Below are 72,089 nucleotides of genomic sequence, written 5' to 3' on the forward strand. Positions count from 1 at the left end.
AGTTCCCAGACAGATACAGACTGTTGTTAAAAGAAGAGGGGCTGTTATGTTGATATGTTTTAAATGTTCTGTTGTGAATAAGATATGGTTATTTGAGATTTGCAAATCATTGTATTGTGTTTTTTATTTTATTTTACACAACGTCCCAACTTTTTGGGATTTGGGGTTGTAAAGTAACAGTTCCTGTTATCGAATAATAACTTATTACAAAAGTATGTATGTCTGGGATACTCAATGAAATAATTAAGGTAAACTTTTGACCAGGGATAGACCCTTCATGGTGTTTGATTTGATTAGTTACAGTATTTAGAAGTTATATAGCCTATGGATATTGTATATATCAGTAGAACTAGACTAAAATACGATATGCTTGTATAGGCCTATTCATAAACATAAACTTGGCGGGTTTTATCTTAATTATATTTAAGTTTTATTATCAAAAGTCTTCAAATTATTTCAGTTTAATATCTCACAGCATTTTTATTTAAACAAAGACCTACAAGTAATAATCTCATAACGCATTTGGACATGCAAATTCGCACGATCATTCAGCAAAGAATCATTGAAGATCTTACTGCTATGTTTACTTAATTTGAAATAAATGGTGTTACTATTCTCTTAAATATTTGTATGCATATATTTGGGACATGATCACAGTATTTTCCAACTAGGTTTCTGTTTTATTTTTGCATGTGGGATAAAAAACAGAACCATAAAAACAAATGATGCATGTGTGATAATGAATGACCACGGAATTCATTCATAATTTCTTAAATTTAAACAATTCTAACAGACCCAGGCTAGTTATAGCCTACTTAACAGTTTAAAAAGAAATCTGGCTCATGAAAAAGCTGACATTTGAAGTTGTCGAAAGTCCTTATTTCAAGGCTTTTCTTTCAGTGATATTTTGTTGTTGTGCCACTACAGTACACTTATTATCAAACAGACACTCAACACGACATTAAACAGTCAGACTCCGTCTATACTGATGCTTTTTGAAAACGCGCTATACCTTCGTACGCTCAAGCGCTGGACACTCCGTGACGTAACACTTTCGAATTTTGCCCTCTCTTCCGCGCACCGCCTAGCTTTCAGTATGCCTTTGGTTCAGCGAAAGGAATGAACGGAAAGGCTGTTAGGAAGTCGATTGCACTTGCTTTGGGGTTTAGGCTGCTTAACTCTAACAAAGCGAACTTAAAGATGAAAGCATGAAGAATAGGTAACGGTAGTGTATGTAGGCTATACCCCTACTTCAAGTGAAATGCATGTTGCTGGTTATAGAACAACAAACGTTGAAATGAAGAACTCTTCATATATCCATGAAACTGAAGTGGACGTTGCATTGGAAGGACTCAGGCCTATTCCGAAATATCATCTTAACTGCAATGCGTCATTGTGGACATGTTTCTGGTGGTTATGAATGGTTATGAACACGAAAGAAGAGTGAGAAATAGCCTAACACATCAAAAGCATATACTTCAAATTGCCAAGGTAAATACCCTCACAACATCATCGACATCTTTATGCAGCATGTGCTTGCGAACTTTTTAAGGATTTAATTGAATTCAATTTGTTTCCTGAACGAACAGAAACTTTGGGATGCATTTTTTTATACGCAGTAGGCCTACAGTAACATTATAACGTCCCACATAATCGGAATTGTTCCACTTGCTAGAGTTGAATTCATAATATAGGGAAAACGTTTTCACACTAATTCTACTATACAAATGAATGTAGGGATGAATTTAGTCCACCCTTTGTAATGCTGTATGAACCAGGCAAGTGTTTGCAATTAACAACGGTCTTTCCTGTCGAAACGGGCTGTTCATCAGTGGGATGTTTGACAGAGTTGACGTATTCCGGAGTCTGTGCCTTAAACAGTGAACAACCTGTTCCTTATCCCTATACTGAGTCAAAGAAGCTGTGCGTTTTGAACGAATAAATAAGTAATTTAAGAAAAACCTGTATCTATGTAATCATCTAATTATGTTAATTCAAACAGCACTGACTGAACTTTTTTATTTATATTGTTTTACGTTATAAACGTTTTAATACTATTTACATGGCACAGTTCCTTTCAGTAATATCAATCTAATGCAAGATTGTTCCGTTAAATATCCTCATTCTGGAATTCACTGAGGACATATTTACCCTTTTGATTTATTCAGAACACCTGCGTGATTCAATGGGAACTCCATGGGCATTTTGATTGACAAAAAACAACGAAAGGCAAAATCTGCAGGGGGAGGAGGAAGGTAAACTGTTATGCAAGAGGATTTACATTTCTTCAGTCAGAGATGAAGGAAAAGTCTAAGAATGCTGCGAAGACAAGACGAGAGAAAGAAAATGGAGAATTTTATGAACTGGCGAAATTATTGCCTCTGCCCTCTGCGATCACCTCACAACTGGATAAGGCGTCAATCATTCGGCTTACCACCAGTTACCTGAAGATGAGAGCAGTGTTTCCAGATGGTGAGTCTTAAAACCACTTAGACGTGTTATTTGTTTTTTGGTATGAAAAGTTGGACCTACGAATCTGGAAAAGTGTTCAATGCCGCCTGCACATTTGTACTAGTGGCTATGTTACCCTATTTTAAGTTCGCCATCAGTACGAACAGTGATGATGTGGCACATCCTAATGCAGTTCTAGTGTACTTTTCGTTTACCTATATTCGTGGAGAAGGCAACTTTAGGTGTGTGTGTTTTTTAGGTGTGTGTAATCATTCATTTAGCCAATAACGAACGTTTCTAGTTGTTTATATATGACATGAGTTATGTTTCGAGCTTGTTTTACACAAGTGCCTTTAGATTATAAATTAAGATAAATTGTCCAATTATGTCAAATAAAACCAACACTTCGACTTGCTAAACCTCATGAAAACGGTATTTTCCTTCCCTGAATTGGCCTGTCATCACTCATAAGTCACATGAACCTTGCGCACGGACTTGTAAGGACCGGTTATGGTAGACCAAACATTATTGGCCCATTTAAGTAGTTGAAGACCTTCCTTGGAATAATATAAAATCCTTTGACATCACTCATCCTTTACAATGTCAACCTGCACCAAAGCCTATTTCATAAAAAACATTAAACGCAAGGGATTGCTTGAAATCATTCCGATATTGTAGACCTATTTATCAATTGCCATTTGATAGGACACACTTAAAGAAACGTATCAAATAATAACTGCATTCCGTTAACTATGCTATTTAACAAATACTTTATGTAAATACAAAATACAATTCAAATGTATTATTCAGGCTCCATCAGAACTCCATTTAAATCACCAAACAAAACCGTCTCGGTTGAAACAGCCACGCCTTTCAATATGTCGTACAAAAATAATTTTGAAATATCCTCAAGTTTAGTTGACAAATGATCATAGCTCGAATAAAATGCTTCGGACTCCCTGCGGCATGACGCTTTGAATAAATCTTAAATTCAAGAGTGCAGTAGCCTAACATTAGGCCTATGAAAGTAGCCTTTTCTACGTTTACACTGCTGTTTTGTTAAACGCATTTGAACAAATCACTTGAACGTGTAGCCCACCTCAGACTTGTACTGAAAGTTTGTCTCTCTTTTTTTTTCGCTGGCCTGTGGCCCCTATAGGCCATGAATCCTCAATTTCATATTTGTCTACAATCAGCAACTGTAGGCCCTAACAATAATTTCAACTCAAACGTAATGTTATCCGGCTAAATGTGAAATATTGAAGCAAACTGGGAGATTATTTAGTTTAAGTTAGGATTATAAATTAATTAGGCCTAATTAATTGTAAACTGCGTTGTCATGACGCGAAGGCGAAGTTGATTCAAATTGGAATCCATCAAGTCCTACAGCAATCGGACTATTTTGTGAAATACGCCAAAACTGTACAGATCCAAGCATTAAGTAGTCACCCAGTGTTTATATGCCTTAAGTATGATAACTTATAACAACTCTTGCATGCTTTTGATAAGCGCAAAGATTGAAACTTTTCAGACTGGAAATAGGAAAATATGTGAACAACTCTAAACCGAGTATTTTATTGTCTTACGTGAACTAGCATATAGCGTACCTGAGCGCAGTCGACTGAACTCATATATATATGAAATAATCAATTATTCCAATTGACTTTTTGAGTTTTTCTCGAAAATTGACAGCATGCCTTGTTGATATTTGGTAAACAGTTACGAAGTTAAAATGCCTTTTAAGTTAAATGTTAAACTTATTGTAAAATGGTAGCCTAATACAACAACGACAAGATAATATACAAACAAAATAAAAAGCTTTCATTGCTTCTACAATGTGGATTTCCTTAAAAAAAAAATAGCCCACTGCTTCACACACTGTGGGTTAGCCTGCATAGACAAAGGCTGCAGATTTTTATCAACTTGACTTTTTATGATTTGCTCCCTTTTTACATTTACATTTATGCATTTAGCAGACACTTTTATCCAAAGCGACTTCCAAGAGAGAGTTTTACAAAGTGCATAGGTCACTGATAATTACAACGAGATAGCCCCAAACATTGCAGGTAGCCAAACTTGAAGCATACATTGTGAAACCAAATAAGTCCCAAAGGGAAGAACAATAAGAGCATGTAGTTAGACAAGTTACAATTAAACAGCAAGAACCTCAAAAGTGCAAGAGTGTACCTGTGGAAAAGGCAAGCAACAATAATATATTTCACAGCGAGTACAATCATTTTAAGACAGTTACAACAAACCAACAAGAGCAACAAGTCTCTCAATAAAAGTCATTGTGATCCTGGAGGAAACTAACATCAGGTCCAGATAATCATTCCTAAGTGACGTTGTACTCCCGGAACAAGTGCGTGTTGAGCGTTTTCTTGAAAGTGGGGAGACAGTCAGTGTCCCTGATGGAGCTGGGGAGTTGATTCCAGCATTGGGGGGCCAGACAGGAGCAGAGCTTGTGTTGGGACCGGGCGCTCTTGAGCGGTGGGACCACCAGACGGTTGTCAGAAGAAGACCGTAGGTGGCGGGTGGGGGTGTAAGGCTGGAGGAGAGACTTGATGTTGTCGGGTGCAGTCCCGTTCACCGCTCAAGTCTTGAATCTGATACGGGCCGTGATGGGAAGCCAGTGGAGGGAGATGAGGAGCGGGGTAACATGGGGCGTCTGGGTAGATTGAAGACCAGACGGCTGCCGCATTCTGAATCCTCTGGAGAGGGCGGGTTGCGACTGCTGGGAGACCGGCGAGCAACTTTGAGAGGACAAGTGCTTGGACTAGTAGCTGGGTGGAATGCTCAGACAGGTATCTCCTGATCTTCCGGATGTTGTAGAAGGTGAATCTATACGACCGGGAGACCGGGGCAATGTGGGCTGTGAGGGAGAGCTCGTCATCCCTTTTACTACATATAATTACTTAAGTGTTAAGTATTTCACAGTTTGAGGACCTTTTCCATTTCCATTGATATTTTTGATTCAAAACGCTTTTTTCAGATGTTATGTATAGTTAGTGATCTAGTTTTTTTAAACTAGATCTATCTTCAACAATCAAAGTGAAATCTCAAGGGACACATCTTGAGTGAATCTCCCCTTAAATATTGGCCTGTAGCCATCTATCTGTTTAACACTAAAATAAAATTGTATTTAGTCAGTATATTTGTGAGCTGTAATCACATTAATTTATGGGAACTCAATTGGTGTTTAAATTTAATGGCAGTGGCTGTAAAATCATGTCAGATGGAGTGGGGACACAATTTTTGAAAAATGTACGAGGCTGTCAATGTTTTATGAACTTGTATTTTCTTTCATGCTGGGTGAGTGGTTTAGAAACTTTGTCACGGTCAGTGCTTACATTTTAAGGTAACAAAAGTATTTTCACAAATAAACCAAATTGTCCTGTGTGTGTGTGCTGCTTCACAGGTCTCGGGGAGGCTTGGGGTCAACCATCAAGACTCAGCCCTCTAGATAGCATGGCTAAAGAGCTGGGATCCCATCTGTTACAGGTGAGACAATGGCAAATCAAATCACACCCCAAAATATTGACAACCCTTTTGTCATGTTTTCCAAAATTAGCAATATGATTTGGACCGCTGTGTAATTGTGTGCTGAAACAAAATTGACACCCAAAATTAAACTCCAGCTTTTGTTCCATTTATGTATCAATTATTTGTGTACTTCACAAACTCAGGCTCTAAGGCAAGGAATGCATAATACATGCAATCATTTTACATACTCGTCAAAAACTGGAACTTTTCCTCAGTAGAACACCTCTAAAAATGATAGATTTATCTGTAATCTTACAACTCATAGGGGTCAGATGAATGAGCGGTCATGGAATCGGGCTATTAATCAGAAGGTTGCTGGTTCGATTCGTGCCCGTGCCAAATGACGTTGTGTCCTTGGGCAAGGCACTTCACCCTACTTACCTTGGGGGGAATTCCCCTGTACTTACTGACCTACTGTGGATAAGAGGGTCTGCTAAATGACTAAATGTAAATGTAAACTCACGCACATAGTATTGTTGGACAGAACATAATTAATTAAAAATATATATTAATAAGTTAAAACATTAAAATGTTTTTGTAATGAAAATCATGTATAGGTTTTGCCCAAAATTTGTAATGGATTTCTTATTTTATTTGGACCCAAATGGATATAAATGTAAATAAATATGCTTTTCATAAAGACTCAACATTTGACTAGACATCAGAGAAAAGATACATTCTCACTTTTTTGGGCATCACAAAGCAAATTTCATTTAGTAAAATGACAGTTTTTTCCCCATTATCTAACAAGTGTCACATCTCTCTTTGCCAGACTCTAGACGGCTTTGTATTTGTTGTTGCCTCAGATGGGAAAATCATGTATATCTCTGAGACCGCGTCGGTCCACCTTGGCCTGTCCCAGGTAAGAACATCCTTCATCCACAATCATCCATCCTGGTTCTTCGACTGTTTGTGCATAAGATGTCAACTGCATGTCTCCCTGCCTCCCTCCTCCAATGCAACCAAGGTCACTTAAGGGACACTTGCCTTCGAATACGCCTGTTCAAACATTTATTTGGCAATCAGTAAAAAAATTATAAAAAGAGGCGCCGATTGCTAAGTAAAGGTTTGACGAAGTTCAGCTCACACAGATAAGTGAGAGGGCATTGGGTGGTCACCAAGCATTATCTTTCTGTCTATTCAAGGTGTTGTTGGAGGTCTTTGTGTGAGAGCACTTCATTTCATAATTTGGGACTTGCAAAAGGATCAAGATAATCCTGATGTGAATGTGGAGTTGGTGTAGAACAGTGAAAACAGTATCTTAACTCGTGCTAATATTAAAGGTAAGATTAACTTGACAGGTTGCCCTCACTGGGTAGTATCATAACACTGATCACTGATAGTTATTACTGAAAGTCTAGCTGGAGGTTGGAGTGTCAGTTCATTCACTGTATCTGTACAGTCTGTGCGTGTACTGTCCGTGTGTAAGTACATATGCTGGCCTATGAGGGTATGTGAGTGTTTATGTGTTCACACCTTACAGACTCTTTCCTTCACTACGGCTAGACCAGTGAACAGTGTGAAAAATTTGAATCCTTGCAGGCCTCTGCATATTGGGTCCAGACAGCCTAGGACGCGTCTCTGCATGGCCGCCACTGATCTGAGTGGCTGGATGAAGTGCGATCGTGTCTCTGGAGGGGTGTTCACTGCCTGCTGAATTCTCTTCATCAGTTGTGTTGATAGACCTCCCCCTTCTGCAAACTCCCCCTCTCCAAGCATGCCTCTCCCCTCCTCTCCATAGCTAGGGAGAGGTGCTCGGCCTGTCAGGCCCTGTTGCTGCACGTGCACTCACACAGAATCATCTAATTATTCCCATGCAGAGTCTGAGAATGTCAAGCCGCATGGAGCCGGCTGCCTCACTCCAAAATAGGCAGGCGTTGTAGCTGCAATTTGAGTGAACCCTCTGGGATGCATAGTTGGACAAATCCTGTCCATTGATAAACAAGATAAACTGATCTTGTGAGTTAAATGAGTGGATATAAAAAATCCTGTTTATCAGTCAGGATTTCAGCAGTAAAGGCTAGTGGGAAGTCCATTCAATGACATTGCTGGTCTGGCAGTCTAAAAGTGTGTGAACTTATGTCTGGTGAATCCAATTCCTTTTGTCCTTTCACTAATATGTGTGGTATCACCAAAGATCAGTGGTATATTTGTGAGCTGTAATCACATTCATTCATGGGAACTCTATGAGTGTTTAAATGTAATGGCAATGGCTGTAAAATCGTGTCAGATGGAATGGGGACACAATTTTTGAAAAATAAGATAACATAATCCTTTATTTGTCCCGCAGTGGGGAAATTGCAGTTTGCCCCAGCAGCAGGGTACAGAACAGCACTCAGAGTACAATTTAAATTTAGAAAATACAATATATAAAAGATACAGGGAGTCCTATAAAATATGAAGATAAGAATCTAAGGGTATGAAAATAATATAATAATATGTGAGTGAGCCTATCGCTGAAGCTGCTCTTCTGAGCGGACAGTGAGTCCTGCAGGGGGTGTGACTCGTGATCCAGCATAGATGTCAGTTTTGCCAGGATCCGTCTGTCGCCCACCTCCAGAGGACAGCCCAGGACTGAGCTGGACTTCTTGATGACCTTTTCCAGCTTCTTCCTTTCCCTCTCAGTGATACTGCTGCTCTAGCAGACCACACCATACAGGATGACTGATGCCACCACTGAGTCATAGAAAGTCCTTAGGGGTGCCCCCTGCACTCCAAAGGACCTCAGTCTCCTCAGGAGGTAGAGCTTGCTCTGACCTTTCCTGTAAAGTGCGTAAGTGTGGTGAGTCCAGTCCAGTCTGTGGTTCAGGTGAACACCCAGGTACTTGTAGGACTCCACTCAATGTCCATTCCCTGGATGTTCACCGGTGGGGGGGCAGACCGGTGTCTACCACCATCTCCTTGGTCTTCCCCGCGTTGATGAGGAGGTGGTTTGGTCGACAGCAGTCCACGAAGTCCTGCGTCAGTCTTCTGTACTCCGCGTCGTCATCCTCGCTGATCAGGCCAACTATGGCGGAGTCATCAGACAACTTGAGCTGAACGCAGTCAAATGTACGGGTCAATGTTTTGTCAACTAGTTTTTTCTTTCATGCTGGGTGAGTGGTTTAGAAACACACTCTTTGTCATGGCCAGTGCTTACATTTTAAGGTAACAAAAGTATTTTGACAGATAAACCAGATTAAACCTTTTGTCCTTTCACTAGTCCCTACTCTCTCTGGTTTTATATCCAGAACATACCAGTTCTCAAAGTCATCAAAGCCGCTCATGCAAGGTTAAAGGCTGGTGTAGTAAAAAGCACAGTGAAGTGGATGGCCAGTAAAAATGCTGATGAGTTTAAAAGCTCACCTGACAGACACACTGCTGGCTGCTATATCTCCCCTCAGGAAGTGTATGGTGGTGGTGGTGGGGGTGGCAGTGGTGTGAGCAGGCTGAGTAACAGCAATCAGTCTGTCCATGAACAACTTCACCAGCCACCATATGGAGTGCCTGGCTCCCTCATGCTTTCCAAACTGCCGATCACTGCTTCCGTTGTGTTAAACATCTGTGTGTGCCAAGGTTTATTCAAATGCTCTCTGTCTGCTTTTGTTGACATCTAAATGTGTGTTTGAATGCCGTGTTGTACTGCATGTGTGAACGTTAGAGAGAAAGAAAGAGGGCTAAGGTCGCAGTCATTCTAACATTAACTTTGAGACAGTTGCAACATTAAAGTCAGTGAGCGTTACCCATTACAACATGGCCAGTTCATTCAACACCAAAAAAATGTTTCCCTCCAAAGAAAACTAAAACTAAATGAAACTAAATAAAAAGTACACATAACCATACAAGTACTAGCACAAAACGTAACAAAAACAAGACATTCAAAATTCCTACCAACTCAGTTCACTTGCTACTCTTGTATATTAATGCTCTTTTACCATTTTCTCTCTCGCAACCCAACATTCGGCCCCTATACGCTTTCTACGACTACAAAGCCTGGATTACTCCAGCCTAACTCCACACTGTGAAGAAACCAATTTGTCATTGAAGTGGCAAGCAGTGAGTGACCCACTCCCTGACTTAAGACGCCCCCCAAATTTGGGAGGTAAAATAGATCAAAGACGAGCATGGCTTTTATCCTGCCTTCACATGGAAATGATCTGCTCTTGCCTAAATTAACCTCATTGCCTCTTCTGACATTGCTTCATCTGAAGGTGCCATGAATGAACGTGCAGATCGATGTCAGGGGCTTATGGTATATCCAGATACATGCACACACAAATGCACACATCCTACAAAAGACATTTGTCTGTGAGGATGTAATCTACTGAAATGAAAGTGTCAAATGATCAAAAGACACCTTTTGTGTGTGTGTGTGTTTGTGCATGTTTGTGTGCCTGAGCGTTGCTTATCCTTTTCTATTGGGGTTATTTTGAAACATGAAAGGATGTACCCTTACCGTACTGACATTATTTTATTTGTGTGTGTGCATGTTTCTCAGGTGGAGTTGACAGGAAACAGTATATTTGAGTACATTCACCCGTCAGACCATGATGAGATGACTGCAGTCCTCAGCGCCCACCAACCTGTCCCCCATCACTTTCTTCAAGGTATCCTAACACTGCACTCTCTCTTTATATTGCTTTCTCCCTTTTCTCTTTTCTTCTCAAAGCAGCTACACTCCCAGACAGAGCTCTTCAGAACAGTCAGACAGTCAGTCTCTCTGCTCATAACAGTGGACTACAGACAGGTTTTCTTAAGCCCTGCTGGGTAACACCTTTTTATGTGAAATCAGCAGGCTAGTGGAGTACTTCCTTTTAGGAGAGTTTAATAAAACCCTGGGTTTTATTAAACTCAAACTTAAATATCAACCTGATACACACAGGCACATACTAAGGCACTAACACACACTCAAACACACTCACACACACTCTCTCTCTTTCTCCCTCACACGCACAGTTTTTTTGGGGGGGGTGTCTGCGGGACATTCGCATACACATACGTGTATAAAATGTAGCACATGGTCTTTGCATGTGTTTTTTTCTTTATGTATGGTTGTGTCTTTCAGTCATGTGTTTGTCTGTGTTACAGAATACGAAATGGAGCGTTCCTTTTTCCTCAGGATGAAGTGTGTTCTGGCCAAGCGTAATGCAGGACTGACGTGTGGTGGATATAAGGTTTGTAGAATTGCAAAATTCAATACTGTACATACACACACATAAACACATGCACTGGATATACATTATTATTTTCATCGTCTGTTCAAGAGTACCTGCTTTCAGTCACCACAGATTGACATCTACTTGAAGAAGCTTGTTATTATATCCTTCGACACATATTCAACCTCTCTTGTATTCTTCATAGTATGCTCTCCATGCAACCCTCCACCCCTCCCTCACAACTATTATGACCCAGCCGGCAGGATATTGTTCATGCTATAATAAGTTGTGGATAAATTCCACATGTAAACTCAGAGAGCTATTCAAAACATCCAGGGCGCATGGCTCAGGCTGATTAGGTGACAGGAAGTGCAGAAGATGAACTGTGCCTTCAGTATCAAGGCGTGGGGCTGTATGAAGGAAGTGGGGGGTCAAGTGGGGAAAGAGAGGGAAGAAGACTTAGAGAATGATCGGATCCCAGGTAGACACCCAATCTTTTAATGCATTTATCGAGTCACTGGTAAAACACTAGCCAGAAGAACTGACCACTTTTGTTTTTCATAAATACAACAAAATACTTGTGCGGTGGCTCTCCCTGCCTTAACCAATGGACACATCACTACAACACTGCATACATAGACTATGTTCAGTACCCAACATACTCATCTGATATACTCATTATATACACAATAAACATTACACAAACAGCAACGTGAAATGCATATGCATGCATCAGCTGCTCATCACCCTGGCTGTGTGTGGAGAGAGACACTGTTCTGGTCGGGCGCTGTGTAATTTTAAGCTTCATTCACATTTTCTTGGATGGGATGAGTGAAAAGATAAACAATCAGAGACAGTTTGGGAGTATTCTCATTCTTCCTCCCCTCCCCTCCTCCGCAGGTGATCCACTGTAGTGGCTACCTTAAGATCCGACAGTACTTGATGGATGTGGCGATGTACGACTCCTGCTACCAGATCGTGGGGCTGGTGGCGGTGGGCCACTCCCTTCCCCCCAGCGGCATCACAGAGATCAAGCTACACAGCAACATGTTCATGTTCCGGGCCAGCCTGGACCTCAAACTCATCTTCCTGGATTCCAGGTAGGGGAACAGTTCCAGGACCTGACCTGGGTCCTACACCCACTGTAGATTTATACCTCTTAACACCCATATTATCCCATTACTTTCATTGAATCAGAACTTTCTGTTTGACTCGTTCGACAGTGTTTGACCTGACTGCGTGTTTTGCAGGGTGGCTGAGCTGACAGGGTACGAACCCCAGGACTTGATAGAGAAGACTCTCTACCATCACGTCCACGGCTGTGACGTGTTTCATCTGCGCTACGCTCACCATCTACGTGAGTGTCTTCCTCCATGGAAACGTTTAACAACTGTCCTGTGATCATTCTGGTCACATAATAACAGAAACTGTTCTTGGAAAGTTTTCCAGGGTACAAATTAAGCCCAATTTAGAGAAAATAGTTTTTTTCTGTAAATAATTTATTTTGGCATGGTCTTGTAGGGTAACTGAGAAACAGTCTCATAGATTTGCAGTCTTTCCAGCTACTGGGTGTTTTTCTCTGAATACTCTAGTTCATCTTTTCTGGAAAACAAAAGCTGATTTTCATGGATCATTTACTTTGCAGTGAGTCCTATTTGATTTGATCACCTTACTGTGATAAAGATGTCACAAAATGTTTTTTTAAACACCCTATGTACCAATACAAATTCAGGTTTGGCATTCTGCTGACAAGCTTGGTAACTGGTGATGAGAAACATGTCTCAGGATAATCTTTCATTTAATAAAGTCTGGTCTAACATTGGCCAGACCTTTAATAAAATGGCTTAAATGTCTGTATTATTTCACATATTAGATATTACACATTTCCTCCGTACAGTGAATCAATTTGAGGACGTGCCAAACATTAGTTCAGAATTTCGTTTCCTTTATATGTGTGTGTGTGTTATTAAGTATTCATGGAGAAAGATATTCATGAGTAACTTAGTCATGGAATATCATTTCCATTCACAGCGTTGCACAATGTTGACTGTGTATGCACTTTTCTCTCTCTCCCTGCCCTTTTTCATGACAAAGAGCAGAACCAAATTTTTCTTTTCTTTTCATCTCTCATCCCTTTCTGCAGTGCTTGTGAAAGGGCAGGTCACCACTAAGTACTACCGTATGCTGTCCAAGCACGGGGGTTGGGTGTGGGTGCAGAGCTACGCCACCATTGTCCACAACAGCCGCTCGTCGCGTCCGCACTGCATTGTGAGCGTCAACTACGTCCTGACGTGAGTCGGCATTTCTCACCTGTCAATGGTTTAAAGGTGGTTTGTCTCTGAACGACCTGTGAAAGTGGTGCGTGTATGCTTGAGCATGAACGTGTACATGCGGGGATACTAATCAGCACGTCTCTGTGCTGTGTCCACAGGGAGATAGAATACAAGGAGCTGCAGATGTCTCAGGAGCAGAGCAGAGCCACAAAGCCGTCTCTCTCCTACAAGGCTGGCCTGGCCTCCTCTCAGGACTCACGCAAACAGCTCAAGACCAAAGCAGTCAAGATCAAAACCAAAATCAAGATGGTGCCCTACCCTCAGGTATTAGGCATTACCCAGTTCTACACAGTACCGTACATACATTCAAGGATTGAGTCTCACCCATTTATCCTAAATCAATTTAAAAACTAAATCTGCAGCCCAACAGCGCATACCACCCAGACAAGCTGGACTGCTCCCCTCAAGGTGGAGGGTGGAAAGAAAGCCCTCCCTACTCCCTAACCCCCTGCCAGGAACAAAGTCCTGCCCCTGAATCTGGGGAGGTCCCCTGTGGAGCACCGTATGGCCTGTCCTTACCCTACTCCTATGGACACCAGCACCAAGAGCCCCAGAGGAGGATACGACCCACCGCCACCTCGCCTTCACTCTCACCCTCACCCGGCCAGGCTGCGCATCAGCTGCTCAGCTCGCTGCATGCCCGCGCAGGGGGCGAGGGCCACTGGAGTGGCCAACCCAAGACAAGTCACGGCCTCCGCCTGAGTCCGTCCTCTGCTGTGTCCTGCACAGCCAGCGCAGTTTACCCAGGTAAACAAGGACTCTTGGAACCAAACTGAACTGAATTGAATGGTACTTTGTCAATCAATCAGTCCTATTTATTTAGAGAGCACATCTAAAAACTTTCTTTAATTTCAAACACAAACGAATGTCAACCAAAGGGGCTGTACAGTGGAAACAGATCATGACAGAGCACTGCACTACAACCCGAATACACATGATATATCCAGGGGCGCCGCCAGGAATTTTGGACCCTATGGATTTTTTTTATTTTTTATAATTTATATTTGTTTTTCTATTTTTTGGGGCCCCTGTCAGTCAGGGGCCCTTGGAATTGTCCTAACTTTTCCCCCCCTATAGGGCGCCCCTGGATATAGCACACAACCTGACAGGACAACAATGGCAATGCCTTCTAAAGACTCAGAAGTCAAGGAAACTAGATGGTCTTTAGCAGGATTTAAATGTATGTAGGGGAGGACTACATCTATGTAGAGTAAATCGAAATACTGTGGTGCTGATTAGGGGCTGAGCTGCAGGTGTGACCATTACACAGGAGGGAAGGAGTATGTGGGTAGGAGAACCGGAGCCTGGAGCCAACACCTGAGAACACAAGAACAAACAGAAAATCTGGCTCGGATCAGCAGTACTAAGTATTGTATTGACAGTAATTAGATCAAACTTTTAGTGAAAATAAGCAACTTATTGTATGCTATAAGGAATATCCCAAAATGTAAATATCAACAACTTCAGTACAGTTGCAAAAACACCCAAAATACACTTACGGTATCCCACTTCACCTCAGGTCAAATATATCATTTTAGAACAAGCTAAATGGATTGAATGTAAAAGACTGATGTCTGCTGCATCACTCATGTTCCTGCTCCCCTGATGTCACTGACTCACTGTCAATGTAGCATTTTAGCCCCAATTCTGGCATTAAAGCATCAATTCCAGCCATGCCTCTAGGCTTGAACCTCAACTAAGCGTTTAAACATTTGAGCATGACTTTAAACATTTGAACATGACTGCTAAACCTTGTGTTCTGGAATATATCTCAACCTTGAGTTCTTGCATGAGCTTGTTTTAAAATGTTAGCTTCAATCTCAAACTTTACATTCTGAATTTGAAACAGAACAAAACTAAACCTTCTAGTGAAGGTTTTTACCATGGCTTTCAATGTAATGTGTCCTTACTCCACAGTGGGCACCCCATCAACGTCAACATCAATGGTGATGTCTAGCAGGAGGTACCCTGGCGAGACACACCAGGACAGCTTTTCCAGCTGTCCCACATTACGTCCTAGCAGCAGGTTTAAAGAAGAGCCTTATGAACACCACACACTCTGTCAGAGCAAGGCATCCACCGAGGCCCATCCCCTGGTGCAGCCCCAGCCACAGGTCTTTAAAGAGGACACCAAGCTACCGTTCAGCCGTGACCCCCTCCACAAGGGCTCCAGAGGTGGTGGTTGTTCCATGGGGGAGAATCCGCTGTCTTGCCCCCTGCTGAGTGGCTCTGCGGTGGGGAAGGGAAGCTGCGAGCATCCCCGGTCTCTCCATGGCTTGGGACAGCCCTTTCCTATGCAGGTGGTGCTGGAGCAGAGGAGGAGACTGTGTATGATGGAGGCACCCTATGCCAACACTGCCAGTGGACTCCTAGATCATTTGGACTGCAACGGGGAGAGGGGGCCCCCCAAGCTCCAGGAGCCTGAGGTGGGGGAGGAGGACAGACGGATGTGGATGGGGGTTGGGATGGGGGTGGGTGTGGGCGTTGGAGTTGGCCTTCCAGCCCAGGCGCCTTACGTGTCGTTGAACCTTCACCATGTCCTGGCCAAACACAGCCCCTTTCAGGCCCCGCCTTACACCGCTGCACTTAGCCACTTGACGGACAGCTACGGTTACCGCGCTGAAGAGATGGTCTCGTATGGCTACAAGGGCCAAAGCCCCGCCTCCAGCTCATCCCCTGAGACACACAGGGAGATCTCGCATTACATTGGCACATCCGTCATCATTACCAATGAGAGGTGACACGGCCCCTGGGTCAAAGGTCATGGAGTGCCAAACATTCGTGCTCAGACCTACATCTGTGGGTCACTGTGACTGTCAGGTATAGGAAGGGTCACAATGACAGAAATGTACTAGAAGTATCAATGACTACAATATCAGTGACTTTCGCGATGTGCTATTCTTGACATCTCCTGAATTTTCTAATGGATCTGTATCGACAGGTGTTTTGTACACTGAATAACCAATGCCAGACTCTAATCAAGGATTAGCAAGTAATTTCAGGTTTCTTGAATAATATGATATCGTTTTGAATACAGTTTAGCTATTAGTGTATGTAATGCTTTGTGACTCTCGAGTTTAAAGCCATTTCTTTTGATAAAATGTCACAGACCTTTCCTCCATACAGGGTCAATTCTGACATGTAATACTGTACACACTTTAAATGATAAATTACATTTTGAAGGGAATTATGCAATGATGTTGATGCTAGATTTGTGTTACGGGACATCCTACACAGATTTTGTGTTAGCATTCAACACTGTTTATAATGAACTTTGGATTTTTGTTGAAAATTAAGCTGTATTTCCATTGACACGAGTGCTTAAGACAATGCAAGAGATTTAGTCAAATGTTATATTGAAGGTAGCAAGCCTGTTCAAAGTGCAATCCCCAGTGCCAATTGCAATTGATAAACTAGTTCCAAGACGCTTTATGCTTCTCTTCAAATGAAATTAAAATATATTAAATTTAGATACGTCATTAACAAGCGACAAGTGCTGTTCTTCTTTGGATTAATTGAACTGGAAATGACTGATGCAAAATAGCTCAAATGGAGTTTGTACCTCCCTGTCTCAAAGCCATCATGATTTTATTTAATATTTCTTTACCATGGATAAATTAAAAAAGTGTATTTATTGTCATGCAAACATAGCAGCTTGCTTATTTATGTAAAAAAAAACAGGGTCTATCTTGTGTAAAAGTGAAAATATCAACTGCAATGGAAAAATGTAATAAAGACATGGTAGTTTGCTTTCAATCTAAATAAAGAATTCAAATTATGTTTCCTACAAGACTGGCCATATTTATTTTCAGCAGCCCTCTTTTGAGTGTCTAGCAGATAGGTGTAGACAAATCAAAAATTAAATTAAGTGTCTAGATAACCAACACGTGTACAGAGCCTTCTTCTCTGGTATAGTAATTTTCAGCATTATTCAACAGTAATTTCCATCAAAAGTAGAGTAAGTAGAGAACTACACTCTACTTACTGATATGTGTCAGTGGTAGAATATTTGCAATCATTTTATATTTTTTGCCACAGGCCAGCGTGTGGACAAACTGTAGCATAATATAATGAACTATGCGATGTTGCTGTCTTGACAAATTGCAAGTTATAAGAGTCTGTCTGACATGAGGTACTTGTCCTGAATCCCATCATCTGGTCACAAGGGTCTTCTAAATGTCTACACAAGTGGGGTTTGTGTGTGTGTCTGTTTGTGTGTGTGTCAAATTCATGCAATTACTTTATCTCTGTGCTTCCTGAGAAAGTTGCTAGCTCTGTGTGCTGTTAATGACAAGGACATCAGTAGACATTAGTAGACATAGAGACCAGTAGATAGAGACACCAGTAGACAGAGACACCAGTAGACAGTGAGAACAGTAGACAGAGACACCAGTAGACAGAGACACCAGTAGACAGAGACACCAATTGAGGGACCAGTAGCTCAATCTTGGAGTCCCCCTGATGACAGGACAGGATCACAATAGACTTCTCAACATTTAAATTCATCCAGATGATCAGTAGCTCAGTGATATACTGCAGGCCAAAGAGATGAGAAAGCCAACCATTTGAAAAGGTCTCATTTGATTCATGGACATTTTTACCATGGAACACAAAAGCACTTTTTTACATGACACTGGCAACTGGTCATTTGCATCCTAAATGTAGCCTGAACATATTCAAAGTGGTAAAGCGATTTGTATCTTGAAAATGTTTACACAGGATGCAAATACAGAAAGCCATGTTCAATATGTATGCTTTTCATGGGCTTTGTCTCCACTCCTCTCACCACAAGAGGGAACACAAATAGCCAACTGCTCCTGGTGTAACTCATCTGACTTCCTCTTACACATATTCAGCGATAGCCTGATAACCATGATAACACGACAGCTTTATCGTTTTAACCTGACAAACGTTAGGCTTTTTCATGCCTCACATGTTTTTAAGGTAACCACTTGGATATAGGACTTTCATAAAGAATAAACATTGATGGTGGGATACATATACATCTATAATATATATATTATAGCATATGCCCTTTAAGACCCAGATTCTCAGGTTTTCTTAAAGGTAAGAGATCATATTTGAAGGTGAGCCAAGGGGCTCTGGTGGGTCCCAGGGGAAGCTGGATTGAGTTGTGGTATTATGCAGCCAATATTAAAGAGAGGATAGATCTCTTATGACCTCCCAAGACCTGCCACTGAAATGATTTAATAGGATATTGAGAAGACGTCTTATGGATCCAGGGGTGAGCTATTTGCTTAATGAACTTGGAAACTGCTGTAGGTTTGAGGATCCTTGGTTATTACAGTCACACACATGCACAGTAATTGAGTTATATGACAACAGAGGAAGTAGAAGGGACGTAATACTCTTTGGATCCAGGACCATAGACCAATATTACATTTTTTCCTGCTCCCAACCCTTTCACAGTACTCATTCAAACAGGAGCATTATAACAAAGCTACATGTAACCACTGAACCACTCTGTAAGAGTACAGCTTACTTGTGATTCCATATTGGAAGTCTCTAAAAAGAGGAAGCAAGCTTGTAATGAGGTGAAGGCTGTGTCCAGATTGGGAGGCTTGCGTGCATACTTCCATATTTTCACTTCATCTAGCCAGGATGAAGCAAAGGGCTGAGGTGCTGAAGACAAATGAAGTGTCATTTAGGAGCTTGGGGAGAAGCCGAGCATAACCTTTTCCAAATCCCAGCACTAACGCCCCCACAGCCCCTGGCCACCTGCACCAGGAGCTCTCCCACACCTCATCACTCCCACAGAGAGGAGAGAATCCTCCTCCTCAACCAATAGCTCACTGTCAGTCCACTGTGCTAGTCAACAGTGTAGTTTGCTGCAGTGTGGCTGCTCATAGCTTTGGATACCAGATGGAGAGCAGAGAAGAGAAAGAGAGCATTTGGGTTTTTCTACGTAAATGGAATATTCTGTGCTGGTCAACAGGAAGCAAATACTGGGGCAGTTTGTCAGGCCTGTTTGTTTGTGGTTTAAGTTGACCTGTTTGGGTGCAGTACAAAATGTACAACAGTTAACCACCTGATTCTTCATAGCCGGATCCGAAACTTTGTAAATCGTAAATCCTTTAGTCTAGAACTGTGGGGTTATTCATTATGATCACACGTTTAAACACTTTTGTATGTTTTATTAGATCTTATCGGAATGACGAGTTAATAATATTTAAAAGATCACCAAACAGCTTTAATATTATAAACTGTAATACTCATTTATCACATTTAAGGATATAGTTGTGTAATATCAATTGTCTTATCAAATATACAAATCACTTTTCTTTTTTCTTTTACAAATATTGACCCTCTGTTAACATTGATAATATAGTATTTAAACTACAAATAAGCCAAAAGACTCAGTACACCAAATCCACAGACTTGTTTAAAGAAAAAAAACTATTGTTTTCATTTTACACAGACCAAAAAGAAAAGTTAAGGCTTAACAAAATAATCTCACTATGGTAACCTTGGATAATTTACGGTACGAAAGTGCAAAAGTCTTGGTTTGTACCAGTCGTCAGTCATCACAGAGATATACATACTCCAACCAGTCTCTCCAGGATAATGGCTTGCATTTATTCAATGCATTTTAATCAAAATGCGACCTCGCGTGTCAATAGCCGTTACAATGTTTTTACTCGAATTAGGTTTGGTACACTTCCAAGCAACAAGTTAAAGACATGTTTTTACACGTTAATAGCCCTAATCTCAACACTTCTGAAAAAATACTATTAGCTAGCACTTAAGCGAGAGGGCATTCCAATGTTCTGTACAACTGAAGATACTTTGTATGACAGATTCTATTCTATAACAAAAGAATACATGCAGCTCTGTCCATTTGGCATACAAACCTTAAGTGAAATGGAAAAATTATGGTCTTACATACATTTCAAATGTGAATAACTTGCTTAAAATTCTTCAACATGGTTATATATGGTGTAATGTAGCTGTCAATTATAAATTAATATAAATGTACTCAAGAAATCCAATTCTCATATTCAAACTAAAAATAAACAGGTCATATATTGTCTCAATTTAATCACAAAAAGTGAAGAAAGAAAAGGTAGATTTCAACAAAAAATACTTTCGCAAGCAGATTAGTTAACTCTTAAATAACACCTACTCAATATTTCACTCTATTCTTGTTAATATCATGGTCGGCAGCATCTCACACTCCAGTCCAGCCCCATATCGTAGAGTCAATATAGCTGTCCTCTGCAACGCCAGTCTAAAATGCCCTGCAGCGTTCTCAGGGGAGGGCTTGGTCAGAAGGCAGATTAGCGTCGCTTGGTGACCACCAGGTTCCTCAGCATGTCAAAAGAGTTGCCATCGGGCTGCACAGAGACCACACCCTGCTCCCTGGAGCGCACCTGCAGGAAGCCGTTGTCGTCCAGCCCCACCACCTCAGCCTCGGGACCGTCCTCACTCCACAGGCGCACCTGGGTCCCACTGAGGGCAGGGAGAGGCCAGGTCAGGGTACAGTACATTCTGTCTGGGAGGAAACAATGATGCCCCCTGGATATATATGATGAGTTGTGGGAACTTCTATTTGGTGATTGGCTCATAAGGTAAAACTTAGCTCATAACAAAAAACATTGGTAGCCAGTCTTATTGTTCCATGACAGATTGCTCCTGTTCTACCGCTTTAACTACTATGGGATCTAATCAACCTGGCATGCAAAAGGACAATTCTGGACTATTCTATCCCATATGACAGTAGCGGTATTCCAAGGGGTTACCTGTGTATCCATCTCTTGTAATAGATAGGCAGCACCGCCTGGGGCCCTCCCTGCTGGAAGGCAGCGATGAGCCCCTCCAGGGAGGTCAGGGTGCAGCCTATGACCTGAGCAGGGCTGAGGGCCTGCAGGCTGCAGCCACGCTCGTGGTTGTGCCTGCTCACCAGGTCGTTGATGCAGATGGTGGGGTTGCTGTTGCTGACATTGATGCCACATCCTATGAAGTTGAAATATGACCACTTTGTTTCCGAAGACTTTTTGCTTATCCGAACTGCGAAATGTTGTGTTGTAACAACTCTCTTGTAGCAACTCTTACCAATGAGAAGATGGAAAGATGGTCCCATGACTGATGATGTCACCAGCACACCGCCTAGCTTCATTAGGTTACCGTAATAGATATCGTTGGGCCACTTCACCTTCAAATCGATGTCCTGAAAAATAAAATACGCTACAGTACATTAGCCAACAAAGGCTACGATACATGAAACCGTTTTGTACGCAAAACTGCAAGTTTAAAAGACAGATAGTAAGGCCAAATCCCAATACTCCCCCTTACCCCTTCCCCTTACCCCTAGCCCTTAGTTTACCCCTAGCCCTCGAAACTGAGGGGTAAGGGCTACATATCCCTAAAAAATGGGACGCCAATTGGTTACAGGTACGTCATCTAGCACGTATAAATATCTCCAAAGCAAGTTGTGTTATGCACTGATATTAAACGAAATTCCCTGCTAATGGAGTTTACTTAAAACTGTAGACATGCTAGTCAGAGAAATGCGGGACTGTTGTGCAACGTTTCAATTAGGAAAATGGTTTGCAAATATATGTGTTCAGGACTGAGTATAACACAAAACAAGACTGTCATAATTTTTTTATCAATTAATTAAGTCTTGTTGTTATTATCAGTGACCTATGCACTTTGTAAAGTTCTCTCTTGGAAGTCGCTTTGGATAAAAGCTAAATGAATAAATGTTATCGGCCTCTCTGGATGATCTGGCCGCGATTGTTGCCGGTCGCGCAGTATTCACATAGCCCTAGGTTTCAACTAAGCTCCCGATCTTACTTGGTTTTAAGGGGTGTATACCCCTTAGTCTTAGTCCTACCCCTAGCTCAAAGAGTATTGGGACACCACTAGCTCTCACGGGAACGCGCAAAACTAAGGGGAAGGGGTAAGGGGAAGGGGTAAGGGTGAGTATTGGGATTCGGTCTAAGTCTTGGTTTCAAAGGTGTCTGTCAATTTAACCTGTATAACATATGGCATCCTTGTCCAAATATCAAGTTTCTACGAGGTTGAAAAAGTTATACTGTAGATCTCTCAAGCTAAGCAGTTCTGACTGACTTTGAAGGACAAGTTCTGCCTCATCTGCTGCACATCGTCTAAAACAACCACAGTGTCTTCTTTATTATTATTATTTTACCCAAAACTCATGGTTCACCCATCACTCACGGCTCCCAATATCTTTGACAGGCTTTACATAGAAAAACATTAGAATGACATTAGAATCCAGATATTAACATACAACATAATTTGTTTTGTGTCAGTAATAGTTCCTGAGCCTCGTGTGGGGTTCAGTGGAGTTAATCAACAACTGGGAAAAGTGACAAATGACCTCAAAGACCCAGACACTGCTGTGAATATTTCCAGTCACCAAACACCTGAACAAAAGGAACTAAAACAAAAACTGAAATTGCTGAAGTGTTTGTGGTCGTCTTTGACGTATTTTTCGTTTAATGATGCGCCAAATGTTCTCTATAGGTGAAAGATCTGGACTGCAGGCAGGCCAATTCAGCACCCAAACTTTTTTACGACAAAGCCATGCTGTTGTAATAGCTGCAGTATGGGGTTTTGCATTGTCCTGCTGAAATACACAAGGCCTTCCCTGAAATAGACGTTGTCTGGAGGGGAGCATATGTTGCTCTAAAACATTTATATACCTTTCAGCAATCATAGTGCCTTCCAAAACATGCAAGCTGCCCATACTGTCTGCACTTATGCACCCCCATACCATCAGAGATGCTGGCTTTTGAACTGAACGCTGATAACACGATGAAAGGTCTACCTCCTCTTTTGCCCGGAGGACACGGCGTCCGTGATTTCCAACAAGAATGTCAAATTTGAACTTGTCGGACCATGGAACACTGTTCCACTTTGAAATAGTCCATTTAAATGAGCCTTGGCCCACTGGAAACAACGGCGCTTCTAGACCATGTTTACATATGGCTTCCTTTTTGCATGATAGAGCTTTAGTTGGCATCTGCAGATGGCACGGCGGATTGTGTTTACCGAATGTGGTTTCTGGAAGTATTCCTGGGCACATTTAGTATGTCATGTCATTGACACAATCATGCCGATGAGTGATGCAGTGTCGTCTGAGGGCCCGAAGACTAGGGATGGGACGTATGGCACTGACGCATCGATGCTTGTGTCGCAAAACCAATACGCACAGTTTCGAAAAAGTGTTTTGGAGCTTGTATCAAATTACGAAACCACGTGACAGATGACGTTCAATGCTTCAAACGTCACGAACTGGTTCGAAGTTTTGCCGCTCTTCTGAACCAGAGCCATGGAAGGAACGAAGCCACCGCTTCTTGTTAAAGACAAATCTCACATTGTCAGAGAAGCAGCACCAGGCATCGCTAGAGTTTCTTCCATCAGTCATTATTATTCAGCCAAATCCGTATAGTAATAATTATAAATCCGTGCATTTGTGTTGTGTTATTTTATTGAAATGAAACGTAACATGATAGGACTAGGTAGGTCTATACAGTGCCCAGAAAACAAATGTTGATGATTCGTCAACATTGTCAACAGTAATAATAATTTGTAAAAATTAAGTTCCCCCAGTTCACAATAGACCTACATATCACAAATGTTAAGAAAAAATCGGTGTTATCTAGTTTAATTGATATAAAGACCATATCGTATAAAGTCCGTCCACCCGCAACAAAAAGTAATGATTTCTTCGGTGGTGTAGTTGGTTAAAGCATTGTACGCCAACATATTGTTAATGCGAATCTGGAATCCTGAGTTCGCGCCCCAATGCAAGGACCCTCGTACGACGTTCTTTAACTTTTACTGTGAGAAAATGACATAATTCTAAAGGCCTACGGATGTATCACAACATTTTAATGTGTGAGAACTAATATCAGATCAAAATGAACACATGTAGCCTTAATTAAATATTGAATAACGTAGGGTAGTCTACCGTCGGAGACAACCACTACGCCTCATTCAGCCAGTTTAAGCGGCTGCTAGATGACGCTGTTCATTTTCAATGCGCCGATAGTTTGGCTCTTTGGGCCGGCACAATCCGGAAGAAACCACCAAAGCTTCACAAGGCATCGTTCGCCCATCCCTACCGAAGACCACGGGCATCCAATAAAGGTCTTCAGCCTTATCCCTTATGCACAGTCACAACGTTTACATGATGGTATCAATTCGAATCTAGCTTTATTCGGATAATGCAAATTTTTGGGGCAACTGCCATTATCCTAATATGGCAGTGAATAAACCGAATCATTGGCCGAAAGCATGTCATATCCCAGTACGATACGTGGCGCTGTTTTCATTACAACTAGCGGTGATACAGCCCTTTCCGCTTGACCTCTTCACCACTACAAACAACAACAACAACTACATCAACATTTTGAGAAAGACGGCGAACGGAGAGCAAGGTGAAGCTACGTCCCCTCTACATTTCGTACTGCGAATGCAAACGGCGCTATTGGCTCGCGTTGTTTGTTTGTTTCTGCCGGGCCGGCTCCCGGCAGCGATAACTTATTGTCTTTTTCGACTTCCAGGTCACGACCTGGGAGGGAGGGCGGCGGGATCTCAAGCATGCGCAAAGACGCAGAGTCCAGTTCATAGTCCAATTCACCGTTTACAAGCATGAGATGTCCGAATTATCAACCGACTCGGATCGAGTTATATCGGGGTGTCGATCGGATTGTAGTCGGACCGCAATTATTCGAACTAAGGTGTTTACAAGAAAGGGATAATTGTATTTCAGTCCAAATAAGCCAGTATTTCGAATCCATGTAACCACGGTGAGTGATTTCTCCAGTTTCTCTGAATCTTTGGATAATGTTATGCACTGTAGATGATGAGATTTGCAAAGCTTTTGCAATTTGACGTTGACGAACATTGTTTTAAAAGTATTCCACAATCTTTTTACGCACTCTTTCACAGATTGGAGAGCCTCTGCCCATCTTTACTTCTGAGAGTTTCTGCCTCTCTAAGACATTTGACTAGTCCCAACTTTTCTGGAATTCGGGTTGTATGTGATCTGTGACTGGTTCTGGAGAGGACGGTCTGGCTGAACACACCTCATAACCAGGCAGCGTGCGAATGGCCTCCACCACCGCCAGCGAGGCCAGATGCTGTAGGAAGGGTATTCTCTGGCCCAGCCTGGAGCTCAGCGCCACCTGGACATGCAGGGTGAACATGGCACAGCCTGGCGGACTGAGCCACGCGTTCCCTCCTCGTCCTGACACATTTCCACACAGACAATAAAGACATGAACGCAACATAAGGAGAGTAAGACGACAAAAAAAGCAACTGAAGTCTGTGTTGGAAGGTTTAAAATAAGGAAATGCTTACCTCATGGTCAATGTTTTACATTTTGATATTATTATCCAGGAGGGATGAATATAAAAAGTTATACAACTTTTGTGTGTGTGTGTGCGCGCAGTGTGGTGGAAAATCACCGACCTCTGCCCTGGGTTTGGCGAGCAGCTACGGCGATTAACCCCATTTCCTCAGGCAAGTGGAGCGTCAACCTTCACAGCAGACAAGAAAGGAGGAAAGGGGAATAAAGTCAATAAAGTGAGCGTGTAGTAGGCTGGTCAAGATAGCCAACACTGGTATCTTCTCTTCTCAAAGCTTGTACTAAAAAGCCACCGGAAAATATAGGAAATTTGTATCATTTGACTTACCTTCCAAGTCATCTAATCATTAATTTTCCATAAGTATCAGGGAGGGTGGAACTGAGCAGACATATATTCTTCCTGGACTTGAGCTGAACCCATGACCTTTCACCACAGGGTTCACATCCCCCAGGTGCACCAGTCAAATAACCCCCCCTCCAAGGTAAACAAGTATCCACTTGACCCCTATGTCACTCACACACACTCTCTCTCGTCCTTACTGTTGTCACTTTCTTCCCTCCCTCGAGTGCATGCAGGTGCCAATCAAGGGATTCAAAGCTAATTTATCAAAACAAATTTGGCCTTGCCAAATCACAGCTTTGGCAAGGCCTACCTAATATGCATGTGATTAGTCGCACAAAGACGCAGACGTTGATAACAGTGAAACAGCCTTGTTTCATCAATGATTTTCCAAAGTTTCCTCCGTTCAGTACAGCAGCTCCGCCGCAGGCATCAGGCAGTTAATGTTTACTCTCTGGTCTGCTCTGAGCAACTAGTGTTGGGCCGGATGGGCACCTGGTATTAATCAAACTGAGAGTTAAAGATAAACTACTCAGCCTGTTCAGGTGTTGACTATGCACCTTAACTTTCACCCCCAACACCCACACACCATAATATCTCTCACACACACACCCCATGCCCAACACCCCACACACACATTAGCACTCAAGTCCTCAATAGAGCTGGTGTTAATGTGTTCCAATCAGCATCTACAATCTTTACAAATGTATGCACTGTGCAGTCTTTGAGAAATACATTTGAGGAAAGCCCAAACAGCAATGTAATGTGATGTAGCAGACACATCATCTTACCTACATTCCAGACACTAAACACTAGATTACAAAACACCATGAGAGTCACACACAAACATACTCTGCCACAACAGGGGTGTGTTTGATCTTTATATCAGACTGATATAAAGGACATGACACACTACCAATCACCATCTTAATGGTGAAATCTCGGAAAAAAATAAATGAACCCGGTAGGGTTTAGCCAAGTAAGTCTCCTGGCTGGTTAACAAAGATTGTGAAGCTGGCTCATTTAGAGGCAAAGAGAAGGTGTCAGCGAATAAGATTAGGTGGTGGTGGGTGTTAATCCTCTAAAACTCATTGGCCAAACAGTGGTGTTTAAGAACCACAGTGTTTATCAAAGGGATAGCTGGGTCTCTGCTTCTGGAGATGGCTCTATCTACACCTGGACGTATTCTGTCTAGACCCTGCTGTGACTCACTTACATGGAAAACCAGAAGGTTGTTTAATCTATAAAGTTACAAGATTACCAGAGTTTTTTTAATATTTATTCTCAGTGTGCCCACTGGAGTTTGTGCCTGGATATAGAACAATGAAACAATCATTGTAATATTACAAAATAAATTCTCATAGTTTATTACAACCACAAAAACTACGAGGGAAGGATGTAGTTTAAATATATGAATTAACTACAAGAACCTGGAAGCATATTTTTGCAGGCATTTCATATTATTATTGTTAATAGCAAATCCTGTGATTGATGCAAATTTGTCAGAGAGGCCCAGAACGGCTGAAGCCAAAAAGGAAAAAATAATTTCTTAATATAGCCAAATGTCAAATAATAGTTGTAGAAATGTGGCCACTCAAATGATAGTAATTCAATGCGACTTGGTGAAAAGGCTCCACGGCCAAAAAACTGCCATCATGACCTCAACAAGGAAAAACCAATAAAAACAAACTGGGCGGTTGCCGTTTCAAAACCTTGAGGCTTCTAAGTCCTAGACGCAGGGAAAACACGTTTTACATAACTTTAATATTAATGGAATGGCAGCCATGCATAATGTACAAAAAAAGGAATAGGCTTGCAATATGGTTTTATGAAATCTTAAAAAATATATTTTGACTGTGAACCAATACCAGATGTTTAGTGTATTAATTGTGCTTATGCTTTTAGCTTTCTATATCTATAGCCCTGTCATGATATAGATCACACCACATCTCAAAATCTCTCATCTTGACAACACACACATGCACACTAACACTAGGCACAAATGCACACGCGCATACACACACACAATCCAGGTTTGTGTGTGTAGGGGCGGTCATCTGGCTGCTCCCCGTGTAACTGTGCTCCATGGTCGTGTGAGAGCTCAGTGTGTGCAGCGTTAGCTGGAGCATGACCTCCCTATGGCTGAGGCCTGTTAGGTGGCGGCCAGGCGCAGAGCTGGGCGCTGGGGGCCTAATTGGGCTCTGCCGCGATTCGGCAGGACCACCAGAGCACCCTGCTCTCCACTTCGTGACAACATCGGCCCCCTCGCCAATCAAGAGCAGGGGGGGAGCGGTCAGGGGACCCAGCTGGCTCTCTGGAGTCCTTCAGCCCCAGAAATGAGCTTTTAATAAGAACATCAGCGCCTAACTAGGCAAGGAAGACCGGTGCTGACCTCCTCCACAGGCCTGCCCAATGTACCCCCGTCGCAGCTAAGTGGGGGTGCGGGATACAGCTGGAGATGTGAGTGCGTGTGCGTGTGTATGAGTGCGGCCTTCAATTTGGGTGTGTATTTTTACAATGTTTACAGCTATAGAGAGAAAAAATTGGTTATGGTGGATTGTGAAATGAGTGGATGAGAAGGAAAAGATGCATTACCTGAAAGTAAAGTGAGAATATTATACCATTTACAACTTCACTACCACAAAGCTCAAAAATGCTAGACATGGATGAAAACTTGGGTACCTGAAATCACCACAACATTTACAATGATGAGGACTCAAGAAAAAACGAAATCTGCTAAACAATACAAACTTTACTCTAAACAGGGTTCCCCGCAGCACTTTACTGTTAAGGCGGCCGCCTAAGCAACACACGCCTGCCGCCTTAACTACGTTGTAAAGAAAACATTTTTTTAATAGCGATATCCGCCGTTATACTCTGTCCCGTTTTCTCCCTTCCATTCCAAAACACTAGTCTCCCTTCATTAGGCTAACCAATTGTGGAGCAGAAAATGTTAAAAGAATGAAGAAAATATGTTTGGACTCGCAATTATTGATGGGGACAATTACATGTTTCCTAACATTGGTGGGGACATATCCCTACCGTCCCACCCTAAATTTATACCATTGAATAATTATAAAGTTAACAACTTTACAAATGAACACCATAGCCATAATATCAAATAATATGGTGTATTGAAGCAATAAGGTACGAGAGGCAGTACTGTATCGTCAATAAAGTACGTGTTCCAGGGTATGCCCCCCCCCCCCCCCACCCCATTTTCTGTGGGAAAAAAAATCCTTTTTTTTTTTTACTATTACAAAGAATGTGAGCATTTGCTGTTTCAGAGTATTAGAGAAGACATAAGAAAGACCATTTCCAGATCCCCCCTCCAGAGTGGACAGTTTCTGTCCACAGCGCTACTGCAGTAAGGACTCGTTCCACAATCACAGCAAAACAGAGAAAAGCTGCATTGTTCCAACGCTGGGAACCAAAAAATTAGCCGTTTCTGATGTGAAGGGTGTTTTTACCCCCCAAAATATCTCTTTTTCATGGCATTGTCCTCTCTAAAATCAATCCCCTCTTTCTTAGTGTGCCTGGCTTAGCATGCAAAGCAGCGTCAAATTAATTTCTTCAACGCAAATATGAGATCAGTCGCAGATCAAACAAAACATCTCACTTCTAAACATGGTAATGCTCTTATACGCTCAATGAGAGATTGTCAATAAAGAAGTAGGTGGAGGGGTGGGGGAGAAGTTGTGTGTGCATGTGTGTGCGTGTGTGTCTATGCCTTGTCTATGCTTGTGGGTGCACAACGAGTGTATATGCATGTGTATAAGTGTGTGTGTGTGTGTGAGAGAGAGGCGTAAGTGTTTGTGAGTGAGTCGGATCTCCAATCCAGGCTAACTCAGCCTGTGCAGGGCTGAAAAGCTGTGGGGGCTAATGCATTCCTCTAGAAAGCTAATCTTATTTTCAAAGCACATTCACAGGAGGTCGCCGCTGGCTCAGAGAAAAGCCCAAACGCATTAGAAAAATTCTCAATAACGTCCACAAAGGAGAACAGAAAAGGCCCACAATTAGCAATTAGACAGCAACAATGTGGGGACTTTCACCTGCAAGTGAAACAAATAGACAAGTGAAACTGCTCAACTCCCTCCCGGGTAGCGTACAGAAGTGTGGTTGAAGTGTGAGACGACAGCGTTAAGAGTTCAGGCTCATCCTTGTCCAAGCAGGGTGCTCCTTCAGCTTGATTGAAATTGGTGTAAAATCCCCAAATAACGTCCAACTTAAGACATTAACTCATCAGTAAGTCTTCTAGATTGGCGTGAATAGTGGCTGGCTATAATTTAAGAATTAAGTCTCAATACGAGCACTGTGTGCTCTGAGAATTACTGACACTGCAATAAGGCTGCAACAAGCGGGCCTACAGTAAATATGGAAATATATAAAACGCTACATTAGAAATATGAAAGAAATTCCTGAATGACATAAGCAAGATAGATTGTGGGGAGGCGTGCAATCTATCTGGGAGGATGGCCGAGGTTCAGAGCTAGGGGCCTGCGCTCGCTTCCCCACCCTGAGGCCAAGGCCTGTAGCAGAAACCAGCTGTGTTTCTCCAGGTTGGTCTCTTCAAATGAGCAGCAGTGGGCCTGATTGGGACCAGCGACCGCATGCAAAGGGGACTCCTTCAACCTGCAGCAGCCACCGTGGGACAGTCAGAAAAACAAAAACAAAACTCCTGTAATGTCTCTGTGCTTGGACCTCTGAGTAAAGCCCATCATTTTACCTGGAGAACCAGAGAGACAGGCCCTGCATGAGACTCCTGTGACTGTACCATGGTGAGCTTGTTGTGTGGTGCTACAGTGGTTGTTCCTGATCGACTAACAAGAAATTACAACTTCCAGAACTGCGTCCAAGGACAAATGGAAAAGGATAAAGGACAGAGTGACCTAACTGTAGAAGAGGGGGGAAAAGACTTTGAAAGCTACCACAACGGTGTTAGTAAGTGACCCCACTACCATAGCCACTATCGACATCTATTTAATCTTCACAAACCGTTCCAAGTCTCATTGTTCGTTAGATAATTACAACAAGACCAGAACAAAGGCAGACAAAGTTGCATGTGTGAAGGCTGAAAGACAGAGCCATAGCTCCCAGTAGAGGAGAAAGAGGCTTTCAAGTCAAGACATGTATGTCTTTGTATGGGGTGGGGGGTAGAGATACCCCTTCCACCCACGGCTCAGGGGTCTTTGTTTGGGGGCAGCCGAGTCAGAGGGGTCATCCACCCAGGGCCTCAGGGTCAGAGGATAAATGGCCACCAGCCAAGTCATCTGTGGGACAAGTGGGGAGGAGTGGTAACACACACCACTGTGTGTGTGTGTCTGTGTTTCTTCCAGACCCAGACCCACATTGCCAGTCTTTCACCTTGTTCTTTGGGGCGTTGGTTAGGGTGGGGTTTGGATCAGACAAATAGTTGAAAAAGGATTTTCAGCCCCAAAGGGTTCTCCTCTACACCCGTTCCGAGTGGTGAACCAGGGTAACAACTCTTCTTTGACCGGTCAGATGAAGATGTTTCCCAGCACCATGCTGCCTGTCACAACCAACAGTTGTCACTTGTCTGCTCCAATAATGGCAACCCAATGGTGACCACAAAAGATATCTGCTGCCATGAAAACTATGAGTAATAACACTTTAATTATAATTGAGGATCAAATCATATCATCACTATAACCAGTTATAGTACGAGTGGCAGCCGATTGGAGGGACATTTTACCGGAAGCCATTTAACCTGCAATAGCATTTCCCCCCAAATCTCTCACTCTTTCAATCAAGTTCACAAGATCAAAGTATCCCAAATTCAAAGATTATGTCTGCCGTCAATGCTCATTTCCAAAACTGGATTTTATGTTATTAGAATAAGTGTGTTTGCATTGATCATCTGCTGGCATCAAAGTGATGATCAATAGGAGAGGAAAAACTAATCTGTAAATGTGATTAATTGAGATAATCCTGTTTCCAGAAGAGCGGTGAAAATTATCATTTCCAAATAGCACCCTTGGAGGTGATCAATGAGAGGTGGCGTCCATTACTGAGGGCAGTGGAGGCCAGGGTGCTTTTCTTTTTCCCTGAGTCTGCGGTACAGGCCTGGTTAGACCGCTCCGATAATGGCCTGTTAGAGCGATTGGAGAAGAGATACCGGTCATCAGAATGCTGAGAAGTCGGAGCGGATGTCTCTCTTTAACTGGCGAGCCTGAAAGCGACGTCTCTGTTTGAAAGGCCACCTGAACGCAAGGTTCATCGTTCTATTCTTTCCCCACAGCACTTGCAGTTCTCATAAGCAAATAAAAAAATGTGTACATAAAGGGATCTGAATCAAATGTATTTCATCTCGCTCCAAAAAAATCCTTACTAGATCATGAAAGCTTGTTGTTTTACATACTAATTCATTTGACAAACTATAGCGTGTCAGAACAGTTGGAGAGTGTGTGGGAGTCTGTCCTGCACCACTTGACTATTTCCCACTAGTTTGTGCACATAGGACCCTCTCTCCTCTCAGTGTGACCCAGCACTCCAGCTCCTTAGCATGCCCTTCACTGGAGATATGTAAACTTGAACTCCCTGCAAGCCAGGCTTGCAAGCCAGATGTTGCCCCGAATATGAAATGAGGACTTTAAGCATCTGCCTACAATTTGACATAATTGCAGGTAGAGCATGCAAGGTCAATTGGACCAATTAGATTTTTATGTACAAACCTGCAGCAGCAGTTACGAGGGCTGTCTGTTTTCTCCTTCCCTCACTGCAGTTCCCTTTTCACCGTACAAGGCTTCGTATTTTTCACAGGAAACAGGACCCTAATTCCATACAGTGTCAGTTTGGATTTTGGATTCCCTATCAAAACAAACACTGATTGCCAGGGCTTTAGCCCCGTCAACTGGTGCAGCCTGGACCAGAAGAGCCTCTTGTTCTGGTTGTTGGTCTTATTCCCACTTCCATTGGAGAAAGGTGTTATGCTCCCATTAGCTAAAAGTGGATCTTGTTTATGTGCCCACCTCAGAAATGACTCACAGACTTTCACAGCACAAAACGAAGATAAGAGTCAATATGCTCGGTAATGCTAGAAGTTGTAGAATTATACAATTTAAGAGCAACTTTGTGGGCAGAGTAGATAATTTGAGTAAAATTAATTACAAAAACCATAATATTTCACATGGCATTTGGAGGCCTTAAAACAGTTTGGTGAAAAATGTTATATCCACCATAGTTGGTATTCACCTGAATGCAACCTGTTTTTAGTGGAGAGGAAACGTGGGCCTTTTTTCTGTACGTATCTAATTTCTCGGCTGGAAAAGAGGGGCGTAAGAGAACAGCAGGAGAGAAAGCAAAATGTGTAGCGAGGAAAGTGTGGGGGCTCTAGGCGCTGGGATCAGGTTCACCAGAACAGGAAAAGCATCATTATAGGTGCTCTGGGCTCGGTGGAACAGCGTTCAAGAACACCGTGGGGTCTCTCATCCTGCCTTGTTCACAAATAAACACTTCCACACCGTTAACAACCGAGTCTCAATTGTAGTTAACAAAACAGGCCATTTAAACCGTCTGTCGGATGCAAACGTGCCCATCATGTAACCTTGAGGAGGAAGGCTGTCTGGATGTGTTGCTACTGAAAGGCCTTGATGCCATACTCCTCAATGACATAAAAACAGAATTAAGAAATACTTAAGACTTTGATCAAATACTACCCATCTATTATAGAAATGCAGTTTTTGTACATTTTAAATGTGGGTACTGCCCACGCTAGCGGAGAGCATGCTATTGGCCAGCGGTTACACCAGTGTGTGGAGCAGACCAGGCGACCTCGGCAGAAGGGGCATTGAGATTCAAGCTTGGTTGTGACCTTGTGAGAACACTATCCTCTGTCTTGAGGCCGGCCTATTATTAGCTTCTTCTGGCCAAACAAAGGACTAATACTCTGGACAAACAGACGGCCTCCATACCCACCGCTCCACCCTCGCCCAGCCCCAATGAGCTTAGCCCCAGAAGCTGGTTGTCAATATAGCCCAGTCTCTATCAGACCTCTAAAGCAATGATCTCGGCACTTTAGCCCCCCTAAACCAAGCCCCCTTTTATTAATCTCAACGGTCTGCAATTTATCCCCCTTCCCCCCCCAATAAAAGAAATCATCTGAAGGGGGGACTTTTAATAAGAAATTAATCTCTAATTAAAACTGCGTTTAGGAGAATGAAAAAATAAAGGTTTCATTATTCTTGTAATTTTGATAATTTAGAGACCTCAATTTAGATTGTTTTCAGTACAGGTATTTACGGTGGTATTGTGGCACTCAAGGTAAAAAATGTATTACCTTATTATTAATATACTTTATGGCATCATATTGTTGAATTCCTTAAATGTTTTGAGTGAATTCTATGAATCCTTACTTTGACTTGAATTATTTAATTAGATGTGGATTTGCCGTGTAAGTAATTAAGGACAATTAATCAATTATATTTGGGACATTACCACTGAAGAAAGGTTCTACTATAAAATCGTGATAAATCCATAATTTGTCTTAATATAATACTATTAATACTACAACAATGTTTTTTTTGTAATTGACTTATCTCAGAACATTGTCAGTACATTTCAAGCTTGAAGCAAGAAACCTAATATTATAATTTGTATGCCAGCAGTTATTACAATGCAAATGTAATAAGCATTTAAGTAAGAATGTGTTTTTAATTGCCATTTTGAGACAGTCCAATTATACACATGAATTATTCAGATTATTTTCACTTCCCTCGACTAAAGATTTGACAATGGACGAATAACTGTTATTGCCTTTGCACTAACTGTACATGTACTGGGCTTTGGGTCCATTCCTCTCTTGCCGCACTGAAAACAGTTACGTTCAAATTGAATAAACACAGGGTAATAAAATAAGTCCAGATAACTGGAGAACCTCCAAAGAAAACTGAAAAGCTACACTTGAGTAGCTGTTACAAAAGCACAAGCCATGCAGACCCATTCATAAAATTTATTTTTTCGATACATTTTTACAATACCCTGTTTTCGCTATCATCAGCAAAACCTAATGCCAAAATAAATACACTTTAAGACCAGATAAGGTGTCACACAGTATTGTGATGCTTTATACTGCCTGTGTTGACTATGGAGAAGAGCAAAGTGTGTAGAGGTTGACATGACCCTCAAAATCCATCTAGAATTTATTATCTAAACAGCTTGTGAACACAGACAATACCCCACTCGCTTGAGGTGAAGATTTCTTCTTTTCTTTTTACAAGAGTTTTTCTTTAAGAATAATACTACTTAATCAAGACTGTAACAGCGGGACATCTGGAAATTAAAAACTGCTCAAATCAAGGGGAGGAGGGCCAAATAAGACCGGCAGAGGAGGGGGTTCCCTTTCCCCCCCCCAATTTGGTTACCTTACAACCTTAATGACAACATTGTCAGTTCCAATCACCTCAACACAGGTCCAGAATCCATTTTTCAAACTTTATGACAGGTCTAATAGCTTCCACCTGTTCCCGGCATCCCGCCTGTTGACTGGCAAGTTCCCAGTGAGATGTGGGGCTGGAGACAAAGAGCTCTATTAGGTGCAGCCTGCGTCTGCTGCAGTGAGCTCACTCAGCCATTAAATTAGTTCCAGCCCAGAGGACTGTCGACCACCCTAACCCCCCATAACATCATGGACAACCACTCAGTCAAATTCTCTCTCTCTGGAAAAAAAAAATTATTCCACACTAGCTTTTACGACGCTTTACCGCTCTCTTGATCTCCCATCGTTGTGCTCTCACTACCAGGGTGTCTGACAACTTTGCTTCCGTAGGAACTTCTGTAAACTCTGCCATCGCCTTGTGGTGAACTACGAGTGTATCGCAGTGCATGTGTCATCAAAGGTCAGTTTTCCTTCACTGATACTCACAATCCTATCCCAGCCCCTCTGCATTTTGCAAAGCAGATGCAAAAATACAAAACCCTATCCACCTGGTAAGGTAGACAAAACTAAGTGGACCTGAAATGTTTGAGGGTGGAAAGGTCAAATACTGTTCCAACACACGGAAATAAAACTTCTGAACAAAAGTATCCCACCACATCCCATTTACACTAACAATGGAAACCCCATGCTTAAGGGGCTGGTATAGCAGTGTGTGTTACCCTTCCAGCAGGTCCATGGTAGTGGGGGTAACCTCGGCGTACAGCAGGGTGTGTCCCAGCTTGGTGGTCCCCAGGTGCTGGATGTAGGTCTGCAGGCTGAACTGCTCTGGGTTCAGCTCTTGAGGGGAGTCCGTGACCAGGGCCAGGGTCCCCTCAGGGACCTGGCTCCCACACTGGATCTCTATGCTGGACACCACTTTTAGGGAGGCCTTGGAAGACTTCAGCTTCCCCTCCTTGTCCACCTGGGTGTGGAGCCACTTCAGGAAACTGGCCCTGCGTTCCTGAGGGAAGGAGGGGTAGATGAGGGGGATGACATTATAGTTGACTGACAGAAAGTTGGAGTTCAGACAAGCTAGCAACAAAAGCAAGCAATATTTCAGCTAGAAATACGGTGTCTAGTCACTGTGGTCAGGTGGTGGCTGGTTAAAAGGACTGCTATTGAACAGATGACCCCCCCTGACATCAAACGGAACAATGTCACTAACAGCAACTAACATTTACAGTACAGGGTGAAAGTACAGATCCCTGCCTTAAATTAGATAATCAACGACTATGGCTAATCAATGACACAGTTTAATTACTCGCCGTTCTTGCGAGTGGTGGGGCTGAGAGAACCACTCTGTTCCAGTCACTTCTCATTAATCACCAGGCTACAATACACACACACATAAATGACTCATGCTATAACACATTGCCGCCCTGTGTTTCCAGTTGAGGACTAATATTGAACATGTTGCTCAACATGTCAGCATGAGCCCCTTCTGTCAAGTGAGGCAGAGCTTGGATATGTTCCTGGGCTAATGCGATACGGTATGAAAGTTCTACTTCGACAGGAAGAGGATGAATTATTTGCAGACTAGGCTTTGCAGGCTAGTCTAGGCTAGCTTCCCTCCAGGGAATTAAGAAAAAATGTCTCATCTGTTGCGTTAAAAATTTTACAAGAAAAAAGTATTTGAAAAAGGATAGGCTGTTACATTAGTTCAAATCCCTATATCAAGTACGGCTACATATTTTCCTGATTGGAATATATCCTACAATTTAGTGAATTGGGTAGGGAGTAGGAGAGTAATTCAATGTAAAAAATATATACAGTGCCCTCCAAAAGTATTGGAACAGTGAGGCCAATTCCTTTATTTTTGCTGTAGACTGAAAACATTTGGGCTTGACATCAAACGATGAATGTGAAACCAGAGATCAACGTTTCAGCTTTCATTTCCAGGTATTTACATCAGGATCTGATGCACAAATTAGAAAATATCACCTTTTTGTTCGAACCCACCCATTTGTCACGTGAGCAAAAGTATTGGAACATGTGACTGACAGGTGTGTTTTGTTGCCCAGGTGTGTCCTATTACATACATTATTCAATCAATAAATACCACTGAATGTCTACACTCAGGTTCAGATTGGGTAAGATAGGTTTTGTCTATGCAGACTGTATTCAGAGGTGAAAACAACATGAAAACCAGAGCGCTGTCTTTGGGTGAAAAACAAGCAATTGTGAGTCTTAGAGAAGATGGAAAATCAATCAGAGCCATTGCAGAAACATTGGCCATAGCCAGTACAACCATTTGGAATGTCCTGAAGAAGAAGAAAACTACTGGTGTACTAAGTAACAGACGTCGAACAGGTAGACCAAGGAAAACATCAGCAGTTGATGACAGAAACATTGTGAGAGCTGTAAAGAAAGACCCTAAAACAACTGTTAGTGAGATCAGCAACAACCTCCAGATGGCAGGAGTGAAGGTATCACTATCTACTGTTCGCAGAAGACTTCATGAACAAAAGTACAAGGGCTACACCAGAAGATGCAAACCACTCATTAGCAAGAAGAATAGGAAGGCCAGGCTGGAATTTGCCAAAAAGTACAGAGATGAACCTCAAAAATTCTGGGACAAAGTTTTATGGACTGATGAGACAAAGATTAACTTTTACCAAAGTGATGGAAAGGTTAAAGTTTGGAGAAAGAAAGAAAGAAAGGAACTGCTCATGATCCCAAACACACAAGCTCATCTGTGAAACACGGTGGAGGTAATGTCATGGCTTGGGCTTGCATGGCTTCTTCTGGGACGGGCTCATTAATCTTCATTGAGGATGTAACACATGATGGCAGCAGCAAAATGAACTCGGAAGTCTACAGAAACATTTTGTCTGCCAATTTAAGGAAAGATGCAACCAAACTGATTGGCAGAGCCTTCATCATGCAGCAAGATAACGACCCAAAACACACTGCCAAAACAACAAAGGAGTTCATCAGGGGCAAGAAATGGAAGGTATTAGACTGGCCAAGTCAATCTCCAGACTTAAACCCTATAGAGCATGCATTTTACCTGCTTAAGAGGAGACTGAAGGGAGGAACCCCACAAAACAAACAACAACTGAAAGAGGCTGCAGTGAAAGCCTGGGAAAGCATCAAAAAGGAAGAATGCAAAAGTTTGGTGACGTCAATGGGTCACAGACTTGCTGCAGTTATTGAAAGCAAAGGATTTGCAACTAAATATTAAGTCTTATTCACTTAAATATGTTTTAAGTATATCTGTTCCAATACTTTTGATCACATGACAAATGGGTGGATTCAAACAAAATGTGATATTTTCTTAGTTGTGCATCAGATCCTGATGTAAATACCTGGAAATAAAAGCTGAAACGTTGATCTCTGGTCTCACGTTCATTATTTGATGTCAAGCCCAAATGTTTTCAGTCTACAGTAAAAATAAAGGAATTCGCCTCACTGTTCCAATACTTTTGGAGGGCACTGTATATAATGTGGGTTTTAGAGTGCCTTTTATTTGGGCCTCTACCATAACCATGTATGAACACAATGAAAATGTACTATTGACTCAGTTTCCCCCAAAGACACATATGGTATAAACAAACTGGGCTTATCAAGCACTTTGTTTAACCTTAACACATCGCTCGCAGGAACCTCGGAGAGCAAATAAGGTCATTAGATGGTGACTACTCCATGGTTAAGGCCTGTGTGTATCTGCAGACTCAGAGACAAAGCCTGCCTGGCCCCCCTCTACTGAAGGAGCACCACTTCCATGTAACGAGCAGGACATTGCAATGTGCCGGGAGAGTGGATGGGCCACTTCATGTAATGGCACAGAGGTAGAGAGGAACAAGTGTCACTGACATTCTTTGAAGGCAACACCTAAAATGAGTGTATAGATGAAGGGACAGGGGTACAGAAAAATGTCCCTTGACTGTGAGGGGTGATGGTTTAAGCAGGGGGAAAAAATCTAATTTGGGATGGGTTGACCCCATGAGATTTCACTTTTCAAGAAGAGGGAAACAAATCTGACATGGATATAAGTAAATTATATACCTTTTATTACCCTATCAAGTCTTAATAAGAAATAAAGAGTGGGGAAAAAAAATTCTCAAGACACCATCTGTCACCCAAAACCATGTGATTAGCCCCCCTCTGAGAAACGACAGCACAAAACAGGGAGAAAGGCCTTATTAGCTAGCTCAGATCCATATTTAGTGAAATACGGTGATGGTTAATCAATTAGAGACACTAATCTGCATGCCTCAATTATCTGCTTTGTGCCAATCACAAAAGAGAGAGGCCAGTCCCTGGAGACCCATTAGCCCTGAGTTAACAAGACTGACATCCACTGTCAGGAAGGATAGCTGAGGGCGCTTCTCACTCCAGGAAATATTTTCTACTTTCCTAATCTTATTAAACCGTTATACTAAATTAAACTGTAGTGAGGAGTGAAGAGTAATATGGTAACAAGGAGGGGGTGGCTGAGAGCAGAAACAGCATGTTTTTAGGATAGATGTTGGGAGGGGGGGATAAGCAACAATCACAACCTCGATAAAGCGGTCAACAAGAAGTTGCTGAAATCCAACCCGTCACTTGACTACCTGACAGACGAACCTGACAGACGTGCGCACACACACACAGACCTCAGCATGCACACACGCATGCACACACACACACACGGGCACGCAAACACACGCACACACACTACTTGAAATTCCCTAGCTGCTTTAAGCTCCACAGTCCCTCCAAACTCTTGTGCCGAGGCAAGGTGCACAAACTGCCCCGTATCCACCCCCCTCCATCTCCTCCCACACACTGCACCTACCATTTCTAGAACAATCTGGAAGCAATCCCACCTACTCCCCTGCTTTCATCCTGGTGTTTGTTGTAACAAAGTGGCTGGGGCAGGGGGGTCAAAAAGGTCATACTCCAGTCCAAACAAAGAAAACAGTCATAGTAATATTACAGTTTGGTTTCATTTATTTATTTTATAACTGAATCAGACAGAGGCTCATTCCCACAAGTGAAAGGAGATATAAGTAACTGAACTTGCCAGAATCATTCAGGGGGACACAACACCAAATGATATATGATGACTGGTCAATGATGCAAGTCTAAGGATCTTTGGTTCAGGAATTTTGGATCAAACTGAAAGCAACCTCGCAGGTTACAACTGAAACAAGGTTTTACTTGGCCTATGTTGATAACATTCAAATCGAAAATGAATCACTTAGCCTAATGTCGTAATATCATACTTAGAATGCATCAATTAATAAACAGAGCAAGGACAGAAGTCTTCTGATATGAAAAGGAGCGAGCGTTGTCCCTAAGCGACAGGGTAGATATCTACTGCGCCCTAGTGGTAGACCTATGTACTTGACGGCATTACATTCAAACGCAATTTCGAACCCTGTCAAACTTCAACATCCAGATAATGCCAATACATAGACAGTAAGATAAAAATTATTAGGTACATTCTATACTGATGGCTAGAGACAATACCAATGTCTCTCACTATCAACTCTCTACTGTTGAAAATTCAATAGATGCTTTTCACTTTGAGATTTGACTACATTACCCACAAATACTAGCTTCCAGAAACATTAGGCCGGCTGCAGCCGGCTGCCTTGAAGCCGAGAATGCCATTGGCTGCTTCAAGTCAGCCGGGCTGCAGGCGGCTGCAGGCGCTGCATGAAGTCGAACGCACCTATTCTCACTGTGTGTGGTCCTAAGGCGTGTCACTTCCTCTCCTCGTTGGCCAATTAAGCCAACGAGGATTGGATCCTTGTGGGGCCTTTGGAAATCTCTCTGAAGTGGGTGAGTAAACTGTCAGTGATCCAGCTCAAACATTGATTAACTCCCAGCGCAAATTCCCCACATACCGCAACACTGGTGGGGCTATTAGAATATCAATTAGATATTCAGGGGGGATATTTAATCAGGGCGCCCTCATCATCGCGCGCACACCCACACAATGAAGAATAAGTCAGCCTGTCAGGCTACACACGCGGGTCCATATAACGTCTTCCACATGGTCTTGTACTCACATCCACACAAGCTCACAGATAAATTCACAGATTGTCAGTATATCTGGGGGAAGATTTCAATGCTGCCACTTTGGAAAGTTAATTCAATATATGCTGACTAGTCCGTTCATGCCAATGCCGTTCATGCCAAGTGTGGCCATACACACATAAGCCAAGCCTCCCATTCGTGATTCGTGTGAATACACATGCACACACACCACATACGCAGGTGATCATACATGCACACACACCATAATTGGCTGGGTAAATGTTTAATGAGGCAGCCCATGAACAGGGCCGTCCAAGAGAAGGGAGGTGGGCATGTGGAAACCATTCTGATTTCTAATATATGCAAATGTAAGTCCAATATATGCAACAAAACTATGGCCCAGTTTATACGTCCAGACAGCCAGTCAAAACACGTAACGGCAGTTTTCCCCCCGAACCATAACACTGGAGTTAAAGCATGCCTTTAATCAGCCTTCATCCGGATAGCTCCACCTGAGACACACTGATAAGCTAGCATGGGTTAAGCCAGATGTGACGGTTGTGTCTTTACCAATATATAGAAGGAAAAGGTTTCCATAATGGATTCAATTGTTCAGTAAAGTTCCTAATCAGTGTGAATTCTGACTAAAAACGTGTGGTAGATGTGATGAGAGAGCTTACCTCAGAGGTGGACAGGATGTAGATGGGGCTGGGGGGTGGGATGGGGGTCAGCTCACAGCTCAAGCCCAGCGAGGTGAGGATCTCTGTCAGGACTTCGTATCGCCGCGCATTGCTCATCTTCAGTTCGTTAAATCCTTGTGATGTCACTTCCTGCGAGTCGGGGGCCGTCTCCAGATGGACCTGAAATTGCCAAAATGGGGAGTTCAGATGGGAGGAGTTTCTCTGCTGCACACTACAGTGAAAAAAGCAAACTCTAACATAGGCCTGTCAACGGTAACAACATGAAGACATTAACGACCCCAAAACAGACAGTTGCGTTTCAAGTGGAAAACAATTTACCTGGCAAAGGACAGCCTCTCCTCCATCCCCCTCGTGAGTCATCTTTACAATGACCATGTCCTTGTCCCCACCGTGTCCTGTCAGTTCCCCCCAAAGCTCCACCTGCCCGCCACCCTGGGGATCCCGAACAAACGCACTCCCGCTAACCAGCGTGCTGAGCTCCAGCTCCGAGGTGTCCTCCCTCGTGAAGCTGAGTCTGCATATCTGCCCTCTCCTGTCCGCCTTGGACACAAGCACCAGCCCGGCCGGGCACAAGGAGGAGGAGAGGCCCAAGACCCGGCCCCCCTGCCCCAGGTAGGCCAAGAAGCGGGCCTGGAGCTGGGGAGTCAGCGGCTCTTCCTCAGCTAGGACGAGCAGGGTGGTGCTCTCCAGCCAGGGCTCGCTCAGGGCCTGCTGGGGCCGGAGGGGATAAACCACGTAGTTGTCCGTGTCAATGCACTCTGCTAACAGAGAGCAGACCTTCCCAAAGCGCGCCTCGCAGCCGCCAGTGTAGACTAGGACGTTGGGAGGCTTGCCGCTAGCGTTGGCTCTCTTCGACTGACTTGTCTTGGTTTCATCCTCCAGCTCTTCCAGGGTCTCATCCCCACTGTCCAGATCGCTGGCATAGTCATCGGGCAGGTCAGGGATGTTCTCAGCCGAGGCATACTTGACCGACTGGATGGTGCTGTTCTCCAGCTCCAGGCACTCGTGGCAACTGGACAAGTGGAGGTGGTGGCCGTGGGTCTCCATGTGGTGGTTGTTTCCCAGGGAGTGGTTGTCCTCGCGGCCGCTGTCAGAGCCTAGGTCCTGGGTTCCTCTCAGGGGCTCGGAGCCTCGTCTTTCACTCAAGCACCTCCGGATCTCTGGGGGTAGGAGCAGGCTCCCTTTCCTTTGTGTTTGCTGGGTGTCTTCTTTCTCTTTGTCGCAGCCGCAGGGTGAGGGTTGAGAGAGGATGATTTCTGTCTGGGAGTTGTTTAGGGAAATGGAATGCTTCTCACTTGCTGGTTGTCGCTTTTCTAGAAGTTGTTTGAGTGCGGATTCTCGGAGAAGGACAGCTGAAAAAATATGAAATGGGAATTGTTGAGCCAAGTATTGCATAATATCACCCAAATCCACTCACACACCCACAGCTTCATGCAATTTGTGATTTCACAACAAATTGGAATAACTGAAATACATTTTCAAACAAAGTGTTTCATCTTTACAGGAGCCGTTCACTGGTGACTGACCCTTTATCCAAACGTTAGCATTAATAAACCACTTCCCACAAACTTGTGTCACAAGACATGTCTGTGAATCCTTCCTCAAGTGAAAAATCTAATTACATCTCTAACTGGATTGGACATTACATATATCACACTGAACACACAAGACAGGTGGTTTCCATAGAGTCAACTCACAAACTATTTTAGAAGGCACAAGTCCATTGTCCAGCTGAAGACGGTCTTCCATAAAGGCCACCCCCAAGCGGCTGAAGTTGTCAACGCTGGCCTGAGCCACCGCCCTGAATGGCTGGCCAGGACTACAGGCCAGAGGGAGACAGTAGTCGGACCACTTTAATACCTGAACACCAGGACAATGAGGAGACACAGGTTAGCTTTGGTTTCTGATGGCCAGCACAGCTGAAGAAACTCTGTCAAGCAGACAGATATTGGCCTCAAGTATGACCAGATACTTGTTCAGTAAAACCAGTTGGTGCACTAAACACCTTGAAAGAAGACTACACACTAACACACAAACCAACATACACACAATCTATGAACATACATTGTTTGTAATATATTGCATCAATATATTAGCCATGTATACTTAGACTGGTATAATCCATACCAGTGATCCATTAAAATTATTTAAAAGGCTGTATGTTGACAAATGGCATTGACTGTGTTGAGAAAACTCCTTCACAATAGCTAAAAGAAGGATGGTGTTTCAGTACTTCCTGTCCCACTAAAATGTTTGGCCCTTGACAATCTTAACATGGTATCTGAGGAGTCAGTCAAAGTCAACAGTCTGCAATATTCTATACTTCCTTTTGTAAAGTATGACTTCCAAAAAATGCTTTCTCTTTCTTTGAGCCTTCTAATGGAGCGCAGGCTCACTGAGCCCAGAGTGGTTTCTCTGTCTGGGATCGTCACACCCAGACAGTGAAAACAACAGAGCGGAGGTAACACTCGGAAACAGACACGCGACTAGGGGTCCCAAACTGTGTCCACTCATCTTATGAAAGCTTCCTCCCTCCATGCTTCATAGACAACCTTAGTTTCTCTCTCAAACACAATTTTCCATTTTAAGGCCAATCCCACACCTTTAGCCTTTTTATAAAATCAATTATCCAATCAGCACTGTAATGGTTTATATGACTGTCCTTTAAGGCTCTTTTCTCCATTTGGATTGGCCTGGCTCACATTTGTGAAAAGATTTTGTTGTTAAGGGTGCTCTGTGAACCTGGGGGGGGCAAATATTTTTGAAACTCCTTTCTTCTACTGACACATTAATTCCTGATCTGGAGTTTTTACATTGAGCATGGTAAGGTGATCGGGCGCATGCTTGAATTTTACACTAAAGCAGATAAAGGTTGTAGGGTAGCTGTTCTGAGAAATTTGAAGTATCTGTTGTGATGCATACTTTCTTTTTCAGCTTGAGAGGAGACTGCCTGCTCACTCTCTGTCCAGAGGTAGCCTCTATGATGAAAGAAATGTTCTCTATCCGCGGCCCACAAACCAGAGAGGACCCCAACAACACAGTCCACTTGCTGAGGTCATCGCATGCCTAGGAACAATACAAACAACATACACACTGATGTCTACATACAGATGGTAGTTCATATTAGACAGTTAGTGATCATTAGTCAAACAAAACGTCTACGAAACCGCGTAGCCGACATTAAGGGGCTGTTACATTACTCCGAGGTGGACAGTGGACAATAAGCTGTAAAACTGTAAATAGCTGTGTTACTTAGCAACCTTTTCATCTTTGCATACGCAACGGCCGGTAGGCTAATTAGGCAGCATTGTGGGCTTGCCCATTCACAAGGCCTAACAGACCCTGGCTACTATAGCTAAATAAAGGACAATACATGTTAAAAGCTTGTCACCTGAGGCTCGGTTATGTAAATAGCCTTGTCACCCAACTTCAGAAAAACTGTATCTTCGGGCAGAGGTTGATTTAGTTGCTTATTGAAACTATGTTGGAGGATCGGTTGTCCTTTCAGATCAGACGACTTTCCTGGTGGATTCAAGGCACAGAATGTGAAACTGTTGCTAATGCTAGTGCTTTTGCTCCCGCACAATCTGCGCAAAGTGTTACGAATAACCACCGTATAGCACTTCTGAAAGCGCACCCAGAGGTAGACGTAGCACAACGTTATTAGCATTTTCTTAACATTTGGAAAGCCGTTTCCGAGCCCATTTGGCCTCTTTAGTGCATAAACATCCACAGCCGACCAGCCGCTTCCTTGTTGTTGACAAAACTCCTCCCACTCTTCAGGCTGACAAACACGCATGCTCAGCCAGGTAAAGCCTGACGCCACACGAGGGCGACAGATATCTTTATAAAAAATATTGTATTTACTTTAGCTATGGATCTTTTACCACGGATCTGTGAATAGCATCTGTGAATAGCATCTGTCAATGTGATTATATAATACTGTTCTTTAACATATTTGATGCTGATAGTTTAGATATGCATAATAGCAAAGAGTAAGAAGGTTATTTAATAAATTCATATTTTAGGTCAAGAAGTTTCGTTTCCTTGAGGTGATCAGTCAGTTGACAGCTGAAAAAAAGCTCACTGACTTCCCAACTGTTGTTTGTTCAAGTGAACGGTTCAAATGGCCTTGATAATAGCATACCTCGCATTCTCCTCCTCAGTCTGAAAGTTTGTAGGCAGAGGGTCATTTGAGGACAGAATATGCTCCCCCTCGTTCAGGACAATCACTACCCACTGCTAACAATGAAGGCGCAAGCAGGAAGACTTCAACGATGTGTGCAGCCTGAAGGACCACTTAGGTGAGAAGTAGTTATTTCAATTCTGAATTGGGAAGATATATTTTTACTTTTAGTTAATTAGGTCGCATGGTTGTATTATAGTTGCTCCTCGGTTTGGAGACCATGGACAACTTTAAGAGAAACTGAATCGCCCCAGGAAAAAGTAAGCATTTTTTCTATGAGCTACTTGCTCTAAAATGTAATAAATTTAACTCAGTTAACCGACCCTAATCTTTTTTTTTTCTTTTTTAGTTTAACTCAGTGACAATGGTGACAAAAACTATACCCAAGGTTGCCCATGGATTCCAGCACCCAGTCAGGTTTGTAGCAATGCGGACAGAGAAAGATTATTTCCATTTGATGTGTGTTTGTGTAATCCACTAAAATGTATACTACCTTCATTCATGTAATCTACAGGCTCTACATGCCCAAATCCAGGACTCATGAATATATGTTACGTTTAGGAAAGAAGGTCCTGGCCAGTTTCCCTGTCCAAGCCACTCTTCATTTTTACAATGATGACTCCAGTTCTGAGGAAGAAGATGAAGACATAGAAGAGCACAAAACGTATTTGCATGGGCTGGACCATAGGAGACACCCATCTCATCTCCTTAGTTCATAAAGATAGCTGTGAAGCCTGGCTGATTTGGATACAAGAAGTATGGACTGGTGGATGGAGCTGTGAAGGTGCTGGGCCCAAGTCATACATGTGGCTCTGCTGAAGTGATCATGTTTACTACTGGACAATGCCAACAAACCTTGAACCTGGATCTATGGCCACTTCTCCCCAACAATGCCCTGAGTTGGACCTTGTGAACCTAAATAATTTTGTTAACCTTTTGTGTCTAAACAACTTCCTTTTTTAACTGTATATCAAGCATGATATGCACTTTCTTAAGTTCTACACTATCCTATTTCAGTGGGTGTTTTTAATAGGGAAAGAATTGTTATTTATAGTCAGTGGATGGATCTTCAAATGTAACAATATTACAACAATTTTACATTAAATAACATACTCTGTATTGTTTATCATCTGTTTTGTACTAATAAAAAGCATTAATTGTATTCAAAATCTTTTTGTTACTTGAACTTTTTTACAATTTCTTCTTAAAAAAAACCCCTTGGATCATTTGTGCTATGTGCAGTGGAGTGGTACCAAAATTACCAATTGGATTTGAAAAATGGCAAGCAGGTACAGTGCCCTCCAAAAGTATTGGAACAGTGAGGCCAATTCCTTTATTTTTGCTGTAGACTGAAAACATTTGGGCTTGACATCAAACGATGAATGTGAAACCAGAGATCAACGTTTCAGCTTTTATTTCCAGGTATTTACATCAGGATCTGATGCACAAATTAGAAAATATCACCTTTTTGTTCGAACCCACCCATTTGTCACGTGAGCAAAAGTATTGGAACATGTGACTGACAGGTGTGTTTTGTTGCCCAGGTGTGTCCTATTACATACATTATTCAATCAATAAATACCACTGAATGTCTACACTCAGGTTCAGATTGGGTAAGATAGGTTTTGTCTATGCAGACTGTATTCAGAGGTGAAAACAACATGAAAACCAGAGCGCTGTCTTTGGGTGAAAAACAAGCAATTGTGAGTCTTAGAGAAGATGGAAAATCAATCAGAGCCATTGCAGAAACATTGGCCATAGCCAGTACAACCATTTGGAATGTCCTGAAGAAGAAGAAAACTACTGGTGTACTAAGTAACAGACGTCGAACAGGTAGACCAAGGAAAACATCAGCAGTTGATGACAGAAACATTGTAAGAGCTGTAAAGAAAGACCCTAAAACAACTGTTAGTGAGATCAGCAACAACCTCCAGATGGCAGGAGTGAAGGTATCACTATCTACTGTTCGCAGAAGACTTCATGAACAAAAGTACAAGGGCTACACCAGAAGATGCAAACCACTCATTAGCAAGAAGAATAGGAAGGCCAGGCTGGAATTTGCCAAAAAGTACAGAGATGAACCTCAAAAATTCTGGGACAAAGTTTTATGGACTGATGAGACAAAGATTAACTTTTACCAAAGTGATGGAAAGGCTAAAGTTTGGAGAAAGAAAGGAACTGCTCATGATCCCAAACACACAAGCTCATCTGTGAAACACGGTGGAGGTAATGTCATGGCTTGGGCTTGCATGGCTTCTTCTGGGACGGGCTCATTAATCTTCATTGAGGATGTAACACATGATGGCAGCAGCAAAATGAACTCGGAAGTCTACAGAAACATTTTGTCTGCCAATTTAAGGAAAGATGCAACCAAACTGATTGGCAGAGCCTTCATCATGCAGCAAGATAACGACCCAAAACACACTGCCAAAACAACAAAGGAGTTCATCAGGGGCAAGAAATGGAAGGTATTAGACTGGCCAAGTCAATCTCCAGACTTAAACCCTATAGAGCATGCATTTTACCTGCTTAAGAGGAGACTGAAGGGAGGAACCCCACAAAACAAACAACAACTGAAAGAGGCTGCAGTGAAAGCCTGGGAAAGCATCAAAAAGGAAGAATGCAAAAGTTTGGTGACGTCAATGGGTCACAGACTTGCTGCAGTTATTGAAAGCAAAGGATTTGCAACTAAATATTAAGTCTTATTCACTTAAATATGTTTTAAGTATATCTGTTCCAATACTTTTGATCACATGACAAATGGGTGGATTCAAACAAAATGTGATATTTTCTTAGTTGTGCATCAGATCCTGATGTAAATACCTGGAAATAAAAGCTGAAACGTTGATCTCTGGTCTCACGTTCATTATTTGATGTCAAGCCCAAATGTTTTCAGTCTACAGCAAAAATAAAGGAATTCGCCTCACTGTTCCAATACTTTTGGAGGGCACTGTATGTTACATGCTCTGACTTTGTGCAAATGAAGTGTGGAACACATGTCAAATGTAGGGAGCATGTCACACATGTTAATGTTGATATTTCTAGCTTTCCACCGCATCAGGTTAAATGGAGTGAGGTTGTATGAACCCATCAGGGTCCAAGGGTCTTAGCATAAGACCACACTGAGGTGCCTTTGCAGACTCACAGCACAACATTACCATCAACCACATATTGGTACATGGGCAGGAAAATAACTAGAAATCTATTAAAACATTAATGACTTCAGGCCAGTCTTCTTCTTCAAAAAAAAATACATTGTGTAAATTAACTACTATTTCTCCACATCGTAGGTCATTGTAAGTTAAAGATGGACCAATTGCTAGGCTACCACCTCTGATGACTCTGAGAGCACTGATCAAAGCTTGGGGTGAAGGGTGAGCCTGGGGCCCCCTGGACAACTCAGCATGGCTGGCCGCCTGCCCCCAAGTCCCTTTCCTCAACACATACTGGGAACTGGGTATGGTTCTGGGTCCTCTATCATCAGGTCCTGCTTGGTTTACAAGCAGGGCAGTAAGGCCTGTTGGCCTGCCTGAGGTTAAATACTGGATAGCCATCTGATCTCACCTTGTGTTTGTTTATGATGGTTTATCTGTGTGTGTGTGGCTGTAGTGGACGACTGACCTGTCTGGAGGACTGGCTGGGACAGGCCAGAGCTAAGAGGGGGAGGTGGAGGGGGATATTGGGGAATAGAATGACTGAGCAGCCAGGGTGGATGACTTGTTAGAAGGGGAGGGGTTAATGGTCACTTAGGTGGCTGGTAGACTGATTGAAGAGTCTCAGTGAACCCCTGAAGATAAGGAGATAGTACGGTGACCATTTCACTTGTCGTCTGACAGGTTCAACAGGTCAAATATCTACACACCTGGCCCTGCCTGGAAGATTTTATCAGAGAAAATACTGGTTAACTGGTTATTCTTAGCTGACCATCAAAAACATAAACGTAACCTTTATCACCAATACAACATGGCATAATGTACCCTCTCTTCCCATCTCAAACACAGGTGAAACACTACTGGGGCATGTCCACCTGTCAGGGGTAAAGGCCACAGGGCTGAGAAGTAGAACGTGTGTGAGCCAAGGTGCTCATCTGCCCAGGGTTCATCTGCAAGTCAAATCTTTGTGCTGTCACACAGAAGTGATTGAATAGTTGCATCTAAAACCTCTGCAAACTCCCACTGTGTGGAGAGATGCCAGTTATGACGACAACATTGTGCTCTGCTTGCCCTAATCATCCAAATAAGGTCAATGGGATACAGATTATTTTATTTAGAGGTATGCTGAAGAATAAATTTATAAAAGTAATTTACAGTATGTATAATCTCTCTAATCATGCCAGGAATCTCTGTGTGTCAGCGTTCGTTTCTTATGATTATCTGGAGAACCGGGAACTCAGGAATTCGCAGGTGTCCTTTTTATAATCCAATGGAGTGCAGTGCAGTTTGATTGACGTTGTTTGGATCAGCATTTTGACACTTTTAAAAACAATCCACATCTTTCATGTGCCTCCATGAGCATCATGGGAACTCATCCCAGCCCCTTCACTCTGATTGGTCCCAGCCCCTTCACTCTGATTAGTCCTCTGTTCATCCCTTACACAATTCCCTATCGCGTGCACTAGGAGGGTGTATTATAACTTCTGTGAATTTTAGGTGTGTTCAACATTGGCTGCATGAAAAGACTGACGATAGTTGCCGCTTGCAGTCTGGGAGTAAAAAAAATAATATTTTTATTGAAAATGTACATTGCAATGTAACCATACATTGCAACATTGATACTCTTTTAGTACATGAAAGGTACAGAACATTTGCTCAATGGCATAATAATATTGTAATAAAAAATTCACATTTTATAATGCAGGATTAATAATGGATTACAAAGGAAGTGAAAAGGAAAAAAACGATGATTTCAAAGCTCTATTTTTATGTCATACATAATAACATTGCAACATAATTAAGAATTTTTGTTTTGCAGTATCATACCAAATGTAACATAGTCTCTAGAGATAGAAGCTGGGAATAGTGAGACATTTTGTTTTATCCGTATGTGGATGTCGAGCCAAAATTTCTGTATTACGAGGGACGGACTCGGGGGAAACAGTGGCCCGGGAGTTATACTGTCAGACCGGCCCTCTCAGTAAACGGCGCGCAGCCCACTCAAAACACGGCGTGTTGTCCACTCAATGCATCGCACGTATTGACCAGTCATTGGCCTACTTGGAAAAATACCCGTACATTTAGCATTATTTTGGATGATTACAAAGAAAATGCATCATATATGTTTAATTTCTTACGTTAAACTTCAAAAGTCCGTAACAACACATTTCAGAAGACACGTCAGAACCTTTTCTAAAAATCGGCACCATGAGTGTGATTACAGATCGTATAAACCTAAGTCAGTGACTACAAAATGTCTTAGAGTAATTTATACGTATTCAAGTAGTGACATGTGAAATAATATTAGATGCTGGCGATGTCAGAGGGCCGGTTGGTAAAGGAAGTTGGTCGGTATTTTGGACCATCCCAACCCCGTCGGCCCACCGAACTCTGACGGCCTTATCAGTCATTAATTAAAAACTCGCAAAACAAATTGCTTTGCAAACAACTTCTGACCTCAAAAACAACCAAATTCTAGTTTGTAGGTTGTATATTTCTGAATGCCATGGAAACGCTCTTGACAATCGATCAGAGCCTGTTTAAGGAGAGCCTTGCCACTCCCTATTCAGCCCCATTGTACCGAATTTTGTTGCAGTTCCACCAGAGTTCCACTGGGATTGATCGCGGTCGAGTGCAAAATTAATGGGAGTCTATGGAGCTAAACGGTTAAATTTGTCTCTTTCGCCTGATTGTCGTTGAGAAAACCCAGATTTGTAGTTTTTGCATGTTCAACATGGATTACGGGTCAAAAGTTGAATGAACGAGTGCATATGTCCTTTCGATTTCTTACAGGGTAAATCGTTGTTGCCCATCACACGCTAGGATTCTGCTAATGAATGCTGATTGGTTAGTGAAGGACTGACTACGACCAGAGATCCCGCTTGTTGGCATCCAATGCAGAACCAGAATGTCAGAGCATTAGCAACATTAGCAACAACATTAGCAAGCCAAAACTCTTTCTAGCATGTGTATTGACAGGGAGAACCTGTCAGCTGTGTTGTCGATGCCTCGAGAGAAAGGTGGAAGTAACCAGAGCTTGCCGTCAAGCAATAGCTCTGGTCGTACAATGTGTATGACGTCAATTACATTTTCAAAGGCTTTTTAGAACAGAAAGGCGACTTTAAAAAATCTAACACCCAGCGGTGTGTATTTGTTTTGCCTCCCCTTTCGAATTCAGAATTCAAATTATTAGACAAAAATTATATCCTGAGAAAAGTGGATTTTGAGGGGTATAGCTCCATAGACCTCCATTCATTCTGCACTTGACCGTTAGCGCCCTCATATGGAACTTGAGTGGAACTGCAACCAGTTCAGAACCCAGAGGTTTCTCGAGAGTGGCAGTTTTCCCCATCGATATATCTATGGTTCTCCCATAGAGTTAATATAACTAGAGTAAGCTACTTTTGTCTTCCAAGATGGCGTCCCCATTCATTTCTATGAAAAGTGCTCAGTGGGGCAGTGAGGCAAATGAGAGCGCGAAACTGGACAGCGCCATCTTTCCACTTCTGACTCTTCTGGTCTAGCTTTAAACAGTAGGTGTGTTCGACTTCATGCATCGCCGGCGTCGCCTGCAGCCCGGCTGACTTGCCGGCGCCGCCGATGCAGCATGAAGTCAAACCAACCTAGTGGCTCTTTTTTTCCCCAGCTCTGAGAACTCGTGCACGCTTGCAACTAGCTGTACACGTCATACTTTGCGACAACCAGTCGCGAGCATAGATGTCGCCAGCAGAGAATGTCTAATATAGGGAGAATCATAGACATAATGGCTGTTTATCAATCCACGTTTTTTTCCGTTCTTGTGTTCTTGCGAACTTGTTTGACGTCATCTTTTATTGCCCAAGTACGGTTCCAATCCAAAGAACACAAGTCACCAAGAACGCCAAAAATAGCCGGAATGTTCCTGATCCGCCCCTTTTATCGAGGATGCATCGGATGGTGACTTGACCAGCGAGAACGCTTCTGATTTCCCAGAAGTCATTGCAAGATGTCAAGCGAGGCGGACAAACCTCACAACTGTAATTTTTTACTTTTCATGTTTCAGCTAAACGGTACGTGTAAATCAGCATCTGAATTAAAATGTGACGAGAAATAGGCAGTTCAGTCGCTGAAAATTTTCTTATTTTATTGATGAAACGGCTAATTTGTAAATTTGCTCCGACTTGTCAATAAGAGAGCGTATAGCGTCATACTGAAGGGAACTTCGAGAGCGCTGCATTGACTGTGAGTGATCAAGACTAGTATATTATTGAGTTTAGCTAAAAGTTAGTCTCTTGGGCAGAGCAGAAGGGTCAGCAGTTAGATAACCAGTTGAAACTGGTCAAGGAGTAGCTAGCCAGTGAGTCATTTTTGGTTTCAGGGTACTCAGGGTATTCTTTTGTTTGGCAGTAATTTGGGGCGTTGTATCTGTGCATTAGCATATTTAAGGCGGTTAGCATTACAGAGGCAGCCTCGTCTGCCAGCCTCGTCGCACGAAGACTCAGTCGATCAAAGACAAAGGAGTCTACCTGCGGAGTCCACCGAGGAAGGCCGACGAGGCGGATCACCTCTTCTGATAAGTATCAACCTATTTATATTCATATTTAGATTATATTCTACCTATAATTTATTCATAGCTAGCATGTGTTTCCTTAGCATTCCTGTTCATTACACTACCCGTAGACGTAGATATGTCACAAAGTATATTCGGTCAACTTCTAACCTTCACTACCTATCCAGTTCTTCTCCACCTGCCCTCTCTCTTTCCTTAGGGCTCTGGAACTGCCAGTCTGCTGTGAACAAGGCAGACTTCATCCCGGCGTTTGCATCCCATGCTTCTCTTCATGCCCTTGCGCTGACTGAGACATGGATCCGCCCAGAGAACACTGCAACTCCAGCTGCTCTCTCCGTCAACCACTCCTTCACTCACTCACCCCGCTCAACCGGTGGTGGGACAGGTTTGCTTCTTTCCCCACATATTAAATACACATCCACACCACTCTCTGTTACTGCCAAATCATTTGAACACCATTATGTGATGCTAACTAATCCTATCAAAGCATGCTTAATTGTTCTTTATCGCCCACCAGGACCGCTAGCCGACTTTGTGGAGGAGCTGGACATGCTCCTCAGCGTCCTCCCGGATGATGGAACCCCCCTGATAGTCCTTGGGGACTTCAACATCCACCTCCAAGGAATGCAGGCTGTCGACTTCTTGTCTCTCCTGACCTCCTTCGACCTGACGCTGCTGAGCACACCGGCGACCCACAAGGCAGGCAAACAGCTAGACCTCGTCCTGACACGTAATTGTATCACTGACTTAACCTCTGTAACCCCACTGCACATCTCTGATCACTACTTTATCCAATTCTCTGTCTTTCTCCCTCCTACCTCCCCTCCCCTCGTAACTTTCCGGCGCAACCTCCGCTCCCTATCCCCCTCCCATTTCTCCTCTATTGTAACATCCTCCCTCCCTACCATTGACGAGTTCTCGTCCCACCCCACTAACACTGCCACCGACACCTTGCTAACCACTTTAACTGCATCACTTGACTCTCTCTGTCCCCTGTCTACCAGGCCTGCACGATCTTCTCCCCCCTGCCCGTGGCTTACGGATGTTATTCGTGAAGAACGGTCCACCCTTCGAGCAGCTGAGAGAAGATGGCGCAAGTCCAAAGACGGTCTGGACCTTGATAAGTATCACTCCCTCCTTAAATCCTTCTCTTCTCACATACCTGGTGCCAAAACCCTCTACTTTCTTAACAAAATTAACTCCGCTTCAAACCCCCACAAAATTTTCTCTACCTTCTCCACCCTTCTTAACCCACCTCCCCCACCCCCTCCCTCCACCCTGACAGCAGACGACTTCTCCTCCTTCTTTGAGAAAAAAGTCGCCGACATTAGCAGTCGGTTCCCTAAACCCACCTTTCCTACCCCCTCACCCTCCATTACTGACCCAACTAAATGTCTAAACTCCTTCTCTCCCCTGTCCGAGGCAGAGCTCTCTGACCTCATTCTCTCTCATCGCCCCACCTCCTGTCCCCTTGATCCTGTCCCCTCCCCTCTCTTTCAAACAATCTCCCCCTCTATCATAACTTTTCTGCTCCATGTTCTAAACTCCTCTCTTACCTCTGGCACCTTCCCCTCTGCCTTCAAACAGGCCAGAGTTACCCCTTTACTCTCCCTTAAAACCCTCCCTTAACCCTGCCGTCCTCCAGAACTACAGACCGGTATCATTGTTACCCTTCTTCTCTAAAACAATTGAACGTGCTTTATCTAACCAACTGTCTAACTTCCTTTCTCAGAACAACCTGCTCGACCCCAACCAATCGGGCTTCAAGACCGGCCACTCCACAGAGACTGCCCTCCTTTCAGTCACCACTGCCCTCCAGTCTGCCAGAGCGGCTTCCAGGTCATCCGTCATCATTCTGCTGGACCTTTCTGCGGCGTTTGATACGGTTAACCACCAGATCCTGCTCTCCAGACTTTCTGAGATAGGCATCACTGGCACTGCACTCCAGTGGATCTCATCCTACCTGTCGGGAAGATCCTACCAGGTCTCCTGGGGAGGCAAACTGTCAGGCCCTCGCCAGCTCTCCACTGGTGTCCCACAGGGCTCCGTCCTTGGTCCCCTCCTCTTCTCTCTGTACACCACCTCACTTGGACCAATCATGGCTTCTCCTACCACTGCTACGCTGACGACGCGCAGCTGTACCTGTCGTTCCCTCTGACCGATCCGGGGATCTCAGCTAGGATTGAGGCCTGCCTCGCAGACATCTCCGCCTGGATGACTGAGCACCACCTCCAGCTGAACCTTGCCAAAACGGAACTTCTCATCATCCCGCCCAAACCCTCCATCTCCCACGATCTGTCAATCACCCTGGGATCTGCGACGGTGACCCCCTCATCCTCTGCCAGGAACCTTGGGGTTACCATGGATGACGAGCTCTCCCTCACGGCCCACATTGCTGCGGTCTCCCGGTCGTGTAGATTCACCCTCTACAACATCCGGAAGATCAGGAGATACCTGTCTGAGCACTCCACCCAGCTGCTTGTCCAAGCACTTGTCCTCTCCAAGTTGGACTACTGCAACTCGCTGCTCGCCGGTCTCCCATCATGCGCAACCCGCCCTCTTCAGAGGATTCAGAACGCAGCGGCCCGCCTGGTCTACAATCTACCCAGACGCTCCCACGTTACCCCGCTCCTCATCTCCCTCCACTGGCTACCCATAACGGCCCGCATCAGATTCAAGACCCTGGTACTGACCTTCCGAGCGGTGAACGGGACTGCGCCCGACTACATCAAGTCTCTCCTGCAGCCTTACACCCCCACCTGCCACCTACGGTCTTCTTCAGACAACCGCCTGGTGGTCCCACCTCTCAAGACCGCCCGGTCCCAGCACAAGCTCTTCTCCTGCCTGGCACCCCAGTGGTGGAATCAACTCCCCACCTCCATCAGAGACACGGACTGTCTCTCCACCTTCAAGAGAAGGCTCAAGACGCACTTGTTCCGGGAGTACAATGGTACTTAGGAATGGTTTGCTGAACCCAACGCTAGTTTCCTCAAGGATCACAATGACTCTTGCTTAGACTCTTGCTCTTGTTGGTTAGTGGTAGCTGATTTAAACTGTTGTATTCTATTTTAGTTAATCCTATTTTTATTGGTACACAGGTACACCTGCACTTAGAGATTAATGTTGTGTAATTTTAACTTGTTTAACTACATGCTCTTATGGTTTCTTCCCTTTTGCACTATTTTTTGGTTGTTCACAATATGTACTTCTTGTTTTTGACTACCCGCAATGCTGTGGGGCTATCTTGTTGTTATTATCAGTGACCTATGCACTTTGTAAAGTTCTCTCTTGGAAGTCGCTTTGGATAAAAGCGTCTGCTAAATGAATAAATGTAAATGTAATAACCTAGCTAGTAGCATCTCAGTGCAGTGCAGACACTAGTTAACAGGTACTGTAAGTTAGCAAGGGCTACAGAAAACGTAAAATTACAGGTAGACGGACCATTTTTTAGCTTTGTTATCTAGTTTTTGTAGTTAATCACTGTTATCATAATGCTGCGATAATCTCAATTCATTCTTCGTCCTTGCGTCCTTGCAAGACCATTCTCGCAAGGAGGCTTGCCAGAACGTTTTTCAAAAGAATGTACTTGCGTTCTCAGTGTTCTTCGGATAAAGACTGACGCCGCATTGGCTGCTGGGCGCGAGAAATGCGGCCGCCGTCTTGGAAAGGTCCAATTCCCAGTTGCATAGCAGTAGTGATGGGGGAAACAAAGCTTTCCGAAGCAACGAGCTATTTGACACAATTGTGTCGAAAAAGTGTCGCTTTTTCGAAGCGTTCGATACATCTTCTCCATAGGGACATCTGCTGGTCAGTTTATGGTATGGCAACTGTATCGAGCGATGGAAGGAATCAAGTGACATCAAGTCCTCGAGACGTCAGTCTCACAATCGTCATTGACAACTTGATAAATAAAGGTTATGTGACAAATGTTTCGATTTGCAAGTGTCAAAAATATGTTAGCATATTATAAACAACGTAACGTCTTTGCTACTTTACGTTCATAACATTTATCTTTTGGTTCTTAAACTCTTAGTTACACTAAGCCCTACTGAGCATGGCCTAGTGGTAAGAGCGCTGCCCTCAATTTAGACATAGTGAGATCGCATCCGGGCACCGCGTTTTAGTGGAAGCCTATGCTAAATGAATTCATAATTATATGATTATGGCTAGTGGAAAAGGTTTAGGAACATGCTTTTGCAACCGGGAAAGGGATGGCCACATTTGAAGGCTGGTAAAACTAGAGCACCTACCTACCTATCTCACATCTGTATCTATCTCTGTCTATCTAGTTCTGGCAATCTATCTGTATCTCTGGCTCTATCAATTAATGTATTCTATAGCGTCCGTAAATAGGCCTATATCTCCTCTCTATAACAACACAAATATTAGAGATTTCTGATGTCTTTTAAGCGTTTGAATAAAACTTTGTTTGTCTCAGCTGCTCGTGTGACGTCCGAAGATTCGAACGTCACTTCGACAGGTGATCACATGGTTTTTGCCCATTTGAAGCCACGTACCGACACGTTTGTGTCGATACCAATTGTTTCGAAAGGTCGATACCGCTTCGTGAGCACCGTATCGAGCGTAACATCACCACGTAGCAGCAGAATAAACAAGATGCCGCAACACTGTGCAGCATATTCCTGCTAATCGGTGAACTATCTTAAATAGAGCTCAGGGGATTAGGCCTACTTTTCACAAGTAATATTTGCCATTACAGTACTATTTGTTGCATTTTGTGAATAGAATCTTACCAATGTTGAGAAATTTGGAGCAAGAATCTTTGATATTACTGTATTGAAATTGTAACAAGCAAGCTAGCCTAGCCCTATGTTTACTGCTGCGGCCGGTGTACACCAGGCTATGAACTGAGACTTGATAAGTCATATTCTATATAATAACGATCGATTAAAGAATAATCGATCGTTAATGCTCCCGACGATCGATTAAGACAATTTAATCGAATGCCCATCCCTACTTCAAATATTGATAAAAATGATTGTATAACGTTTTCAGCTGATTTACTGATTTCACGTTAAGCTTTAACTTCTTACCTTTCGAGCTAAATATTGTAAAAAACATTAGAGTTAGCTTATCCTTTACTAGAGCCGGTAAAAAGACGCTGGCGCCGGTATATTAGCCGTGCGCTACCCTTATCCTCGTAGTAAACACTCAACGCTGCTGTTTTTTTCTGGATATTAACTTGATCCAGGGTTACCAAACTGACCAACGATGCTGTCAATATACCCAGGGGCGTAGTTATGTCCTCCACAATGAGATATCACGGTTCAACATCTCCAAACTATGCGATAAAATCTAAATTTGACTGTATACCACCACCTGCTGGATGTTTTGTTGAACTCTTCTCATGTCAGTCCCTTGCCCCCCTCCCTTCCTCCCCTCGACTACAGATCACCTCACACATGATGGTGTATTTTGGCATTGGTTCTCTCTAAATTAAATATTCTCTGGTGGCAGTTGTCCCTATATTAGACATTCTCTGGGGTCTACTGTAGAAATGATCATGGGTGCAACTTCCGGTAAGTACTACAAAAGAATGTAGCTGAAAAACCTAGCCTTGAAGAGACCACCCAAAACACTATCGTATGTGTACTCATTTCATTTTGTGGATAAAAAGACGACTGAGGAAATCCGTATCCTGCTTTGTGTTTGGGCTACGAAAGACTTGCATACTTCTAATAAATTTTTTAAAAAACAACAGAATTATTCATAAGTATGCAGTGGCATAACGACATCTCTGACGTTAATAACAAACCAAACCGTTTAAAAATCGGTTGAAAATTGAGCAAGTTCTGGCCATTTAAACATGTAGCATCAACACAATGTTATGGTTGAGCGAGTTGACTGTAGCAAGACGGCCGCCCTGTGCGGACGTTCTAGAATCCGCCGTAAGACATCTAGTCTTTCTATATATCTATGTATATATCTATGGGGAGAACTGCCACTATCAAGAAATTTCCGGGTCCTGAACTGGTTGCAGTTCCACTCAAGTTCGATATGAGGGCGCTAACGGTCGAGTGCAGAATGAATGGAGGTCTATGGAGCTATACCCCTCAAAATCCACTTTTCTCAGGATATCATTTTTTGTCTATTCATTTGAATTCTGAATTCAAAAGGGGAGGCAAACAAAATACGCACCGCTAGGTGTTTGATTTTTTAAAGTCACTTTTCTGTTCTAAAAAGCCTTGGAAAATGTAATTGACGTCATAAACATCGTACAACCAGAGCTATTGCTTGATGGCAAGCTCTGGTTACTTCCACTTTTCTCTCGAGGCATCGACAACACAGCTGACAGGTTAGGCTCTCCCTGTCAATACACATGCTAGAAAGATCAAATCAAATCAAATCAAATCAAATCAAATTTATTTGTATAGCCCTTTTTACACGCAAGCATGTCACAGAGGGCTTCACATGCGCCCATAGAACTGCCCCTCAACCAACCTAAACCCTCAAGGAAGACAAGGAAAAACTCCCAGAAAAACTCCCACCGGGAGAAAAAATGGAAGAAACCTTGGGAGGAGCAATTCAGAGAGGGATCCCCTCCTCCAGAGACGGTTGGTAAGAGAGAGGAGCAGAACACAAGCTAAACATAGTCATACAGTGTCAATGGGTTTTGAAACACCAAAATCCATTGTTCGGCTTTATAGACGTTGGATGGGACCGGGAAACTCGCTGTTGGCCGTCATGGAGACTGGATTCCGGGTGACGACCTGGTTCAGCGTTGGCAGACCGACGACCAAGCAGGTCCTGACAGCTCAAACCCCCCACACCACAGGGAATGTGTGGGGGGGGGACAGAGAGGAGAGCAGGGATTAGAGAATGCCAGGAGCAGCTAACAGTTACAGTCAAAATAGAATGAGATCCCCACCGGTAAGGTGTGGACTAGTGCAGCAATTTAACAGAGCAAAAAGGGTATTTGATGCAGCCCCACACACCAAAACAACGACAGCCCCCCTCAGTTGGAACATGAAATCTGTTCCAGGGGAAAGAACTCTAAAGTAGGTTATACTTATACGAATAAGGATGAAAACAGCCAGTCCCCCGTTGTCTCCAACTAGTAATAAAAACTATAACAGTAACAATATACAGCAACGGAACTATAATAATAATAATACTAACAATATACAGTAACAGGTTTACTTTATTTGTAACATCTAGCTGGGCAATGTGAACATAAGCTATAATTAAAATTTAAAAGTTACATGTGATACACACATAGGCAAGCACACATCCCAGGTTTACATAGAAAGTACACACATACTTCCCTTTAACAATCATAGAATTGACTAAACAAGAACGTTTTTAATCTAGTTTTAAATGTCGAGACAGTATCAGCTTCCTTAATTGAGATGGGTAATTTGTTCCAAAGAAGAGGTGCTCTATATGAGAACGCCCTACCTCCAGCAGTTTTTTTCTTAACTTTGGGTATTACCAGATAGCCGGCATTTTGAGATCTTAGAGACCTTGCGGGGCAATAGGGTGCAAGGAGACCGGAGAGGTACAGTGGTGCCAATCCATGCAGAGATTTGTAAGTTAGTAGTAGAACTTTGAAATCAGCTCTGGCTTGGATAGGGAGCCAGTGTAAAGAGATAAGAGTCGATGTTATATGATCAAACTTTCTAGTTTTAGTCAATAGTCTAGCAGCAGCATTTTGCACCCGCTGTAAGTTTTTTAGGTAGGTAATTGGGAGGCCAGAGAACAACACATTGCAGTAGTCCAATCGGGACGTAACAAAAGCATGTATTAGTTTTTCAGCATCATCCTTTGAGAGGAATTTTCGTATTTTGGCAATATTACGTAGATGGAAAAATGCTGTTCTGGTGATTTGCTTAATATGGTACTCAAACGAAAGGTCTGGGTCCATTGTGACTCCCAGATTTTTTACCAGCTGGCTTTGAGATACTTTGACGCCGTCTAAGTCTAAGGTTAGATGGGATAAATTATTTCGGTGTTTTTTCGGACCAAAAATTTGAACCTCGGTTTTATCCGAATTAAGAAGAAGGAAATTTGCAGTCATCCAAGTTTTCAACCCGGAAACACAGGTTTCCATAGCATGTGGAAATTCTCCCGGCTTTATAGACATGTATAGCTGAGTATCATCTGCATAGCAGTGAAAATCTACCCCAAAACTTCTAATTATGTTTCCTAAAGGCAACATATAGAGTGAAAATAACAGAGGGCCTAAAACTGAACCCTGTGGTACTCCGTATTTTACAATGGAGCTGCTGGATGAGCAACCATCATAGTGGACATATTGTGATCTATCAGATAGATACGATCTGAACCACTGAAGTGAAGTACCAGAAATCCCAACATAGTTCTCCATACGTTCCAGGAGAATCTCATGATCTACAGTGTCAAAAGCTGCACTTAGGTCTAGAAGAACAAGGACAGAGCTAAAGCCCGCGTCAGAGGCTAATAATAGATCATTGACTACCTTGGCTAATGCAGTTTCAGTGCTGTGGTGAAGACGAAATCCAGACTGGAGAGGTTCATAGAGCTGATTTGAGGAGAGGTGCTCAGTGAGCTGTTTTGCCACAGCTTTTTCCAAAATTTTGGAGAGAGATGGCAAATTTGAAATGGGCCTGTAATTGCTAAGACAACCTGGATCCAGGTTTGGTTTTTTAAGAAGGGGCTTGATAATAGCTTGTTTGAAATCGTCAGGGACTTGTCCAGTTACAAGAGATTCATTAATAATACTAAGCATGGGCGGTCCAATAATATGGAGAAGTTCCCTACAAAGTTTGGCAAGGAGGGGATCGAGAAGGCAGCTAGTGGGTTTCGAGGAATCTATCAGCTTGATGAATGCTTCCATAGAAATAGGGTTAAAGTGAGTGAGAGTCTCAACATGCAGAATGCTGGGTACAGAGGGAAAATCAGTGTTGATGGCCACTCCTCCAGGACTAGTCTGTAGTTTGTCCCTTATTGCATAGATTTTTTGGTCAAAGAAATCTAAGAAATCATTGGGAGAGAGATCTGAACTAACACAGAGTGTACTTTTCTTAGTGAGTTTTGCAACAGTATCAAATAGGAACTTAGTGTTGTGTTTGTTCTTACTAATCAACTTAGAGAAATATTCTGATCTGGACCTGATGAGGACTTGCTTGTACTCTATTTGGCTGTCCTTCCAGGCCAGGCGGAAAACCTCCAATTTAGTGGTACGCCACTTACGCTCTAATTTTCTAGTGGACCTCTTGAGAGTGCGGGTTTCCTCTGAATACCATGGAGCCAGTTTCTTGTCTATTCTTTTCCTTGGTTTGAGTGGAGCAACAGAATCTAGGGATTGCTGAAGAACCAAATTCAGATCCCTTGTTTTAGCATTTAATGATTTATTCGGGACATCAAGTGCTTCTAGTGCAGCGGGTAGAATACTAGCCAGTTCCAGAGCTGTATTTGGGGTTAAGCAGCGGCTAATAGAAATATTCTGGGTGCCTCCAAGGCTCTGGCAGAGATCCATTTTAAAGGTTACCAGGCAGTGGTCTGATAATATAGGATTGTGGGTATGAACAATAGAAAGAGTTTTGGCTTGCTAATGTTGTTGCTAATGTTGCTAATGCTCTGACATTCTGGTTCTGCTTCGGATGGTATCAAGCGGGATCTCTGGGTGTAGTCAGTCCTTCACTAACCAATCAGCATTCGTTACTAAAAACTAAAAATCCATTCTACGGCTGCAGCCTGGGGGGCCCAGTTGAGTTTAGGCCTCACAACGACGGTTGAGGTTAGGATTAGTTTCAGGCCAGGAATCGTAGCAGAGGTCGAGGGTTAGGCACAACCACCACGGTTGGGGGACAATGAGTCAGTCCTTCACTAACCAATCAGCATTCGTTAGCAGAATGCTAGCGTGTTATGGGCAACAACGATTTACCCTGTAAGAAGTCGAAAGGACATAAGTACTCGTTCATTCAACTTTTGACCTGTAAGCCATGTTGAACATGCAAAAACTACAATCAAATCTCAGAGATCTCTGAGATTTCTCAACGACAATCAAGCGAAAGAGACAAAATTTGCCATTTAGCTCCATAGACTCCCATTCATTATGCACTCAACCGTGATCACTCCCAGTGGAACAACCTACAGCTCAATGCTCTCAAGCCAGTGGAGATGGTTGTGGACTTCGGGAAGAACACAGCCCCACTCATCCCCATCACCCTGTGTGACTCCCCAGTCAACACTGTTGAGTCCTTCCGCTTCCTGGGCACTATCCTCTCCCAGGACCTCAAGTGGGAACTCAGCTCCCTCACCAAGAAAGTACAACAGAGGATGTACTTCCTGCGGCAGCTGAAGAAATTCAACCTGCCAAAGACAATGATGATGCACTTCTACACAGCCATCATTGAGTCCATCCTCACCTCCTCCATCACCATGTGGTACGCTGCCACTGCCAAGGACAAGAGCAGGCTGCAGCGTATCAGCGCAAAACACGGCTTCTTGGGGCTTATTGCTTAAATAATGCACACCCCGGAACTCCCTCTCAACCAATCAGAATGCTTGATTTCATCCACCCATATTATAATGAGCGATAAAGTACTGTACGCCTTTTACATTTACCTTAAACGGGAGCGTTCCATATTAGTGCGCACTCAAAATAACTAAAAGGTTGCCGAAGAAAAATACTTTCTACAAGTACTGGTGTTCAGCGGTTTATTGGTTAGCTAGCAAGCTAGACTAGCAACATTCGGTTAATTTTTGAGCAATAATATTGCACTGCCCCGCGCTATCAGTCCTAAAGCTGGTTTAGATACTGAAGCATTGGACGGAAGCTCAGGTGTAGACATTAGATGCTAACTAGATACTGTATCCACTTATTTAATTTTAGCTTCGTAGCCACGCAATTACATGACCTGGGGCCTCATGTATAAAGGATTGCGCAGCTTTCATACCAGAAGATGGCGTACGGCCAAAACTCAAAGTATCTACGCACAGAAAAATTCACATGTATAAAACCGGTTGTACGCCAGGTCCTGCGCACCTTCCCTTTATAAATCACAATCAATGTGAGATTGACCGAATGTGAACGAGCCACTGATCCCGCCTTGCCTCCTCCCATAAATTAATATGAAAGTGGACTATAAATGCGCTCCATGAGGTCATTTCTTTTTCTGAATTACCGTATTTCTTAATAAACGCCGCCTTCGAATAAACGCTGCACCAAAAATGAACGTTAAACGCCGCAGCGTTTATTCGAAGAAAGACAGTGACTGTGACATCAAGGTTCCAACAACAGAGGTGGAGGCGAGAAAATGTGTCCTGTTTGGTGGCCTGTCATCAGGTATTAGCGACAAAAGAAAGTCGGCGGATTGGAAAACTGTCACTATTTGCGCCCTTTCTTGTTTTAAACTTGTAGCACTTTGAGATTTAGCTAAATGTAAAGTGCATTACAAATAAAATAAAATATGCAAAAAATAAAATACATTATTATTATTATAGGGCCATAAATGCTGTGGGTTCAGTGAACCGGACCATGGCAGAAATTAAGAAGAAATGGTCCGATGTAAAACTTTAAATGAAGAAACGACTGGTGGCGCATCGTAACAGCATGGCAGCTATAGGGTCGTTAGCATGACATGCATTTCCTGAGTGATTTTGTCTTTTGTTTGACACCCTCAAGTTTAACAGAAGTTATTAAGTGGTGGCGGATTAAACAGAAGGCTATATAGCATTTCCCGTTTGGGGTTTTGGCATTTTGATGTGATCATCCACATTAATGAGCAAACTTTTAATTGTATGTTTTTTTGAATAGTCAATGTAATAAACGTAGTAGTGTAAACTTTATTCTGTAATATTTGGTGAGTTTTGGCACTTTTCAGTTCGAATTTGCCACGTTACAGGGCCAGACAAGACTTTACGGACGGTCCGTACATTGTCAGGTCTGCTCAAAAGTTTCCGTGACGGCCCGCACACTCACGTCAAGTAAATCTTTATACATCACAAGTGTACGTGAAAACCAGCGTACGCAAGGTTTTTGTGCGTACGCAACGTTTATACATGAGGCCCCTGGTCTTGGCTTCTTAAAAATGACGTTTTCCACTGATGCACAATTAATGGAGATATCTAAATCAACATAAGCTTACCTTAACAACAGCCTAATGTTAGTCTATCGAGTCCCAAGTCACCCCCACTGCAGCTAACTATAGTTTACAACATATATAGATAGCTAGCATATACCCAGTGCCTACGAAACATTTAAGATTGATTTAGAATGTTTAGGCCTAATATTTAAATTAAACTGTATTTTATTGAAAGTGTCCCATTGTCGTTGTTATTTTAAAGGCAACTTTTATAAAATGAGCATTGAGAATGGATGAGATGGTGCAAGATCTAGCTATGCTAACAAATTAAGCAATAAGCCCCAAGAGGCCATGTTTTGCGCTGATTTTAGAACAGGTAAGGGGAGTTGTTAGAAAAACCCCTTACCCGTTCTAAAATCAGCGCAAAACACGGACTTGCGGGGCTAATTGCTTTTCTAAAACTGTTACTACAAATATTTGATATGGTTTCATATATAAAAATAATTAGAAACGAAATAGTTTTTATAATAAACCGTATTTCTTCCGCCACCACAAAGTATAGTTCCTACATAAATCGTTGCCACGCAACAGCCAGAGGGACAACTTTGCCGTGTTTTTTAATTTGAAATATTTGATGCGCAGTAATATGGAATGTTGAAGAATGTTATGAGGACAACCTGTAAGGTTATGCTGGATTTTACAACGGCATGGAACGCGGTATAGCCAATCACAATCAAGGATGGGAACAACCAGTTTTAGAATGTGAAGTTCACAATGCTGTTTGTCCGTTGCATAGCAACAGCGACACGTACGGGACTATTTTCTCTCGGCTACTGAAATGCGAAACACAAGGTTTGTTGGCTATAACTATTTTGTGCTGAAAGGCAGCTTAATATGTATTTACTATTTGTAATGTCGCTGGTAACCGTATTATAAAAGCTAAAAAGTCCGAGAGGCAGTACTTTATCGTCAATAAAGTACTGCCTCTCGTACCTTATTGCTTAATTATTATTTATTTATGTAATCAAATTATTATTCAATAATGTATCATAAGTAGTGCTGTCAGTTTAACGCGTTATTAACGGCGTTAACGCAAACCCAAATTAACGGCGTCAATTTTTTTATTGCGCGATTAACGCTCTTTTTGGCCTAGCAAACTTTGTAGTTTTTTTCACATGCTGTTGCAACAATTACCGACGTTAGAAAGACTACAACACCACATCTAGCTAGACCGGAAATAAAACAACAGGCACGCCACACCCACACTTGTTTGGCTTGCAAGCCGGCTAAAGAGTAGGAGCAGAGCCCGTTTACGGATATTAGACATTCTCTGGTAGTAGGCTAACGTTACGTTTTGAGTGGATGGCGAGCGCGAGACGCCGAAATGGATGCCAATAAGATTCTGAATGGAAAGTTTACTTTTAATAGGTTGCCAAATGGTTCCATTGACAAGACCAAAGTGATCAGTGTGTTATGTCGTTGTGAAATGAGCAATCATCGCAGCACGTCGTGGAGTCGAAAATATAATTTTGATGGCACACAGCCAAGCACACAGCTGATGCGAATTCTATGCCTGCTCGTCAAAGCCAGGCGATTGCAATGTTGTTTTCAATTTAAAAAAAAACATTTGCACGAAGCAATCCGAACCACTTTTCCATGTCGATAAGAGCATTACAATTTGAAAAAAGAATGGATGAAAAAGAAATCAAGGGACATTTAAAATAGATACAAATGTGCGATTAATTGAGATTAATCGCGAGTTAACTATGACATTAATGCGATTAAATATTTTCAACGTTTGACAGCTCTAATTTTTATTCTTGGCTCTGTCCCAATGAAGGGTCTGTCCACTCGCTGTCAGAGGCCTCGCTTTAGGCTTTAGGTCCTTGTCATCTGTGCTTCTCTCTGACTGTCTGCTGGCATCCAGGGCTTGTCTTCCAGAGGGCCCTGTAAAGGGGCATCTGCTGCCCTCTCTCCCTCCCTGTCCTCAACACAAACACACATACATAGATAATCAAAACAAAGGCATTATTTCACATACAGACTGTCTCTCTTCTACACAAACACACACACAAACACACACAAACCTAATCACAACCCGACCATACATGCTCTCGCTCTCTGTCTCTCTCACACACACACACCTGTCCATTCTGCTTTCTGTTGCTCTTGTTGAAGTGAGCATGTGCGGAGGTGAGAGTCTTGTTGCACTTGGATGCATGCGCCTCCTGATGGTCCTGGATGACCTTGCCCGACCTTCCAGGGTTGCTGGGCTTCAACATCTGTAATGGTGGATGGGTAGAGGGTGTTTACTTTAGGTTACACATGTAGCCGGTGTGTGGTGAAACTCACTCCTCAAGTATGTAACAGGCCACCCGCGCCAACGATTTGCTAGCTTTCCGTTGGCGTAGTTGGTAGTGGTGGCGCATACCTCTGACGGAACTTGCAAGACCACGTCTGTTACACACCAACCCAGTCTGTGGGGCAATAACATTATGTGGAACAACAATGGCCGGGTTTCACAGATTCGTTAAGAACCTCTAAACGCTAAGAGCGTCTTAAGAACATTCTAAGGGTGCTCTAGAACGCTCTAGAAGAGCTTCACAAAGTGCATAGGTCACTGATAATAACAACACATATTAAGTCTAGGTTATTAGTTTACGTCCTGGATTCTGGGCAGGGGTTAGTGGAAGGAAGCCAGGCCCAGCGCTGGATGCAGAGCAGGAGGTAGGGCTAGGAGGCTGGTAGGCAGGAAGCACACTCAGGGTACCAGGGGTTGTGGACCTGAAAGGCAGGCTGATAAATAGATGTTCTGCTTTGAGATTTGGTCATAATAAACACTGATAAACATTGGATATGTCTAAGCATGTAATACAGATAGATGTTCCTACATGTAACTAAATGCAAAAAAAGTAACTAACAACGTTTGCATCAACCCACTAACTAACAACTTTAGCTAGCATCAAGGAGAACTCTGACGGCCTTATCAGTCATTAATTAAAAACTCGCAAAACAAATTGCTTTGCAAACAACTTCTGATCTCAAAAACGACCAAATTCTAGTTATAAAAAAATGCTGCATAAAGTACCAGTTTTGTTTGATGACTGCTCATGCAGTTCAGATATAAATTGCGATTTGCACAGTTGAATATTTCTGAATGCCATGGAAATGCTCTTGACAATTGATCAGAGCCTGTTTAAGGATAGCGTGCCCACTCCTTATTCAGCCCCATTGTACCAAATTTTGTTGCAGTTCCACCAGAATTCCACTGGGAGTGATCGCGGTCGAGTGCAAAATTAATGGGAGTCTATGGAGCTAAATGGCTACATTTGCCTCTTTCGCCTGATTGTCGTTGATAAATTTCAGATTTGATGGTCGTTTTTGCATGTTCAACATGGATTACAGGTCAAAAGTTGAATGAACGAGTGCATATGTCCTTTCGATTTCTTACAGGGTAAGTCGTTGTTGCCCATAACACGGTAGCATTCTGCTAATGAATGCTGATTGGTTAGTGAAGGACTGACTACGACCAGAGATCCCGCTTGATGGCATCCGAAGCAGAACCAGAATGTCAGAGCATTAGCAACATTAGCAACAACATTAGCAAGCCAAAACTCTTTCTACCATGTGTATTGACGGGGAGAGCCTAACCTGTCAGCTGTGTTGTTGATGCCTCGAGAGAAAAGTGGAGTAAACAGAGCTTGCCATCAAGCAATAGCTCTGGTCGTACAATGTGTATGACGTCAAGGACATTTTCAAAGGCTTTTTAGAACGGAAAGGCGTCTTTAAAAAAATCTAACACCCAGCGTGTATATTTTTTTGCCTCCTCTTTCGAATTCAGAATTCAAATTACTGGACAAAAAATTATATCCTGAGAAAAGTGGATTTTGAGGGGTATAGCTCCATAGACCTCCATTCATTCTGCACTCGACCGTTTATTAGACATTCTCTGAATCGGTTTAATGAGCCGAAGTTACACAAACTCTCTTCATTTGGGTACGTCATTTCCGATAGAGCCGAAGTTGCACAAACCAGAGAATAGGTGCGTTCGACATGCAGCGCTGGCGTCGCCTGCAACCGCCTGCAGCCCGGTTAACTGAAGCCGCCAATGGCATTATCAGCTTCAAGGCAGCCGGCTGTCCGTGCCGCCGGTGCTGCATGAAGTCGAACACATCAATGTCTCTTCATTCGAGTACGTCATTTCCTGATTTTCTATCTGGTGGTGTCCCAAGAACCGGGACCACGTTGTTCCTCGCTCCATGATATTTTGTGTCAAAAGTATCAATTCCCTTCTATGGAAAGTGCTCATGTAACAGACGTGGTCTTGAAAGTTCCGTCAGAGGTATACGGGCCTCCGTCCGCTCCGAACGGGAGTCGAACTCACCACCTCTGACTTTCCCAAGCGCCACCACTACCAACTACGCCAACGAAAAGCTAGCAATTTGTTGACGCGGGTGGCCTGTTACATACTTGAGGAGTGAGTTTCACCACATACCGGCTACACTCAGTGGCGCATTCAGGCAAGCGAGAGTGCCAAACGGACTACGCCATCTTTCCAGTTCCGGCTCGTCCGAGACAGCCCCAAACATTGCGGGTAGCTCAAACATGAAGCATACATTGTGAAAAACCAAATGAGTGCCAAAGGAAAGAACCATAAGAGCATGTAGTTAAACAAGTTACAATTAAACTACATAAACCTCAAAAAGTGCAAGAAAAACAAGTTTGACAGATCTTTCTAGGTGTAAGGGGAAAGGGAGTGTTTTGTCCTTCAGGGGTTGCCGTAGGCATGTTGCTAAGGCAAGCATTGGGTTTAAGTAAGAAAAGGGCTGTTGGTACTCTTGTGTGAGAGAGATTCAGTAAAGTTAATTCAACTGGTGCTCGAAGACCATGTCCTTCTATCATTATTTACACAACATAAAGTAACCTCAAATGAACTCCAAACAGTCAGCTACATTGGTGACAGCGGTGGTGCGTCCGGAATGAATTGATTTATTTCTAGATAGTTTTTTTATTATGTGTGAAGTAAATAGTGTTAGCTACTAGTGTTAGCTTAGCTGGTGACACGTTTGCCGAGTCTGGCGTGCCGCATGCGAAAGTAGAGAAGAGTTTACACATAGCATTACTGAGTTGCGCTGAAGACAAGATGTGGTATGGAGACGAGGATCTCCTCGTGCAAATCGGAGAGAAGCAGAAGCCACGCATCAGGAGGGAAAGTGAAGATTGATTTGCCACCCTTTTTTAGTGGTGAGGGGAGTGACAGCTTCCATAGCTAGTCGAGACAATTTGAAGTTGCAGTCAGAGCGCTTACCGATGGTGACGACTATCATTGTGAACTGGTGAGAATTCTACCTTCTCGACTAAATAAGGCAGCTTTTCTGTCATGGGACAGTCTTCCGGAGGCAGTCCAGACGGATTATGTAGCTGTCAAGGACAGACTTAAAGAGGTATCTGGACACAAACAGTTTATGGAGCGTTTAAGAGCTAGCCTGTCGGCCCACCCGCGAACGCAACAGGTGAGTTTGGAGGTGTATGCTGCGGAGATTAACAAGTTAGTTCTCGAGGCGTTTCCAGACTATGGTGACAGGGCCCAAAGAGAGAAGAAATTTAGGAGTTTTTTTGCTGGTCTCGATCTCTTTTTGAGAGCAAAGTGCCATGAACAGGGAGCGACTGATCTGGAAGAAGCACTGGTTATTGCAGGAAAATGTGAGAATGCACGCGGGGCTTACGTATGGACTCCGGATGGATTTTTGTTTATTTATCTTTTATATACTTTAAAGCAACATGATTGAAACAATGCTTAGAGAGCATGTTGGCTCTGTCAGTTGGCTCAAAGTGCAATACAAATATCTTTTTCAAAAGCTGAATTGATTTCTTGGTTTTATTTATTAGTTAGAATAAGTATAACT

General features: G+C 43.0%; 3 protein-coding genes across 4 annotated transcripts; 2 read left to right on the forward strand and 1 right to left on the reverse strand.

Moving 5' to 3' along the window:
* The first annotated feature begins 1,119 nt into the window (after positions 1-1,119).
* On the forward strand, positions 1,120-17,199 carry sim2 (SIM bHLH transcription factor 2). Its single transcript, XM_047017100.1, has 12 exons — positions 1,120-1,491; positions 2,169-2,472; positions 5,870-5,952; positions 6,767-6,856; positions 10,472-10,580; positions 11,062-11,147; positions 12,030-12,229; positions 12,380-12,486; positions 13,273-13,420; positions 13,561-13,726; positions 13,825-14,209; positions 15,380-17,199. Exons 2-12 carry the CDS (start codon positions 2,298-2,300, stop codon positions 16,201-16,203), a joined length of 2,373 nt encoding a protein of 790 aa, XP_046873056.1. The 5' UTR covers positions 1,120-1,491; positions 2,169-2,297; the 3' UTR covers positions 16,204-17,199.
* Positions 17,200-19,602: 2,403 nt separating this feature from the next.
* Positions 19,603-46,040, reverse strand: hlcs (holocarboxylase synthetase (biotin-(proprionyl-CoA-carboxylase (ATP-hydrolysing)) ligase)). Of its 2 annotated transcripts, XM_047017095.1 has the most exons (11): positions 45,659-46,040; positions 45,190-45,333; positions 43,965-44,127; positions 42,586-43,619; positions 42,247-42,426; positions 36,277-36,557; positions 25,928-25,995; positions 25,543-25,703; positions 21,536-21,650; positions 21,223-21,436; positions 19,603-20,932 (listed from the first exon to the last, which is right to left on the reverse strand). In XM_047017095.1, exons 1-11 carry the CDS (start codon positions 45,935-45,937, stop codon positions 20,761-20,763), a joined length of 2,811 nt encoding a protein of 936 aa, XP_046873051.1. In that variant the 5' UTR covers positions 45,938-46,040; the 3' UTR covers positions 19,603-20,760. The 2 variants fall into 2 exon arrangements, with proteins under 2 accessions (XP_046873051.1, XP_046873052.1); XM_047017096.1 differs by lacking the exon at positions 45,190-45,333 and having other exon boundaries at positions 45,659-46,037.
* Positions 46,041-46,207: 167 nt separating this feature from the next.
* Positions 46,208-47,511, forward strand: ripply3 (ripply transcriptional repressor 3). The gene is made up of 4 exons (XM_047017106.1): positions 46,208-46,571; positions 46,653-46,713; positions 46,803-46,870; positions 46,968-47,511. Exons 1-4 carry the CDS (start codon positions 46,474-46,476, stop codon positions 47,170-47,172), a joined length of 432 nt encoding a protein of 143 aa, XP_046873062.1. The 5' UTR covers positions 46,208-46,473; the 3' UTR covers positions 47,173-47,511.
* The last annotated feature ends 24,578 nt before the right edge of the window (positions 47,512-72,089 follow it).

This window comes from Hypomesus transpacificus, unplaced genomic scaffold (genome assembly GCF_021917145.1).
Source record: "Hypomesus transpacificus isolate Combined female unplaced genomic scaffold, fHypTra1 scaffold_48, whole genome shotgun sequence".
NCBI classification, from domain to species: Eukaryota; Metazoa; Chordata; class Actinopteri; order Osmeriformes; family Osmeridae; genus Hypomesus; species Hypomesus transpacificus.

What these genes read in the sequence shown, in the direction of transcription:
- sim2 (XM_047017100.1), top strand. Translation starts at nt 2,298, where the DNA reads ATGAAGGAAAAGTCTAAGAATGCTGCGAAGACAAGACGAGAGAAAGAA. An exon ending in GCGCTACGCTCACCATCTAC is followed by an intron (nt 12,487 to 13,272) that starts GTGAGTGTCTTC and finishes CCCTTTCTGCAG; the next exon opens with TGCTTGTGAAAGGGCAGGTC. An exon ending in AGATGGTGCCCTACCCTCAG is followed by an intron (nt 13,727 to 13,824) that starts GTATTAGGCATT and finishes CTAAATCTGCAG; the next exon opens with CCCAACAGCGCATACCACCC.
- hlcs (XM_047017095.1), bottom strand. Translation starts at nt 45,937, where the DNA reads ATGCTAATAACGTTGTGCTACGTCTACCTCTGGGTGCGCTTTCAGAAG. An exon ending in TGTGCCTTCTAAAATAGTTT is followed by an intron (nt 43,620 to 43,964) that starts GTGAGTTGACTC and finishes ATATTTTTTCAG; the next exon opens with CTGTCCTTCTCCGAGAATCC. An exon ending in TACAAGAGATGGATACACAG is followed by an intron (nt 20,933 to 21,222) that starts GTAACCCCTTGG and finishes CCCTGCCCTCAG; the next exon opens with TGGGACCCAGGTGCGCCTGT.
- ripply3 (XM_047017106.1), top strand. Translation starts at nt 46,474, where the DNA reads ATGCTCCCCCTCGTTCAGGACAATCACTACCCACTGCTAACAATGAAG. An exon ending in CAGCCTGAAGGACCACTTAG is followed by an intron (nt 46,572 to 46,652) that starts GTGAGAAGTAGT and finishes GTTGTATTATAG; the next exon opens with TTGCTCCTCGGTTTGGAGAC. An exon ending in GGATTCCAGCACCCAGTCAG is followed by an intron (nt 46,871 to 46,967) that starts GTTTGTAGCAAT and finishes TGTAATCTACAG; the next exon opens with GCTCTACATGCCCAAATCCA.